The sequence below is a fragment of the Balaenoptera borealis genome, assembly GCF_965194805.1.
Source record: "Balaenoptera borealis genome assembly, chromosome: 17".
NCBI classification, from domain to species: Eukaryota; Metazoa; Chordata; class Mammalia; order Artiodactyla; family Balaenopteridae; genus Balaenoptera; species Balaenoptera borealis.
In genome coordinates this window covers 17,156,543-17,228,631 of record NC_138876.1, presented here as the reverse complement: position 1 = coordinate 17,228,631, position 72,089 = coordinate 17,156,543, and the positions used below count along the sequence as shown (strand labels likewise).

The 72,089-nt window shown below is 36.0% G+C and overlaps 1 pseudogene across 1 annotated transcript; it reads right to left on the bottom strand.

Moving 5' to 3' along the window:
• Positions 1-19,478: 19,478 nt before the first annotated feature.
• Positions 19,479-47,857, bottom strand: LOC309614645 (metalloendopeptidase OMA1, mitochondrial pseudogene; annotated as a pseudogene). Its single transcript has 2 exons — positions 47,845-47,857; positions 19,479-46,357 (listed from the first exon to the last, which is right to left on the bottom strand). The product of its transcript is annotated as a metalloendopeptidase OMA1, mitochondrial pseudogene (transcript).
• Positions 47,858-72,089: the final 24,232 nt, after the last annotated feature.

The window sequence follows — 72,089 nt, the reverse complement described above, 5'->3', positions numbered from 1 at the left end:
TATTCACCTACAAAGAAAATGACTTTTTAAAGGTTTAGAAGGCAGTTTCCAAAAGATGTTGAGCAATAATAGTATATTAGAATGACCATTCAGTCTCTCAAAGGAACTATTCTGAAATAGCATCTCTTGGTAAGTGAGCAGTTCAGGTGCCACTATACAAAAGTTAAACTTACCCCTAGGTAAGTTTAAGTTAAAAGACTCTGCAGATAATCTTAGTTGCACTTGATACCATCTTCTGACAAAACCTATGACGCGACCTAGAGTATAGGATAAGCCATAATATCTCATATGTTGTTAGCACACAACTGCGACTTTGCTAATAATAGCAAACCTGGCTAGTCTATGAGGTCTAATATAGCAAGTCTGAATTTATCTCAGTCTATTTGCAAATCCTTTCCTGCCTGACTCTGTGAAGTTCGTCTCTAACTACTTCTATACAATCTACTTGCTGCCCAAACTAGAGCTTATTTTCTGTGTATGTCTTTTTTCAGCTCAGTTCTGACGTGCATTGATCAAGCACTTCGTCAACTGGAACTCCAAACATGAATGTGATCCTATTTTGACCACAGGGAGCTTAAAATTGGTTAGCAAGCCAGACACTTAAACAGTTAGTTTTAATTTCTCACAGTCAGAACTACAGTAGAGGGATACAGTGGTGTCTATGAGAGAAGATTCATTTATTCACCAAACACTTATTATATATGGACTATGGGGCAAATATTGATGATGTGAGGTGTCTGGATGGAGTTCAGCTCCTCGTTGGAGCTTATAGAGAAGCAGTGCATATAATAGACCTTAGTTACTGAGGAGAAAAGAACTCGTTTCATTACCCAGCATTTTCTCTCAGTCTGAACTAATCTGAATTTTAAGAAGAGCCTTGTGTCTATGAGAAACCATTGTTCCTCCTGGTCCCATGTTCTTCTAAACTTTTTAAATTGCCAAGTAATTCCATGTTTTCATTCATTAAATCCTGACCTCTTTTCTCTACATCTTTTATCCTTTTCCCCCTTCCTATCTGTTTCCCTCATTTACTTGTCTGGATTCTAGGTTTATCTAGTGCCCAAAGATTCTGACAATGAGTCTCTTGCCCAGAGACTTAACATTATAGATTACATGCATAACCATACAGATGGCATTCTGTGTATGGGGAAAGAATATTAAAATCATTTAGTGGCTATTTGGGGGTCAGCATATCCTCGTAACACAGAAATACAATAGTTCAAATACGGTTTTGCTTTCAAGAAGCGTCGTCACTAGTTAAAACCAAAAATGGCCAAAAGAAATTCAAAGCATTACTCATGTTCCTTGTGAGACATTAAAGCACATCCAATTCACAACCTCAGCAACACTCCTCATATCTCATTTTCTCTTCTCCTCATTTGTGTCACAAACAACACTCCAGAGATACTCTTATTTATGACCCTCCTCACAACTTCTACATTCAGTATTTCTCCTTCCTGTAAAAGCAGCTTTTTAATTCTCTCTCTTTCTCTCCCTCTCCTTCTCATTACATTGATTGACTTAATCTTTCTTCTGCTACCACCTCATTCTCTTTTTCCAGCCTTGTCTTCTTTTACTCTGACTCTGCATGTGTATTAAACTCTGTCCAAGAATGAATCCCTGGGCTGAGAAGAGGGTGTTGTGAGTTGGCAATGAGAGGAATCCTCTTTGGAGGCCAGATGAGTCAAAAGTTTGCAAACACTCCCATATTATTAATTTTTTCTTTATTTGTGCATATTTACAACTCTAACGCATGAGACGAAACATCTTCCTAATTCAAGGTAGACTGAACCCAAGCTCTTGAAGCAAACCATTGACTACATGGTGGTTTTACATTAATAAACTCAGTGTAACTAGGTCTTAAACTCTATTTACAGCTCCCATTTTTATAAATTGATGTCCAAAAGGCTTAGAATCTTGTTTTTATTAAAATCAAAATCTGATGTTCTAGGAATGGGAGTTTTTAGATGTGGCTTTGCCCCCAACAATGTTTTCCAAATAATCTGTTGCAAATGTTGAAACTGGGTACCAGTGAAGAGTGTTCTGTAGGAATTTGGGTACATACAGATCTGTGTCTTGGAAAACAAACTAATACAATGACATCTACTGTTGGCTCCTCCAGTCTTTAAGCTTCCTGGTTTTCAGAAATGGCTCTGGATGTATTTCAAATTGGAAAGAGTCAGAAGAAAGAAAAATAGGACTTCTTGTTGACTTGAACTTTAGTTTGTTTTCTAGGAAATGTGTTAATTCACACTTTGCTTCATTTTCTCTGAATTTCCAAAACAACTATACTATAGTTTAAACCACATTTTAGTGCTTGATGATAATCTTATGCTTATTTATTTTATTTGTATCATCTTTTTGTCCCTTAGTGGCTTATCAGATACAGAGAAAAAAATTCATCTTACAATTTTTTAGCATAGTTCCCCAATATACAATGGCTCCACAAAAATATACAATAATAGAAAATTCTGAGAGGAGTTAAACTAGGATGAATCGAGAGCTTTTTATATTTTAAGTATTATACTAGATGTGTCTATGTATTATTTTTTAACTGAAACTTCACAACAATGCAGTGAGATCCTATTATTCTCATTTTTTTAAATGAAGATTTTGAGCTTCAGAGAAGTTATTTTTATTTGTCTAATATGATACTGCTAGTGAGTAGCACATTTGAGATTTCTGGGGGTTTTTTTCCTGCTTACCTTTTATTTCATAAAATACTTTTTCTATCTTTATGTATGTATTCATATAAAATCTATATATTTTAAAATACTGAACTCAGTGGAATACAGAAATGAAATTGATTCTTTTTTCTATCACTGCCCTGAAACCTGCTGTGTCAGTTTCCCCTTCTCTGCTTCTGACATGATCTCAGGCAGTCCTAGCTGTTGCAATCACAGCTGGTCTGTCTCATCTAAAGCTTCAGACAAAACTTTCAAGTTCAAAATTTCTCCTCCCAAGTCAGACGTAACCCTCAACTTCCACAGTCCAGCAGTGGGAAAAGAGAATATGGTCTGTTCTCCATCTCTCATCCCTCTAACTCTCTTGTTCTTCTCTTCCTCCTTCAATCCCAATGATGCTTCTGGGTTCTCCAGGTTTGGGAAAGTGAAAATGAATGAGAAGAATGGATTTGTTTTGTCCTCCCTTAATTATTCAATGCCTTCTGCATAACAGATGCCCAAAATGCAGATGTCAGTGAAGATCTGAATACAGAATAGTCTGTTAGTTCATTCCATTTTAAAGAAAGACCTAGTAAATATGACTTTTTATTTAGAAAAGTCTGGAGAATGAATGTGAGAGGATCCAATTGAGAAATGAATTATAGTAGTAAGAGAGGAAAAACAATTAAGGAAGATTGCCATGGAGAAGACATTCAGAGAATTAGAATTGGTAGAAACACTTAAGTAAAAAAAAAAAAAAGATTTATGAAAGCGTTGCAAGAGTACTGATGTGAAGAAAATGGAGAAGACATGTGAAGTCCATTCTGGGTTGACAAAACAGATAAAGGAGATACAGACTGAAAGACCATCTGTCTTTCATTTCCCAAGTACATGTTCATTGAAATTCTTATTCACAACATATGAGGATTTGATGTTGGATTCTATAATTGCTCAGCCTCTATAAAGAGTTTTGGAATCAAGCAATAATAGGCAAACTCACAATGGGGATTGTGTGTTGAAGGGTCAGGAAGGAATATAAGGAAAAATAATGTATATATGCTTTCATTTAGAAAAAAATGTAGTAAGTTTTACAATCCTAAGGGGAATTTTATTTCCGAAGAGAGTTTCCCTATTTCCCATTATACTAAAGTTTAGGTAACTTATCCTCTGAGAGCATCAGCATGTCAATTGCTTATTGTCTTGTGGCTTGTTGTGTGGTCTACTTGCCTATTGGAATCAGACCTGAAAACTTTTATCTCTGGTCATATTTATTCAAAAATTATTTTCAAGTGGCTTCAGATTTCACTGTAAATGTTCACAGAACCATAAGTGGTATTTTTCTAATAATTTTAAAAAGTACTATGAAAGATTAAATTTCTAAAAAAAATGTTTATAACGGAAATTCTGTTTAGGTGTCTGAGCCTGTGGTGGCAGAAAGGATCACAAACTACAGTGTGAATATATTGTATTAATCTCATTTTAGAAGTTAACTGTATTGAAATATATTATAATTTTTTGGGTATCAATCTTCAGTCTTTGAATGTCGACTAAGTGTCTATAACAATAATAATGGTCAGAATCCATTGACTATTTCCTCCACTAGCCCAGACAGGATATCAGTTCCCTAAAACATGAAATGCTCATTTGGAGAAATTGTCAGATGGTCTCTCTCTCTTTCTCCCCTCCCCACCCTCTCCCCACCACACACACACACAAAACACTCCGTGGATCCCATCTCTGTGTCTGTTGGGTATGGACTGTCTTTTCCTACAGTATAACAATTTTTAGGAACATTTCCAAATAAGAAAGGCTTCCCAAATTCATATATTTGAAAACAATTGTACATTCTCAACACGAGGGCAGTAATAGGGTTAAGTCCCAATATAAGGCATTAGGGAATGTGCTGGTCTTGACAAGGGAGAAAAGGGAATATACCCTAAAAGAGAAGCAAGATATAGCCAACTGGTACTGGCAAAAGCTGGGAGAGGAGGCATGGGAGTAGATTTTGAAGGTGTTTGATCAAAGGGGCTAGAACATAATATTTATTAAGGGAGAGTTTATCAGTTTGAGAACACTATCCTCATATGCAAAAATTTAAAATCATGGCAAAAATATCAGGAGATGGTGCAAACATGCTACAAAGATGACTCCTAGAAGAATGGAGAAAACTGTGGCCAGAATTGCTGTGGCAGATGATGGAAGAAGATGTGGGTATGCTAAAGTGGGTATTGTATATGACATCAGAGAACTCACCAGAGAACTTTGTCCCATGGGAATACAAAGAGAATATACAAATAGTATTCAAAGTGGTACCAAAATCATAAAAAAAATGCATCTGTGAGTGGTGCACCAAAATAATTTAGAATTTCAAGGGTGGCCTCTGATTGACAATAGGAAGTGTTATTTCAGAACTGAGTTCTGTAATACAGTGCAGTTTATAGGACCCCAAAACACTAGAGGCTAGATAGTTTGTGTAACTGTCAGAAGCCAGGTAGACAACATCAGATGGGTAGCAGGAGTGCCTGACTATAAAGAGCTACAGACATAGCTAATAGAACTTGTTGTCTCTACCGAAGATGGGTGGTCAACAAGATTCCTACTCAATATGTACAATCATAAGAAAACAGAGAGAGATGATCAGGAGAATAAGGGCAAGAGCCCCATGAAAAAATCATGGTCCTTTGCCCAGTGTTTGGAACCGACCTTGTTTGTGGACTCAAAACCCATTGATTGAAAGCGAAGTTGGATCCATCACTACAGAAGGATTCTGCAAACTCAAGGCAAGTTTCCATGGTAGTTGTTCCAGGTGTAATCTGTCCCTCAGTCCCCGCATGTCTATGATATAACTGTGGGGGGAAAAAGATTCTCCAAACCAGTTGAGAGGAATGAGAGAATACAACAGTCGCTGATTTACTGTAAGGAGGAAATGCTGCCTAAAGATTATGTGAGTTTTCTGTGTCTGAAAGGGAAAGAATTCCTTGATTCAATCCTGATTCTGTTCTCTGGGAATAACTCCAATAACTCATGACCCTTCGTTATACCCTCTGGAAGGTTTTTACTCATCCATTGTCCTTCATGATGGCACCTAAAGAAGTAGTTGGGATCATGCCGTAATTGAGGGGTATACCACCCGAAAGTCGATTTCCATTTGGTGCAAGTGCAGAGCTTGAAAGTTTTTTAAGGTTTGAGCAGACAGAATTTTTTTTTTTTTTTGCTCTCAACTCTTTGATTCAGTGTCAATACAATTCCCATGAAAGTTTAGTAAGCTTCTGTTCTACTTGTGTACAAATTCATATGCTAGTATCCACATGGTTCTTTTTATCTTTATTATTTTATTTGTTCTCAAATCTGCTATCTTCCTTCCCTCTATGATTCCCTTTCATATTTAATGATGGTTATCTTGAAACTCCTTAAGATAACCTGCTTTAGTAGAAAAGCCACATTTCTAAGCTTATCTTTGCCTCAGTTTTGAATGTTAATGAGACCTTTTTGTTCTATTCCTTTTATAGGCTTATATCGTGTCACTTGGTGTGATAGAAAGAAAAATATTACCCCTCTCCAAACATGTCCATGTTCTAGAACCTATGAATATGTTTCCTAACATGGCAAAAGGGACTTTGCAAATGTGATTTAATGAAAGATTTGAGTTGCAGAGAGTGTCTTGGATTATCCAGGTGGGTTCAATGTAATCAGAAGGGTTCTTACAAAAGGGAGGCAGCAGAACTGGAGTCAGAGAAGGTATAGTAGCAGAAGTTGGAGTGATATGGGGACAGGAGCCAAGGGAAGTGGGAAGTTTCTAAAAGCTAGAAAATTTGAGGTCTTTTGCTTCTACCGCTTCTTAAACCCTTCATCCTGGAAGTAACATATCACAGTTCCATCCACATTCAGTAGGTGAATACTAGTCACGTGCCACCTGGAGATGCAAGAACAGACTGAGACCTGTAGAACTGTAGCTGGGAAGAAGAGTCAATGGGCTTTACTGAACACACAGAAGTTCTGTCATAGAGGAAGTCCTGTGGAGGGGGATTTTCATGCTGCAATCTGAATGTAAGTAGGAAACAACCAGGTAAATAAGAAGTGGGCTGCTTGATATTAATTATGCACTTAATAAATACAAATTAAATGAATGCATGGATTAAAGAGAAGACCTTGGGCAGAAATGAATGTAGTAGTTCGAGAAACAGAAGATCCTTGTAGGTGGAATGAAGTGAGTAAGGTAAAGAGTATTTGATGGTGAGAATACAATAGACAAGAACCAAATCATGCCAGATTTTCTATATCATGTTCATTTTTAAATGTGTTATATTTGTGATGAGATTCATTGATAGATTTTAGGAATGGGAGTGGTACCAATGATGTGCATTATTGAAAGTTCCTTAGACTGCCGCATGAAACAATGGATGAACATAAGTACAGTGAATATAAGAAGACAAATGTGAGATTGTTGTAGTAGTTTTGATGGGAGAAGCAGTAGTTCTACTTGGACTTCAAAAACTAAGATGAAAAGATGTGGATAAATTTGTGATATATTTTAGAATTTGTGTCTCCCATCGGAATTATTATCCCTTCCAGTTTGAAATCATACAAACACACTCAGACACAGAAACACACACACACACACACACACCAAAGAATTTGATTTCTTTACATCACAATCATTGATAAAAAATTGCTCCGTATGTTTATTCCAAAGGAACACCTGATAGTACAGACAGAAATGTGGAAAATATACATTAAATTTAGATTAAGAAGTTTATAGTGACTACAAGTAGACTGAGTGCTAGTTTGATTGACTGAATTGTAATGTGTTGAGAAAAATCAAAAGGCAAATTTGAATTAGAAAGGGTGCCATAACTGACCCTTACTCTCTACCATGGGCACAGAGAAAAAGAAGTGAGATATATGCCATATGTTTGTATTAACATACTAGAAGTGAGGCAGGGAGTACTATTTCCACTTTGCCTCCATTTTTAGATTTTTCATTGGATTGAAGAAAGTGGAAAAGGTACAAAAAGAGAAAGAACATGCCAAAAGGGGCCCCTCAGGCACTTGCAGCAGCTGTCCTGCAAAAAAGAGAATTATAAAGGAAATATCAGCATAAAAGAGATACAGTATATGTCCCATAATTGCAAAACCATACTGAATTCCCTGTTCATTTAAGTCGGATTTCACATCTGGTCCATATGTGTAATTGGAAATCTCAGAATTTTCATCAAGGAAGATAAAGATGCCAGATGCTTTACTAAGAGGATTTATTTGTTTGTGAGTAATATGCATGGAAATGTGACAAAGGGAAAGCTATGCCTGAAACTGGGATTTAACACTAGTAAGTGAGAAAAAAAGCCCTCCTCTGTAAGGGGATATACAAGAAGTTGTAAATTTTGATTTGATTAACATAATTAATTACTGAAGACGGAAACAAAGCATAGATGATGTACAGTCAATCTAGAGTCTTCTGGGATCTTTTGTTAAGACCAAAGCATGAGGGAAAGTAAAGATTGAAAGTCTGAATTACTAAAAGCACATTGCTCAAATTCAGGAGAAAATTGCCTCCTTAACTCAATGCTTAACCTGAGTGAATCTACATGATGCCAAAGCATTCAGATGGTTGGATAATTAGAGATGAGGATAAAGGAGAACTTGATGAATGGTGGAATTTTTGACTTGTCATCCAGATGTTTTGACCCAATAATGAACACATATTTTATTGCAGATGATAGTAATTTTGATTCAACATATTACGTAAAACCATCAAAAAGATTACTATTGTATACAACAAATATTATATACTATTATAGTCTAACACTCATCCTTATCAACAATTCTGACATTTTCCATGATGAGCATTTTGCTGCCTTCACTTATTCTTGCCTTGAACAGGCAGGTGAAGCAGAACTCTAATCGTACTCAGTGGCCACAGGGTGTGGGTATCCTCGAAGAGGCAGGGGCTCTTGCAATGTGCTTCTCACCAAAAATATCTGTAGTTCTAGCCAAATTGCATGTTCTCATTGAGCCTCAGTTTTCTTCTCTTACAAAATAAAGGCATTAGAATTAATAACTATAACAAAAATACTTTGGGCAGCAAATAATAGAAAAGGAACTAATAGTCACTTAAACAAATATTGGTTTATTCTCCTTACAAAAGAAGTAATCTGGAGCTGAACAGTCTCAACACAGGGCCAGTGGCTCCATGACACCCTCATAGATCCAAGAGTCTTCCAGATTTCTACTTCACTAGTCCTAGATGTTTGCTTTTCACCTCATGGTATAACATGGCAGCTATAGCTCCAAACATTGTTCCTACATTCAAGGTAGCAGTAGGAAGGACAAATGGTATTGCCTGCTGTGCTGGCTCCTTGTATTAGGAATATATATATATTTTTAAAAACAACATGCATTTATTATCTCACAGTTTCTGTGGGTCAGGAGTCCTGACATGGTTTAGTTGAGTCTTCTGCTTAGGGCCTCACCAGCCTACAATCAAAGTGTCAGCAGCGTTGTAGGAATATATAATTTTTAGAAATAAAATCTTATTAGACTTTGTCTGACATATCAGTAACCAGAAATATGTAACACGGCCATGTCTAGCTGAAAAAGGGGATATAAAGGCAAATGTAGACCTGGGCACATTTTTCACTCCAAACCCAAAGAAGTGCTATTAACAGGGAGAAATTGGGAAATGACTAGTTTAATGCATGTTTCCCTCACAGGGATTACTAAAGTCCCTTTCAAAACTCTATGATGGGGAAAGTTAGGATAGATAAGGTTTAGTGGAATTGCCAAGCTGGTATTAAGAAATCATTGTTCAGTCTTTCACGACTATTTGGAGAGTTGCCTGAAACTGAGAAAGAACCCTTGGGTCTTCTCACTTATGACTACAAAATAGAAGTTTCACCAAAAAAAAAATTACATGATTAGAACACTAACATAACAGGATAACTTCTAAGTTTTTGGAAAGATTATCGGCATTACTTCTAGGATTCATGGGCTTTGTGAGAAGATTCCTACACAACTTTCAATTAACAGTTGTCAAGATGGTGCCTTTTTATATGGCAGCCAGATGTATCTTTTTAGTCTGATTGTACTCATACTTTTTCTGCCTTTCTGAAAATGGAAGTATATATATATATATATATATATAAATCTGGGTATTTACTAGATTTCTTCAATCTTCTATGTGTGTGTTGTATGTGTATGTATGTGTGTGTGTCTGATGACTGAAAATAAAACTACTTTGCTATAGGATTCTGAATACTGAGCATACAAAAACAAAACTTAGCTAGAGATTTGGGAGGGTTCAGATATCTTAACAGCTATTCTCTTCTGCTGAATTACTAGAATCAAAGAAGCTCAGGGCTTCCCTGGTGGCACAGTGGTTAAGAATCCGCCTGCCAATGCAGGGGACACGGGTTCGATTCCTGGTCCGGGAAGATCCCACATGCTGCGGAGCACCTAGGCCCGTGCACCACGGCTGCTGAGGCTGTGCTCTGGAGCCCGCGAGCCACACTGAAGCCCGTGTGCCTACAGCCCGTGCTCTGCAACAAGAGAAGCCATCGCAATGAGAAGCCTGCGCACCGCAAAGAAGATCCAGTGCAGCCAAAAATAAAAAAATAAAAAAATAAAAAAATAAATAAATTAAAAAAAAATTAAAAAAAAAAAAAGAAGCTCACATTACTGTGGGGAACTTTGGAGCATTCATTTATGCGATCAACAAATACTTATAGAGCAATTACTATATCCTGTATGACAGGAACAGCCCAGGCTCTGGGGGTTATAGTAATGAACAGGGTGGAAAAAACTTTTGCCTTCATGAAGCTTATACAGGCCTTTCACAAATTAGCTTCACAAAGGGGACAACTGGAGTGGAATCTGAGGGTACAAACATTAGCTCCTACACATTTATAGAGTATTACCAAACTGACAAAGCACTTTCATGTAGTATACATGTACAACTTCTTTGAGGCAAATTTTCTACATGCAACTTAAAAGTTTAAAACTTAGATAATATAATCTATCAACAATTATTTGGGTCTCTTAATAGAAGACTTTAAATGTTTTCCAATTACATCAGCTTGAACAATGAACCCAAAGAGAATATTAGACGGCTTAGAAGAGGAATGGGGAACCAGGAAATTTGGGGCAAAGTCTTGGCTTTAGCTCTAGCTGTTTGTGTTACTCTGCACAAGTAACACAATTTACCTGGCTCTCTCTTTCACCATCTTAAAATAAGAAGTCAGGAAAGGCGCTATAAAGTCCCTTGGTTTCCAAACCTAGAGATATATAACAATGTTGACTTCCCTTTATAGGAATACAGAGTGTGGGTGAGAAGGAAAAGAATCAGGGAGTAAAAGAAGGTTTATGGATAGACAAGATTAAAAAACCCTATTTATAACTTCCCTCTCCTGTTTGTGGAGGCCCAGACAGGTAGACCCTGCCAATAGATCACCCAGGCTCAAAACTCATTCTAAGAAGGCCTCACCTGGAGAGTTACTGTGCCTAAAGGTAAAAGATGAGAGCAAAATTGCATCCATAAGAGACTGTCAAGAATTAAAACATGGAGAAGGATGTTAAAACATGTTCTCAAAATAACAAGGGCTTAGCAATTCCCGATTTCCCCCTCCCCCAGCCCCTGGCAACCACTATTCTATGCTTAGCTTCTATTAGTTTGACTGTTTTTGATACCTTATATAACTGTAATCATGCATTATTTGTCCTTCTGTGATTGGCTTATTTCACTTACCATAATGTTCTCAAGGTTCACGCATGTTGTTGTAGATTGTTGGATTTTCTTCTTTTTTAAGATTGAATTATATTCCACTGACATGTCTAGAGATAATGATACTATATTGTACACTTAAAAATCTGTTGAAGCCGCATAGCACAGGGAGATCAGCTCGGTGCTTTGTGACCACCTAGAGGGGTGGGATAGGGAGGGTGGGAGGGAGGGAGATGCAAGAGGGAAGAGATATGGGAACATATGTATATGTATAACTGATTCACTTTGTTATAAAGCAGAAACTAACACACCATTGTAAAGCAATTATACTCCAATAAAGATGTTAAAAAAAAAAAAATCTGTTGAGAGGGTAGATCTCACATTAAGCATTCTTACCAAAATGACTTTTTAAAGGAAAAAAATTTACAAGGCCTTAAAGGAGACATTAGAAGCTACGTATGGGGGGAAATTAATGAAAAATGGAAGTGAACAAATGTGGGATCCAGGAGGCTAGGCTGAGCAGATTCAGTAGTATTTTGAATTGATATTTCAAATCCATTTACCAGCTTGGGGCATGTTTTTATAAATGATAAAAATGGAAGTGTTAGTGTAGTCAGTGTTTTACTGGAACATTTTAATACTGTGAATCATATTCAGTTTTCAATAGCACAACTTTCAATAAGTACACAGAAATTTTCTACTGAATTCAGAAAGGAAATTAATTTATGTTGGGTATATAATAGGCGCGCCTCCCCCCAAATGGGATAAAAACAATAACAATATGCAAAATGTTTAGACATTATGTTAGATAAATAAAAAAGGCATTACATTACATAGATTAAATAAAAATATTTGCTATTTGATAGCAAATAAAGTTGAATCCATTGATAATATTTTTGCCTATGGTAGGACTGTAGTAGAGAAGGATACGTGTATTCTTTAAAATGTTAACAGAGGCTTTGCCTACACATTTAAAGTTATTTTAAAAAGCATTAAATTCAGTCAACCAGTAAATATTTTGTAATTCTTCTATAAATTAAGTGTTTTGCTGAATCATGCACAAGTCCCCCCAGATTTAGTGTTTGTTGATTTTTAAATAGAACTTTCCAAATTACACACTAAGAGAGAAGCACCTCATTTTGCTGGGCTTATACCATTAGTCGGTAGTTGACTTAAAATTTTAGAATTAGATATTTAGTTTCTACCTTTTACTTGTCTGGTTAATAGACAGCCCATCTTTTAGGTTCTGTATGAGAATGGCAGATTGTCCTCCAATTATAATAGGCTAGAATTCATGATTCTACTTTATATATATTTTATACATAATAGCTCAGGGTTATGTGTGTGTGTGCAGGTGTATGTGTGCATGTGTGTTTCTTTTGGAGAGGGGACATATTGTTGTGGAGGGTGAAAACACTTAAGTCCCCATGTGTGAACCTTCAGGCTGCTGGAAGCAGGAGGCAGTGACAGAGAGCCTGATCTACCAAAGAAGAGTATCTGACATTTTGGGAAGTGGATTAGCTCTTATCTTAAAATTTTCATAAAATAGTTTTAACATCATTTTATATTTGGTAAGTGAGTAGAAGTTATCATTTTCACAATGCAAATTAGGAGAAATATTTAACAAAGATGTTTGAGAATTACTAAGCAGTCTGCTAAAACTACTCTGGACTAATAGATTCAAAAATCAAATATTATATACACATTTCTTGTAACTTTTCCTTTATGTCACTGTAAAGACTTTTCTTTGTCATTTATCTTGGTTAGGATTGCTTATTCTTCTATTCTCCATCTCTCTTCCACCATATTAGCAAGTAGAACTTAAAGACTTTTCTTTGTCATTTTTCTTGGTTAGGATTGCTTATTCTTCTATTCTCCATCTCTCTTCCACCATATTAGCAAGTAGAACTGGATGAAAGCTGTACTGGGCAAAGTAAACCATCAGTCTTCTAAGAAAACAAGTCCTCACCTACCTCACAGCACAGAGGAAAAAAGAAAAACCATGGATTCAGAAAGACCTGAGTGAATATCACAAATCCACAACCACTATTTAATTGTGCTACCCTGGATAAGTTACTGTCTATACATTTGTAATTTCATATTAAAATAAATTTGATAACTAAACTGAAGGTGATTTGAGGATTCATGAGAAAACTATTTGAAAAGAAGTATGCAGAAGCTCAGTTTCTTTGAAGCTTAAAAAAGCATATTTGTAATATTAGTAATAACAATAGTGGTAATAGTGTTATTATAATAGAATAGTGATAATAATAGAAATAGTAATAGTAATAACAATTGTTATCCGTAGCTGAAGTCACCTTTAGTAAAGCCTATTTTGGTATGAAAAAAAAAAAAATCATAAGAATAAGAGAGTTAATTGTAAAAATATGAAGTAAATATATATTCCTTATCCATGAGGAAGGCCTCAACCAGCAAAGTAATCTAAACTGAGGTGCATCAAAATAAACTGTTAAGTATTCTCTTCAGTAATATAACCCAGTTCATTATCATAAGCAGAACCAGGCAGAGTTACAATTTTTTTTCCTAAATCTTATTTTCTTTACTACCAAATATTTGTGTTTGTTTGCTCTTGGGAGGTGTGTGTGTGTGTTTGTGTGTGTAAGAGACAAACTCAGGACTGATTTTTCCTTCATAGTAGAAAAAAGTATTTGAAAAAGAATGTTAGAGTGCTTCAGGAACAAAACTCTCATGCCTCACACATATTTAAGATAAAATTACCTGTCTTTGAGATAACATAAGGTGTCTCCTCCATAGACGATAAGGTCTACAAAAACAAAGAACAGTTTTTTTCTTGTTTCATTTTGTTGTTGTTTGTTGTCACTTAGCACCCACCACTTAGCACAATGCCTGATACAGGAATTTGTTATATCTGGTGAATAAATAGATGAGATAATTTCAAATGAGTGAATATCCACTAGAGCACCCACCTATGTAAATAGATGTTGTCATTTACATTCATCTTGGGGACAGAATTGAGTTGTTCCCGAGCTTGTGGAAAGAAGTTCTCTCATCTCTGGGGCTAGGAGAAAGTTGGATATAAGACATGACAAGACATGACATGAAAACTGAGTCTTCTTATTGGGAATTAGCTTGCCCTCAGCTCAGTGAAGCAGCAGGGGTTTGGAAGGTACTCTGAGGGTGGATTTGGTCTTTATTTCTTAAGTATATCTACTTAGAGTAGCAAAATGTTCAACTAATTAATTAATTTGTTTCATAGTCTGATATATACATCAGACTGTATAATTACATATAGTTATATATAGTATACATATTTATATACAGAGTTATATGTTTATTTATGCTTAAAAATTATTACCCAAAGAATTTTTAAATACTATAGCCTTGAACTAGCAGCAGTTAACCTGGAGGCACAAGATTTTAGGTGATTTTCCAAGAGTCAGCTCGGAGTAGGATGACCAGTTGGAGAGACAAGTGAAATATAGGATAAAATAGTGGAGTGCATACATTTTTTTTTTTTCATACATGTTTTTTGAGGGGAAATCTCAGATACTGCTCTAGAAGAGGGACCTGGTAGAATCAGAAAGGATTGGAGCTTGAATTTATTGAAATTTAGGTATGAAAGGAAATGTCACCTTATTTCTAAATAAAATTTGGTGAGAAAGTAGATACATTCATGACATATATGACATCCCTAGGAAAACATTGTCTGGCATGTGGCAAATCCTCCTAAGGTAATATTGTTACCATTATTATTTTTGTAATTGTTACTGTGATTGAGGGTGTGCCCAACCAAACAGTACATAGGGAAGCATTTATTAAATGCCCTGTACTTTTGTAGATGTGATGGGTGATACCAAAACTTGATAACACCTGCAGTAAGAAATGCAAATTCACCTCTTCAGATAAAGCATTTGTTCAGAAAAGATCTAACCAACAAAAAAAAAAAAAATGTAAAATTTATTTAGTACAAATTTATTTGGTACTAAATGCTAGGGAAGCTCATTCGCTTTCACTTAGTGCTTTGAGTCCTGTCTGAAAGAAGTGGTCATGAGCTCCCAGAGAGAAGTCATCTTCTCTCTAGTTGAGGTTATGACAAAGATCAAAAGATTTCTTGTAGTAGTTTTGCTGCCCACAGAACCTAAGAGTTTAATGGAGACTTAAAGAGTGACAAATTAGAGGCAGGACATGGTTTTCAGGTCTTACTTTTTTTGCCAAAGAAAACAAATGTCATTTTCCTTTTTTTTTTTTTTTTTAACAGAGACACAAGCAATTGTAAGGAAGCTGTCAAAGGATCCAGATAGTGAAAATTCATGGGAAAAATGAGGTATCTTTTTCAAGGCCCACGAGTTGAGAATAAATGTGGTTATTCAATGCGCAGGGTGTTTTAATTAGGAAATGAGCTAACAATTTCCTTTTGAGTAACCCTCTCTATTGCTGTTTGTCTGAAGCAGAAATGTTCAGAGAGGCCAAATCTGTGTTCATGTGCTGTGTGGAAATGACAACACAGGAGACAGTATTTTGGCCAATAAGTTCAAGCCAAAACAATTTTTGCATGAATTAGGCAAAGAGAATATAAATCTTCTCTTTTCCTTATATGTTGGGCCAGCATTCTTTGAACAGAAATATTTTATATCTTTCCTTTGGATCATAAGACTTGTTAATGGAAAGGCAGGAAAGGCACTGGAGATATAAAGCTTTAAATCATTTTTTCTGAAGATATAATCAAAGATTGGTTAAGTGGTTTTTCTGAAGTCTTGTTTATGCTTATTACCATCCCAGTATAAAAAGGAAAATGAATTGACTTTCTTGAGGAAGGTTTTAAGAACAGCAAACTGTTCTGCAAACTGTTCAGCAAACCTTAAAACTGTAAGCTTTAGTTTATAGGTTTCCAAATGTAAAAAGTATTTGTCTCTGGTACCTAACAGGTGCTTATTAAAAATGTTTACTGTAAGCTAAAGGAAACAAGTTGTATGGAACTAGAAATCGAAAAAGTGAACTTAAGTATAAACCTTGAACTCTGAAGTTATTAAGGGGTGGGAAAAATTTCAAAGGTAACTCAAGTTAGAAATTTGTATAAGCAATCTAAAGGAGAATAGTAAGCTTCTCCTTCTGATTTAATAACTATATAAAAACTGAACATGAAGGGTTTATTTAAATAGCTAATATGTGGAAAGTACACAATAAAAATAAGAGGTTAATACAAACATTAGGAAAAGTATAGTTTACAATAGGGTAAAGAGAGAAAACAGAGTAGATTATTCATGTATTTATTCATTCACCAAATATATCTTGGCACCTACTAAGTACTTAAAACTATCATAGGTTCTAGGGACCAAACAGTGTGCCAAAATGAAGGGAGAAAACAATGAAATTAATCTCTAGGGGAAATAAGCTTTCATAGACTCTTCCACATCTACCCAGGACCCCAACTGTGGAATAAAATCTGATGAATACAAGAAGATGTGTTGTATAAAGGCAGTCTGCCCTTCTCTTTCATTTAATTAATTAATTAATTAATTAATTAATTTAGGCCACACCACGCGGCTTGTGGGATCTTAGTTCCCCAACCAGGGATTGAACCTGGGCCCTCGGCAGTGAAAGCACTGAATCCTAACCACTCCCACCAGGGAATTCCTGCCCTTCTCTTTTAAACTTGTGACCTACTGGGTATATTTTATTTGCAGGTTTTAGGGTTCTGTGATGTTAAGGATCTCAGAAGAAATGATAAATCAAAACAAAAATCTGGACAAGATACAAAGGACAAGTGCTGTTTTCTCTTGGCCTAATGCATTGCAAGTACACTATCAGTGATCTTTGACGTATTTCTGTCAATTCAGAGAACACAACTATCATAGAAAAAAACACTATTATGTAATCTTCATAGCTACCAAATATACTCCATATTACCTTATGGTTACAAGATTCTTGATGTTCTTCTACTGTAATGTTGATTTTATTGTTACCAGATGCTTGGCCATGTGCCTTGGGTTACCCAGGTTCACTGGTCCAACAAACAAAACAAAATTGGAATCATATTGAATACCTACATCTGATGAAATAACGATATGTAAGAGAAATAAGAAGAAGAGTTCCAAAGGGGAAAAAAATTGAAGTACTGTCTTATGAGGGTAGGAACATGAATGCCAAGAACCTTTAAGAACTGAACTCGGCATTCTCAAAAAAGCTTTAATGTGTGAGCAAATTCCAGTGGCTACCAGGACAAAATGTACTTATATGTTTCACACAGCTTTGTTTTAAGAGACTGGGAGGACTGACTGTGTAAGCAATGAAATGCACATTCCCCTCATGTCCAAACACCCATCACAGGGATATTTGTCAAAGCCTGTCTGCATAAAATCCGATTTGTAATACATTTTAATATTTACATTCGATTGATCTTGGCAGATGTTTTTTAGTTAATCCCTGTATTCAATATATCGTGCTGAAGAACTTACCTTAGAGCACAGACTTCCCTGTGGCTCAAATAAAAAATAGTTGTGTGTTTAGTAACTTAAGAGAACGTTCAGGCAATCAAATTGAACTTGACCACACAGCTTCCCACCTTTTCTGGTTCCTACATACTAGCATTACTGACTGTTCTTCAATTAGCCCCTTAAGTTCCTACCTCCTGAAAGATGACAGATAGGAGGAATCAGTGACATATATGGGATAATGAAAAAGAATGTGTCACTTGGAGCCAGAAAACCATAGGTAGAGTAATAGCTCTGCCATTGATGAGGTGTAGGACCTTGGGAAACCACTACCTCTTTATGAGTTTCAGCTTCAGTATTTTTATCTATGAAAAGGGGATTATAATACATTCCTTGTCTATCTAATAAGGTAGGCGTGATGACTGAATGAGAACATGTGTGGAAAAGCTTTGTAAATTAGCAAGTGCCTTACCTTTGTAAACTATTTGCAATGTGTGAAAATAACATTGCATTTTGAAACTTCAAACGTTAGTACATTTGACAGTGCATAATTGATACTTCAATAAATATTTTGGAGACATTTGAACAAATCTTATCATATCTTTCAATTTATTTTCAATTCCAGCTGACTTAAGAGAACTCTGATTCCTTGTTGTTAAATGCCCATGTAATTGTACATTCAGAAAACACCAGGGGCTAAGAACAAGTGTTAAGCCACTCTATGTTTCCACTGAGATGAATTTCTGGGGAATACAATTTATAACAAAAGCCAGAACTATGGCCTTTGAATTCCTGATTACAGAGACCATTTTCCCCACCAGAACATAGAAAGGTGTTTCATCACTTTTATGGTGGTAAAAAACACATAACATTAAATATACTGTTTTTAAGTGTACAGTTCAGTAGTGTTAAATATATTCTCGTTGTGCAACAGATCTCTATAACTTTTTCATTTTGTAAAACTGAACTCTATAACCACTAAACACTAATTTTCCCTCCCCCCACCTCTTAGCAATCGCCTTTCTACTTTCTGTTTCTATGATTTTGACAACTTTAGATACTTTGTATGCATGGACTCATATAGTATTTGTCCTTTTGTGACTGGCTTATTGTGCTTGGCATAACGTCCTCACCATGTTGTAGCATGTGACAAGATTTCTTTCTTTTTTAAGGCTGCATAATATATCATTGTACATATATAGCACATTTTTTTTATCCATCTGTCTGTCGATGGACATTTGGGTTGCTGCCACCTCTTGGCTATTGTAAACAATGCTGCAGTGAACTTGGGTGTACAAATATCTCTTCAAGATCCTACTTTAAATTCATTTGAATACATAGTAGAGGCAGAATTGTTGGATCATAGGGTAATTATATTTTTAATTTTTTGAGAAACCACCATGTTGCTTTCCATAAAAGTTACACTACTTCACATTCTCACCAACAGAGCACAAAGGTTCCAATTTTTCCACATCCTTGCCAACATTTGCTATTTTCTGTTTTTCTTTTGATAGTGACCATCCTAATGGGTGTGAGGTGATATCTCATTGTATCTTTGACTTTTGTTTCTCTTATGATTAGTAAAGTTGAAACTTTTTTTCGTATATGTGTTGGTCATTTGGATTTCTTCTTTGGAGAGCTGTCTATTCAAGTGCTTTGCTCATTTTATAATTGGTTTTTTTGGTGTTTTTGCTATTGAGTTGTATGAGTTCCTTGTGTATTTTAGATAGTAACCCCTTATCAGATACATGACTTATAAATATTTTCTCCCTTCCATAGGTTGTTTTTTCCCTCTATGTACAGAAGTTTTTAAGTTTGATATTGTTAAAATGTTCATGGCACCCAAAATTATCTACAGATTCAACACAATCCATATCACAATTCCAATGGAATTCTTTGCAGACAGAAAAAAAATATCCTAAACATGCAAAAGAATGAAGTTGAACCCTTACCTTACACCTTACACACTAAAAAACCCTCAACATGGATCAAAGACTTAAATGTAAGACTTAAAACTATAAAATCCCTAGAAAAAAACATAAAGGAAAAAGTGTAGGACATTGAAGTTGGCAATGATTTTTTGGATAAGATACCAAAAGCACAGGCAACAAAAGCAAAAATTGACAAGTGGCATTACCTCAAACTAATATACACTTTAAATTAAAAGTACAATGTAATAAAAATTATGGTATGAAATCTCACAATATATCATATAACCACAGTAAAAGGCACTCTAAATTATATAGGGACCTGTTGGCAAGGCACTGGGGAAAATGTTGGCATTAGTTAAGTGAAATGGAAGGGGTGGACCTAGCCTGAACCCCTGTGTCATGGTTTAGAGACCTGAGATCATATGACCCAAGTAAGAAGATTTAAGTAGTCATCCCTCGGTATCTGAGGGGGATTAGTTCCAGAACCCCTACAGATACCAAAATCTGAGGATGCTCAAGTCCTTATATAGAATGGTGTATTATTTGCATATAACCTACAAACATACTCTCATACACTTTAAATCACCTCTAGACCTGAGAACCAGACTCCCACCCAGCCCTACATTAGACCAATTACCATGGATGCAGACCTTCAACCAATCCCAGCACCAGGCTGCTCCTACAGCCCCAGGTTTCTTGCCTACCCCAGTGCCAGGCTGGCCCCATTGACCTAGATTTCAGATAGTTCCTACGGACACAGACCCCCAGCCAACTCTATCACCAGGCCAAAGCCCTGTGGTCCCAGCCTTGAGGCTTGCTCCTACAGACCAAGATTCCCAGGCTGCCCCAGCATCAGACTAGCCCCTGCACACCCAACCTCCAGGTAGCCCCTTGAGCCCCTAAGTTACAAGCCTCATTTTAACATCTATAAAAGAAAGCACAGAACCTTCTTCTCAGATAATCTGGTTGTGCAACCAGCTACTATATCTAAAGATTTTTAGAACGATGTTTGGCACTGGTAAGTGTTCAATAAAAGCTGGCTATTACCATTAATTTATCCTAAATATTTTTTTTTCAAATTCAAAGATTTACAGATACAGGATTATGATTTATAAAGAAATACATGTTCACCTTGTTTTTATTGCTGTCGGAGATTTGATAGCTCACTGCAATTTCCTTATAAGAATAGTAAGACTCTTACTCTCTGGAGTGTGAGATTCCTTGGCCCAGAGGTGAAGTAATAGAACTTGGTACAATATATGAATGCCGAGGCTCTTAGAGGTTGTGAACCACATTATCGAGAAGAAAATGTCTGGGCCATGGATCTGTGCTGATTCACATAACTTGGAGGAGATAGGAGTGGCACATTCCCTGAATAACAAAGATGTGTGACTACACAGGTGACATTAACATGGATTATGTAGCACAAGAATACCTGGGTACCAAACAGTTAGAAATTGGGCTTTGGGAACTTCAAGGAAAGTTGTAGTAGCCAGCTGGTATGGACAAAGTGGTGTCTGTGGGCAGCATAGAAATGGAACACCAATCCGCAGGCAGGCCACCAAAGCTTTGACAATACCATTTCTGTGTCAGCAGAATGGATAGACAACTATAGAGCCCTTTCCCCCAAAACGTTCTGCATTGCATAAGCTCCAGCATACATGTGTTTGCTATGAATCAGAATCATAGAGAGAGTTTGGGTCTCCAATGAATGGACGAAATACAATGTCTTGCCAACCTTGAGAAAGATTTGTTTTGATAAAGCAAAATAATGTGATTTGTTTTGAATCTGAGAATTGTGGAGTATAATTATCCCATTATATTAACTACCAAAGGGCTCTAGAAAAATACTCTATTAGACCCAGACCAATGTCATGTTATAGAGCATGGCCTGCTTCACTTCACATGTCTGTTCTTTATTGTGGTGATTGGGTAGATGAGTGGAAATGAAACTAATAATATCAAATGTTCTTTCCACAAACATCAAAAACAGAGATTCGATGAATTGGAAACATGCTAGGTCTAAGGTTATGCTTAATTAGAATGAAGGAAACCCTGGAGAATGAGAAAGACCCCCATACACATGAGTAACTTAAACATTAAATGGTCACATGTGAAAAAAATTGACAACACCAGAAACATGTTGTCATATTGCATCAGGAAAGTTTTACCAGTTAGACTTGATAGAGAAATCTAAAGATGACACAGTGCACTTTGAATGTGCAAAGTGGGAGCTGTTTGCAGAATACCAGCATGCCAGAGTGTGGCAGAGTTTGAATCCCAACTCTGCCATTTATTAGTTGTGCATCTTTGGGTAAAACATTTTATCATATTCAGTGTCCATTTCTTCTGTAGTAAAAACTGGGATAATAATGGCCAATTGGGCAGAATTATTATTAAGAGTTACATGGTAAATTCACATAGGAAAGTCCCTCACTCAGTACATGGCACATTTTAGGAGCTCAGTTGGTTTGGTTCAGTTCAATTGAGAACATTCAAATCAGGAGTAAATTTTTTTAAATGTTGGTCAAACATCTGGTTACTTTGGTGTTATCTAGACATGCGGGGTTGTTTGAATGGTTTTTAAAGAAAAAAAAATTCTTGACTTTTAATAAAGAAAGGGATCTCTAGCCTGTGAAATGAAACTTCATTGTGAAACAAATAAAATATTTAATATTGAAGACTTTTGCTCATAATTCACCTTGTGAAAATAGAATATATATTCACACACATATATGTATCATTTTTTACATTGTTGTCAAGTTACCGAAGCCAAATTTAGTTGAACAATCTTGAAAAAACAAGAGAAAATGATTATCAGAGAAAATAAATAGCAAAAAAAAAAAAAAGAAAAATCCAGTGGAATATTCAAAGTGCTAAAAAAATACTGTCAACCTAGAATTCTATACCCAGTATAATTATTTCTACATCTATATTTATACCTATATATCTATGAATATATATTCATGAATAGTTTCCTTCTTTTAATTTGTGACTGCATAAAGCAAAACATATAACACAATTTTGGTTGGTTTATTTTATACATAATGTAACATATATGAATATAATAACATGAAAGTGGGGTAAATGGAACTCTACTTTGCAGGGTTCCTAATTAACACCTGTAGTAATGCAATATTAAATCTAATTAGGTTTTGATAATTTAAATATGATATTATAATTCCTAGAGCAACCTTTAAAAATAATTCAAAGAGACACACCTATAAAGCAATAAAGGAAATGAAATAGAATCCAAAAAATTGTTCCACACAAATTTTGTTCAATACCAAACAGGAAGTAAAGGAAGAACAAAGGAAAGAAACTTATTACACAGATAGTAACAATGTAGCAAGTGGCAGACCTAAATCCCCCAATTAAAGGAATTACTTTAAATTTAAATAGATCAAGTACTCTAATCAAAAGCAAAGACTGCCAAAATAAATGTAAAAGAAGACAAAACTATATATACTTTTAAAAATTCACTTTAAGTACAAACATACAAAGAGTGTGAAGGTAAAAGAATGAGAAAATGCAAATGAAAATATCAGAAGGCTAGAGTGGCTATATTGATATTAAATTATATAGCCTTCAAGACAGGCTTATTTATTTAGAGATAAAAAGAGAAAATTCATAATGATATAAAAGATCAATACATCAGGAAGCTATAGCACCTAATAACAGAGCTTCAAAATACATGAAGCAAAAACTGACAGATCAAATGACAGAAACACAGGTATCTTGTTATAAGAAGTATGAGATTAAAGAGCCTGTGATGAGTAGGAGGCAAGTATGGAGAAGTGGGTACAAATGTTAAGTGTCATCATCAGGATTTCTGCGTTACTGTCATTTTCACTGTGAAAATGATTTGATAATGAACTTTGAGGGTCATTCATTCATTCATTCATTTAATAAATATTTTTTGAGCATTTATGTTTGGGACAATAAAGTTAGGGTGGTTATGTAATGGGGAATAAAATAGACATAACCTGCCATCATAGAACTTGATGCTTCTTTTGGCAAAAAGCTGATTTACATAATAATCTTTCTTCAGAAAGAGGAATTCAAGTTGTCCTAGCCAAAACAGAGTAGGAAAACAAAGAAGAAATGGAGAGACTGATGACCAGACTGGATGAGACCCTGAGCAATCACAAATAGGAAGAAGGCTGGATTAAATATGCTAGAGGACAAGGAGCAGGATAAACACAAATGGGATATAATCTTCTTTGGTGAGGAAATGACCATAGGATCAAGAAGACATGTGATAGACCACAGAGCTGTAAATGTGGTTGGTGTAATATGAATTCATAAGAGGCGATAAAGGAGAGTGAAATTCGCAAGAGAAAGTAAAATACATATTATGAAATTAATAGGAGAAAATTAACCATAAAAATACAAATATATATATGCATATATATGTATATATAAGTAAAATAGATATGTTTCAGAAACAGGCAAAGTTTTGAGTACTGTTTGGAAAAGTGATAGAAAGCAAGAAGGCTTTTCTTGGCAAGTGTGATTAAGTTTAGGGAAGAACATTATAAAGAAAAGCCATGTGAAATTTGAGTAGAGATCTTCCAAGGGGAAATGACAGCAGATATTCTCTGCAGTGGCTGAGGGGACACAACAGGAAGTAATGCAAAATAAGGTTAGAGGAGAGAAAGGGCTAGTAGAGAGCACCTGATAAATGCTGGACAACCAGGCTTTAAGTGGAAGATAGACATATGAGCAACAGAATAATGCAAGTAAAAGTGATGTTAGAGAAAAATTATCCTTGCTGCTGTGTCACAGATTTAGAAATGAATTATTATAACAGTAAAAGTTGATCAAATAACATTTTTGGATGAGGGACTTTGGTGGATAATTTCCTCACCCTTGCAACATGTTTTCATAGTGAGGGAACATCTATTATTGCAATGTTCTGGTCTCCTTATTTACTTTTTTCCATGGAAAAGGAGATGACTTATTTGATTAGTGAAGTTTATACAAGGTACTGAGCATGCATGACTGAATTCCCTTTTCCCTTTGGTATTCAAATTCTTATAAGAAGCCCCAGTTCATCTCTGACCCTCCATGATACATGTTTATGAGAGTAGACTTCTAGGAAAGAATTTGTGTGGGTGGGTATATATTTAAATTTGGCTATAATATTAGACAAGCTACTGTTACCACACTCCATCTGCTTGACCTCTGTGTTTCTCAATATTTTTGAACTTCGATGGGGAATAGGATCATTATTTACTATCTCCATCAAGCCCTAGGATAGAAGAATTAAAAATGAAATACAGGCTATTTCTTAAAATACTCCTGTTTTAGCTACAGTCTTGAATGTCTAATTATTAATTGGCAATACTCTGGAAAGAGGTTAGCATTACTTACATAAATTTGGGATTCATTGCTTATTTTATTCATCCATTTTCTTCTCTTTAGGGAGTCATCATGTTCTAATGGAGGCATATAACTTGACTAGTGAAAAAATTAACAAAAAGTTGCAAAATAAAAAAAATTGGGAGTTCACTATGCTAAGATAATATTTAGAGCTATGAGTGATTCAGTTGTCCAGAAAAGAAGAATGGGAAGATAAGAGGACCAAGGGAAGAACTTTGTGGTTGAAGTCATGGACTGTGGGGAAGGGAGTGAAGACAGAAGTGTCTATCCATAGAATGGAAGAAAAGTGGAGTGCGAAGGCCATGAGTGGTACTAAGGAAGTAAGAGAAATGGAAGAAAAGATAAATAGGTTAGAAAAAGTAATCTAGGCATTCGCATATTTAAATGTAGACTAAGAGTGATGCTTAGGTCACAGATATGGGAACAGAAGTAGTCACTGGAGTAGAGTGATGGTGACAGCCACTGGTGCTGAGGCAGACAACCACTGGTACTGCATTGATGAGTTACCTCAATTACATCCTAGTAATTCAGGATGATGGCAAGGTTTTGTGTGAAGTGGTTAGATTTTAGCTATATTTAGCTATGTTCTTAGAGAATGATTAACAGTCACCATACCTCAATTGAGTTTTTGCTAAATGCCAAACACTATTCTAAGGCACTCTTGAGTCAACAATAAACCAGGCTGACAAGGTTCCTGATTTCCTTAAGCTTATATTTTAAAGGAAGAATGAAATATTTTGTGAATAAACAAGAAAAAATGTCACACAGTGATAAGTTTCAAGCAGAAAGTTTAAAAAGAATGATGTGATGCAGAGTGACAGTCTGGCTTCTTTAATTGGTACTTAGAGAGGCCTCTGTGCATGTAAGGAGGTCCCTTAGGTTGATAAAAGATAGTGATGGGTTGGACAGAGTGTGGCATGAGCCATAACAGAAGATGGGTTCTGGTCCTCCAGTCCTGCAGTGTCAGGCATCATTCCAAGAAAAATGGTTCTGCCCTTCCCTTCTGAGAAAGCAACCAGCAAAAGCTTCTTAATTTGGTCTTGCTTGGTTGTGAGCAAGTTTATATACATACCATTACGTTCCCTACAGAGTGGAACTAGATGATCAAATACATTTAAATCAGGAAGAGGAATAATTACTCAATCTCTTTGGAATACTAGGTGCCTACATCATAGCAAGTTTTATACTGTAGTTCAAGTTGGGCATATTTTCCATTAACTTTAAGAAATGAGGAAATTGAGTCCTTGAAAAAAAAATGAGTCATTTAAGGCTTCATGTTGATTCTGGGGCTCAGCCCAGGGCAAGGCTAAGCTTTCTGATGGTAGTGTAAAGCATTAGAATAGTCAAACTCCTCTAAGCTGAAGTGACACTGTTGGCTAATTTTGTATTACGTATTCAATGCCTATATTGTAGTGGCCACTGGATGGATTGACAAAGAGAAATTAGACAAGCTGTTAGAATATCCAATGGCTGACTAACCACTAAAATAGATTCAAGGAAAACAATGTCAAATACTCAGAAATACACAATTTGGACTACATTTTAAAGGCATATTGTGGGCACATCTCGGAGAACCAAAATGGCAGCTCATCAAAAGCAAACTTATTTGGGCTTTAGCCACAGAGAAAATCTGGAATCCAAAGGCAATCACTCTAAGCACATATGGGTTTGTTTGTTTTCTTCTTTCAAACCCTCTCTGCCTTCTGCTTAGTTATCAAAGGTAGCCTCCACCAGCAAAATCAGAGTTGAAAATACAGACTTATAAAAGAGGGAAACATCAGAATCATGTTTCCCAGATTATTTAGAGGTAGTAAAACCAAAGACTATCTCTGTTTCACCAAAGGCAATAAGTGCTTCAGCAAAATTTGTGGTCTCTGCTAAGAAAGTGGCTTAATTGTTAATAATCTGAAAGCCTGGCAGAGACTTAGATAATGATAGAAAGCATGGACTCTTGATGTTTATTTTTACAGATTACAAAGGGGGCTTGAAATCATTGTATAAGGGTTTTGATGTGCTTGAAACCAAAAAAAAAAAAAAAAGCAGGAAATTGGGTATTATGAAGAGTCCTTCGATGTTGAACACAAAAGGGTGAGAGATTTAAGTAGAAGATATTTCGCTTGCCTCAGAGAAGGCATCTGATAACCCCCAACAGGAGGAAGGGAGTGGGGAAAGAAACTGTTCAGCAAATGTATATAAACACACAATGTATTGTGTGTTTATTTGAGGCTCCATAATAAACAAAAACAAATTAGACTTGATCTGTGCCCTTGAGAGCTTATAGCCAAAAGAGAAAGGCAGACCCATAAGGAGAGATTTCGAATAAAAGATGGACATGGGTATAATAGAGGATTGTTGAGGTTGTTAATGGAACACAGAGGGGTCACGTAAACTTAACACAGAGAAGTCAGGGAAGATTCCCTTACGAGGCTATGTATTGATATTAGCTAGAGTTTGTTAATTTTTCCTCAAATTGTTTTTTTTTTAATTAATTTTTATCGGAGTATAGTTGATTTACAATGTTGTGTTAGTTTCAGGTGTACAGCAAAGTGGATCAGTTATACATATACATATGTCTGCTCTTTTTTAGATTCTTTTCCCATATAGGTCATTACAGAGTACTGAGTAGAGTTCCCTGTGCTATACAGTAGGTTCTTATTAGTTATCTATTTTATATATAGTAGTGTGTATATGTCAATCCCAATCTTCTAGTTTATTCCTCCCCTACCTTTTCCCCCTTGGTAACCATAAGTTTGTTTTCTACATCTGTGACTCTATTTCTGTTTTGTAAATAAGTTCATTTGTACCATTATTTTTTGATTCCACATATAAGTGATATCATATGATATTTGTCTTTCTCTGTCTGACTTCACTTAGTATGACAATCTCCAGGTGCATCCAGGTTGCTGCAAATGGCATTATTTCATTCTTTTTTATGGCTGAGTAATATTCCATTGTATATATGTACCACATCTTTACCCATTCATTCATCCATTTATAGACATTTAGGTGCTTCCATGTCCTGGTTATTGTAAATAGTGCTGCAATGAACATTGGGGTGCATGTATCTTTTCCAATTATGGTTTTCTCCAGGTATATACCCAGGAGTGGGATTGCTGGATCATATGGTAGCTCTATTCTGGTTTTTTAAAGAACCTCCATACTGTTCTCCATCATGGTTGTACCAATTTACCAACAGTGTAGGAAGGCTCCCTTTTCTCCACACTCTCTCCAGCATTTATTTTTTGCAGATTTTTTGATCATGGCCATTCTGACTGGTGTGAGATGATACCTCATTGTAGTTTTGACTTGCATTTCTCTAATAATTAGTGATGTTGAGCATCTTTTCATGTGCTTTTTGGCCATCTGTATGTCTTCTTTGGAGAAATGTCTATTTAGATCTTCTGCCCACTTTTTGATTGGGTTGTTTGCTTTATAAAGTAAGTTAAAATGAAATCATAGCATCAATGAGTGTTTAGAATAGGAAAGAATCTTCAAAATCACGTATTGTTCCCAGACTCAGAGAGGTTTAATTCATGAGCCCAAGAGTCAATGACAATGGCCAAAATAAATTGAGCTATTACATGGCATGTGAAGTTCCAAACACATTTTCACAGGTCCCCCAATGGTAATCAAGCTAACTGCTTAGTAATGTATTTTGTTTGATTAAATTTCATTAATACTATTATGAAAAGTCAGTGAAGCTAGTGAGTAGAGAATCATTTTCCCCCCAAAGGGTGTGCTTTAGATGTTTAATAGGGCAATTTGACTATGCTTAAAATGTAAAATTGTCTTTCTTGTTCCCCCAAGAATGTCCCTATCTGCAGCTGTCAAAACTGACTTCATTCAACCTCATTTATTTAAATGTCTACTGAACTCCCCCAAGCCTCTCAGTCAACAAATAAATTTGGGGCATAGCAAAACTTTCCTCAAATGATTTTTAGTATAGGTAATAAAAGAAAGCTTTGCATATTAGCTCAGAAACAATTGAAAATAGACATATAAGTGCATAGGTATTCTCCATATATTAGTTCTCAGAGGATTGTGCCAATCTATTTAGTACTCACGTTCCAGAACATACTTGGTATCTGCCCCCTCCTTATAGGAATAAAGGATTCCTTCAACTCAAATGCTCAGGTCCAACAGTTTGTGGAAGATGTGTGCTTATATGCACAAGTAGCCCACTTTGACTAAAGGTACGTTTTTGAGTTTTTAGCTGGTTTTTGTCTTTTGAAACAATTAAAGAAAAATCCTCTTTTTTCATACATTGTATTGGTTTCATACTGGTGCCATAATGAATTACCAAAACTTAATGGCTTAAATCAGTACAAATTTTTATCTTACAGTTCTGGACATCAGAAATCTGAAATGAGTCTTACAGGGCTAAAATCAAGGTGTCAGAATTCTGTTTATTCTGGAGGCTCCAGGACAGAAGCTGCTTGCTTTTTCCATCTTCCAACCTTCATACCTTGGCTCATGGCCCTATATCACTCCAACCTCTGCTTCAATTGTCATGTGTCTGTCTCTGATTCTGACCCTCCTGCCTTCCTCTTTTAAAAACCCTTGTGATTACACTGAATCCACCCAGATAATCTGGGATAATCTCCTCATTTCAGTATCCTTAAATTAATCACATTTGCAAAGTCATTTTTGCCATGAAAGATAACATATTCACAGATTTTGAGTCTCAGAATGTGACCTTCTTTGGGGATCCATTATTCAGACTACCACAGATATCAAAAGCTAAGTAAGAGAAAAAAAGAAAAATAAATAACGTTCAAAAAAGTAATAATTTTGAAAGCAATGGCTTTCAAAGGATTTCTTCCCTTCCTTTTTTTTTCCAAAAAAAAAAAAAAAAAGCAAGACATCAGAGTACCTTTACAACCAGCACAATATGAACACAATACAAAATAAATGTAAGATTTTAAGCTTTTTCCAGAAAGTAAATGAACTTTTGCCAAGTAAGTCATACTTTCTAATTTCTAGTGTGGTCAAGGACAAACAAAAAGTTACTCTGCTATATGAGGAAACTAATATACACATAAAGAAGAGCTCATTTTAAAACACATTATCTGCCAAAATAAAATGGCAATTTTAACCTACCAACTTGAAATTACACAGAAATTTCAAAAGTAATTTAGAATTGTGAGCTGGAAGGGATTACAGGCAACGTAATACCCTAAATGTGCATGACAGATGCTTATTTGTGCCAGAGGTCAATGCTCAGTTATATTCTGTATGTCATCAGCTGAGCCAGACAAAGGGAGGTTGCTACTGGGGGAGAAATGGATTGAAAGAGGAAGATCTGCTATTAAGATACACACACAAAAAAGAGTGAAAATTAAATAAATTTTAAGAATCTCTAAAAGAAACCAAAGAGGAAGAGGAAGAAAAACAAAAGGAAACAAACTACCAATACTTTTCTACAGGGTCAATCTCTAAGTATATGAAAACAGGTAAGACACTGATATTTGTTGAGCATTCTACTATGCATTTGACACTAATCCTGCATTATTTAATTTAATTCTTTTGGAAGCCCTGTGGGGTAGACTTACTGATGCCCATTTTATAGACGAGGATGCTAGAGAACAAAGATCTATTGATGGGATGAAGGTCACAAAGCAAATTTGGCAGCAGCCAAAGGGAAAAAAAAAATCTAAATTGGGTCTTTTGCTTCCAATGCCGTTTTTAGCATGCTATTCCTGCTATTTCCTGCTGCTTTAAATTTTCTGGAAAAAATGCTTCTGTATTATGTTTTTTGTTTTTGTTTTTGTTTTTGTTTTTACATTAGAAGACACAACTAAGACATAGTATTTTTCTCAGTGTAACTAAAGTCAATATTTTTTTTAACTGTTGTTAGAAATGATATTGTGATGGGTAGATAGGGTACCTAATATGTTGAAAAAGCTAACTTTTGCCTATATTCTCAAAACAAAACCAAAAACTATTCAAGAGTAAAACACATCAAAAATCCCTACCAAGTGCCCAACGCTGCTCTAGGAGTTTGAAATCCAATGATGAACAGGGCACGCAGAGCTCATGCCCATGTGGTGCTCACTGTTTAAGTGGGGAGGAAAGGCAACTGATTATATTAAAATTGAGAATAAGGGGAGATGAGTATTGTGATAAGACAAGTTTGAGTTATGTGGGTATGCAGAGCAAGGGCACCTAACTTAGTTTCTAAAGAATCAGGAATGGCTTCCCAGAAGAAATGGCATTTGTCCTGAGACTCAAGCGGTAGTTAGGAATTAGCTAGGAGTAAAGGTAAATGTTGGTTAGGGGATATTATCTAATTAAGCTTTATATTTCAAACTTTTAGGTTCAGTGAGCACTTGATAAACTAATTTTAAGAAGGAAATTTAAAACGATGAGTACTATTCATGGTGGCAGTTAAGGTATAGGATTAAAAACTGAAGCTGTGATAAAAGGAAATGCAAGTTCTCCCCTATATCTTTCTCAAATAGAACTGGATAGGACCTGCTACAAGAAACTCTGAAAGAAATCACTTTTTAATGTTTAGTAGCATAAAAGAACTGTGAACTTTGAAACACTGTAGACCTTAGGCTCAATAAGACGCTTTACTTCTTTTTAAATTTCCAGTGCATACCCAGCAATTCACCCATTGTTTAATTAGTGTCACTATGGCTCTATAAGGGTGTAGTCCACGTGTTGCAAAGATGGAAACATTCTGTAAATCTTCATTATCCAATATGGTATCCAATGGCCACATGTAGTTATTGAACCCTCAAAAAGTGGCTAGTGTCACTGAAGAGCTACATTTTAATTTTAATTTAATTTTCAGAAATTTTACAAAAATCTAAACAGCACAGACCTATAACATGAGAGGATAATAGAACATATTATTTCCAAGAAGAATCTTAGGTGAAAATGTAAAAGCATTCAGATGACTACATAGTTTTATAGCTAATATATTCGATGTTGAGATCAAGGGAACTATCATGTTCTCTCACAATAGATATGAAAGTGTCAGAGTCAAGGACAGAACATTACCTGGGAGACAACATGTATGCAGTTCTGTGGCAATTTATGAGGCCTAACCCTTATCTAAGTGCCAGCAACGTACCGTTGTCTTGGATTAAGCTCTATATAGATCCTTAGTATCTACAGATTTTTGACAAATGTTACAATCTCTTTGAGTGTCAGTGCCCTAACCTGAAAAATGAGGATATTTAGTAACCACAAAAAAATAGCATGTGTTATCTGAGTAGTTCAGTATCTCTCATATGTTAAGCCCTTAAGAGAAAGGAGTTGATTACCCTTTCCAGAAGAATCTAACTCATTTGGAAGGAGAATAACTTGACCTTTGGGCCTTATTTCATACTGCAGATTCATTTACGAGTACTTTCTGACAAGTCCATGGAACCTGAATAGGAGTGACTATTAAGATGTAGACAGTGAGGAAAGAATAAGACAACAGGTTAATTTCAGACCATCCCAAAGAGCCAAAATGGAACAATAACTGCATTTATCTATTACAAATCATGGCTGAAGTTAAGCTGCTTTTAATCCGTGGAACTACTCAGACTTTCCAAGGGGAGGAGAAGTTTTACCTAGAAAACTGTGTGTGGGGAAAACCCACACAACTCTAGGTAAAACTTTGCAACTGTTTACAAGACAAAAAGGAACTCTCTATAGAAACCAAATATAAACAGCATATGTTATTAAACTCAAAACACATGAAAGAATAAAAGAAAGTCACGTATATTTTCTCAATGTGACAGAGTCTGAGGCAAGTCTTGGGAGAAGTTGAATAAGGCCACAAAAAAGGCTTTAGCTTCTTTCAAAGATCATTAAAATAGCCCCCTTCCCCACAAAAGGATTTTGCCTCTTTAATATGGATGCCACTCAGAAACCCATAGAATACATTAAATTCTTAGAGCATACATTCATTGTCATGTGATGGAAAGCAACTATAGCTGCACGATGTGAATTTATAACTGGGTAAGGAAGGTCTTTCTTGCTGAACCCCTTGAAATGGATGGAGATTGTGTCCTCGACTTCTTTTTCATTTTAAAGGTTTCATTACAGTTTCATTTAAGAGGATGGTGAGTATAATTTTTTTGGAATTAGTCCTCGTGAAAAAAGTGTATCATCCTGTGCATTGGTTTTCTACCGTTACCACAAATTTGGGGGGTTTAAAACAACACCCATTTATTAGTTCAGAGCTCTGTAGGGTTATCTGCTTGGGGTTTCGCAAAGCTGATGCCAAGGTGTTGGCTGATTGCAACCTCGCCTGGAATTTGGGGTCCTCTTCCAAGTTATTCCGGCTGTTGGCAGAATTCCGTTTCCTCACTGGCTGTCCGGTAGGGCCTCTCTCAGCTTTTTAACGCCACTCACATTCCTTCTCCAGTGGTTCCCTCTATCTTCACACCAGTAACAGTGAGTCAAGTGCCCCTCAAGCTTTGAATCTCTCTGATTTCCTCTTTCTACCACTGGCCAGAGAAAACTCTCTGCTTTTAAAGTGGCTCATGTGAATAGATTAGGCCCACCTTTATCATAAGGTCGACTCTGCCATGTAATATACGTAATCACCAGAAAGATATATTTATGTATTCGAAGGATTAAGGCATTTCTGGGGGACCTGGAATTCTGCCTGTCACACTGTGTATGGGACTCACAGGATGTCTTCTGATGAAGGCATGTAGTATCAGCAGCATTAAAATACTGCCCACAGAGTTTGCTCTTTTATTTAAATAAGCATTACAAAATGTAAGCCATTTTCCTGTACCACATCACTCCCAGAAAACTGAAGACTAGCTTCTGGGTTAGTTTATCTAATTCTGAATATATTAATTTAATCAAAATCTATTTAGCCACACTAGTGGCTAAGATATATACTGCTTTCTCTAGATACCAACTTGAAGAAGACAAGGTCTGTGGCCCATAAAGAAGTTGTATTTTAGTGCAGGAAATGGATACACAAACCACTATGATAAAATGTGGTAAGTGTTCTACTGAAGGCCTGGATGAAGAGCCATCCCCTAGCAGCTCTTAATAGGTGAATAATAGTACCCTGGATGCATTGTGACAGAGTGTAAAAAGCAAACACCTTGGAGACCACAGAAGGGATTCATAGATGGGTTTCCCCACTTACTAGTTACTCAACCTTGAGATATTTGCTTAACAACAATTTAGTGGAAATTACTAAACATACTTCATGTGTTAGTTAGAGGATTATAAATAATATGACATATATGAAAGCATGCAAGTAGCGCTTAGCATTTATAGGTTTTTTCCTCTTTCAGAGAAAGTCTTTGTAACCTCTACCTCAATGTAAACCACAGAAGTTCAGACAGAAGATGAGTCAAACAAATAGCTTTGTTTTCAGGCTCATGATTGTCTAGGGGAAGATCTTCCCCAGAAACTGCCCTACCTTTTCACCCCTCAGGCTTTCATTTGTGGTATTTCAACTAAGATTTGATGAATGGTGCTCTACAAGTTAATATGAGTATGATATAGAACAATAAACACTTGCATTTTTTTGCCTTTCAGAAGCTTTCAGATTACTCACAGATAATAACCACCTAGCATGTGATGACAATTATCTTAAAATAACAAAACACCAATTAACAACACATGTTGGAAAGCAACCTAAAGACAGTTGGTCAGTTCTTGTAATGTCGGATATCTCTTGAGAACTCTTATTTGCACTATTGACTTGCTTATCAGATTTTTCTTCATAGGCAGATAAAAAGATATATGTCACACAGAATCTTTGAATGACTCCAGATTCTAAATTAATGGAGCTTGAATCAATAAGATATTCATCAGAGTACATGTTCTTCCAAGTATTTTTCACTTGGGTTCTTTGTGAAATCTCAGAATTCATCCCACGGAAGACAGGCTCCATGTGAGGCTTAATTCTGAAAATTATGAACTTCCTGTGTTTATAGTAAACACTGGGAATTTGAGAGGACCGGGCTCTTTGTCAATCTCATGATGAGTGACTTTGTAAAGGTGAACAGATCCAAACGTAAGATAAGGCCAGGAGAGCTGGATCATGTATCTTAGTTGCCTAAACTTTGTCAATCTGTGAGATTTAACTGTGAAGGTTATTCACAGTTAACCACAGCAGGAAGCTCGCAGAAACTTACTGGTCTTGGATTTTAAAAGAACCTCAATTACGAAAAAAAAAAATCGTATCGGATTTCAATGTTCCATTCTTCATTTTAAATCATATTAAAAAAAACAATTTTTAAGGCAGTATATACATGACATATGAGCTCCACTCTTAGTCTTCAAGACTCCCTGCCCTTCACAGTAATCTCACTGATCCCTTTTATTCTACTTAAAAGGTGATCAACAAGGGTTTAACACAGAGCAGTTGAAGAGCATAAGGATGTTTCCATCATTTTTATTACCTGGAGAAGATGACTAATCCACCCTTCATTTTTCCACAGATAAGAATATATAATATATATTACATATATATGGATCTCTATGTATGTATGTATATATGTATGTATGTATATGTATATATATATATGAAATAAAATGAGCTTTAAAATATATCTAACTTCTCCCTGATTTTTTAAGGATTAGTCAGTGCTGCACCATGTTCCCATTAATTGTCTCTGAAAACGATTATATCTCGTAGCTTATTTTGAATTATTTCTTTGTTGGAGTATCTCTTCTGTAATTCAGTAAACTCATCCAGGGTCCATTAACTATATTTATAATTCTACTGCAAACACATAGCCCAGGGCCTTGATTAGTAAATGTGCATTGAACTGAAATGAAATTATGGTCAGAGTTCTCAGCAGTAAATTTATGTGTCTGAGTCAATCAGCCTGTCAGTATGTACCTATACCTTGATTGGCTTCTATAAGGCGTAATTTACTGATACATTTCTGGGTCTAAAAAAGAAAAAAAATATTAAAATTGCTAACTTTGATTGTAAAAGCCTGGGAAGTGTGTTGTCTTAGTTGAAGCTGAACTTTAGAGGAAAATGTCCCAGATTAAAGCAACGCTTTGGCATAGCTACTCTCTGTTATCAGAGATTGAATATAATATTCGTGGTTTCCTCCTTTTTTTTTCAACCTCACAGATTGTGACCACTTCACTGATAGGTATTTTTCCATAAGTTTCACTACTAGCAAATATAAATACAAAATGGTAAAAATATAAAATATTTTAGGAAGACAATGCATCAAATAACAATTAAAATGTACTAGATAATTTATCTATGATAGGATTATTTAGCAATATCACAGATTCCCAATACATACTGTACATGGGCAGCATATTTCCTCATCCATAAATTGTAGAGATTGAGTTGTCTGATAGACTTCATATTAACTGTAACTACATATTTAAATAATTATCCTTTTCAGAAAAAAAATACCAAGATGTCACTCTTCATCATAAAACTCTACAATTTCAATTCTTGTGTTTTTAAACAAAACCTCATAGCCATATTTTCTACATTTTCGGAAGAAATTCGCTTATCAATAATTATTCACAAACAGTTGCAACAATCCTTTAGAGTAACAATTATTAATCTCAATTTTAAAACGTAAGCTTGAAAGAGCTGTGATTCCAACACAGCTGTTTTATATTTCGACATCTTCTCTTTTCACTATACCAGCTATCACATGGCATAGCTAAGTTACTAAGCTACTCATAAATTGACATCCCAGACTTATCAACATTTAAAACCGTATACCTACACACTGCAAGCAATTTTTATTTTAGTTTCTTGGAGAAAGTGGTTCTTGAGGTAGTTTTCAAAGTTTATATGTCATGTTTAGATTGATTAAACATCCATCCACTAAAGACTTAGAACTGGATAAGTCGTTGTATATTACTAGGAGTATGTTTTCTTGTTCTAATTTGAATTTTTAAATTGTTTAAGTTTTAAATTTCTATTTAAATTTTCAACCTAATAAATAACCTTGCAGATATAAGAGACATTGATCATCTAGAGCTACATTAACAAGAGCAAGAACGTCAGTCTGAAAGTGCATGTTACTCTTTGAAATGGAACCAACAAAAAACATGCCTTTGTCATAATTTCTGAGTCTTCACAGGGCCTTTTTATTGCTATAGGGCAGGAGATGGATCTTGTTGTTTCAAAGTTGTGTAAGAGGTGAGCTCATTGACTCCAGAAATGAGGGCGCTAATGGTGTAGAGAGAACCTCTTCGTCCTTAGGCACTTGGCATTTTGTCAGTCCAGGTTGGGACTAGCTCCTGTGAAGCTTCGAAGATATGAGCAGGGAGAAGGGGGCCTATTTTTGATGGATGATTGTCCTCCAAGAAGAATAATCCGCCCCCCCCCATAGTTAGGTGGAATAGTAGTTTGTTACATAGATTTAGAACTTTGAACATTTTTATCTTAAAATATTTTTGATGTTTATGAGATTTATAAAAGAAGTTGCCATATTTTAAAATCTTTCATAGAAGGTTTATTAGGCAGCTTGTTGTGATTGAGTATTGTGCAGGAGGGGTTGCAACTCTTTCTCTCTTAACTCAGCCCAACTTCCCATTGCTTATTTTTGAAAAAGCCCTACGGACTCTAGTCATCAAATATTATTGAAACCCCATGTAAAATAACCAGAACATTTGTATTTTGTTTCCCTATGGATTATGCAAGGGTTTCCAAAATAATGCAAAATTTTTTGGCTAGCTTGTTTTGCACTTTGTGAACCTAACTCTAAAACAAACCCACAAAATAGTTTTGTTTTGTTTTTTCTTCACAACATATGAACCTAGTACACCCCTGGCTTTGTCCATTAGGCCACTAATAAGGAAATGATAGGAAACGAAAAGCCCAAAGAATGGGTTTTCTTTACAACCAAACAAAATGCCCATCTAGCAAGTGGAATGATTACAGTCAGAGAAGCGCTTGTAAAACAATGTAGTGTAATCAGTGAGGCATGTGCTTGAAGGCAGACAGACTGGGGTTTCAGAATTGCTTTACCTTTCACTAGCCATACAGCTGACAAATTATTTGTCCTTTCCAAGCGCCACTGTTGTTTTTTCAGGTATAAAATAGGAATAATGGCAATTTTCATTCATTTATATTCTACATGTTTTGAGTGCCTATTACAAGCTACATACTCTCTGGAGCCAAGGAAATAGCAATGAAGAAAACAGACAAGAATCTCTACCCTTATGAAAGGCACCCTTTATTGGGGGTGAAAAAAAGATAAACATAACAATTAAATAAATGCATAGTGTGCTGAAAGATGAAAAAGAGGTAAACCTGTAAGATAGGCAGTACTAGGGAAAGTTATTTCAAGTAGTGTGGTTAGAAACAGCCTTACTATAATAGTAACATTGGAGAAATTGTTTTGAAGATGAGGGAGTGACTAGATCATAGCCAGGTGAAGATATTTCAGGAAGAGAGAATGTGGGTCTGTTTTCTTTGGCCACTAAGTTGCTGTTCTCCAAAATAAGAACACTCTGCTCTCATTTGCAGTGTCCCATTAGGATCAACTTGGATGTAGGCTTCAGTGAACCTGGATTCAAGGTTATCCTTCCAATAGGGATGGAGTTAGAGGTCTCTCTAAGAGGGAGATGTTGGAATTAGAAGAAAAATATATGGCCTATGACCAATATCCATCCTATGTATCATAGCAGAGAAACAGTTCAGAAATGGAAAAATGGAATTTTAAATTCTTAGATTGGCAATTTTCCTAATCTATAAATCAATCATGAGAACAGGAAAAAGAAGGGGAAAAAATAAAAAAACCTTGATATTGTTCTGAATGAGTGTTTAAAATTAAATAGAATCACAAACACTAGGCTCTGGTGATTCTTTTTCTTCACAAATATTTTTTTTTTTTGATTCTCCAGAAAAATCCATGCTAAAAAAGGCCATATACTGGAAAGTCTAGTTTAATATCAATACTATTAAGTTGGATATTAAGTCAATTGTTAAATATTATTAAACTTAATATCGCTATTAAGTTGAATATTAAGTTGATTCTTAAATATCAAATATGGTTAGATCCTATAGGATAACCTTCATTTTTAATTTGTAGGAAAAGCTTACGAAATGCCCCTTGCCTTACTTATAGGCATCTGATAAACTTATTTGGCTATTTCTCCACTGGTTATTTAATAGGAACCTGCTGTGAATCACTTTGCAAAACAAATCAAGTGCTCTGAATGCTTAGATACTTATGTGTCGGATTTTTCTAGAATGAGGAATATCTGTTTCTCCAGCAAGAAGGACAACTCAGTGCTATAGGAAAGTAAAACTAGTCACTTTATTTCTTTACTTCACTCTGTCTTGCTCAGGCTAGCTCCTGTGTGGCCCAGGGAGGATCATAGTGGAAACAACCATTAGAATGCATTGCACCCATCATTGGGGAAGTGAGTGAAGACTGGCCTGCTGTTTGCTTTGTTTCAGCTTTCTTACCAGTCACCCTGGTGAACAGAGAGGGTGGATTAGCAGCCCAGGTTAAATAGCTCATGTTGAAACCATGACCCTGGGAACACAGAGAAAGCTTGTTCCACGTCTCTGTCACGCATGAATCCAGCTGTGTGTGGATTTTGCTCTCTGCTTCCCCATGGATTTCCCTTCCACCTGTCCCCAGGATCATTGCTTTTCCCTCCAAAGCATGAGTACTTGATCCTGTCCTCCAGCTTAGCCTAAGTCACTTTCCCTGTTCGAGCTAAATTTGAAGGAAGCTCTACTTGTGTGTGCAAACATAACAGAAGCAAAAGCATGCTGGAGAGGGTGTAGAGAAAAAGGAACCTTCCTGCACTGTTGACGGGAATGTAAACTGATAGAGCCACTATGGAGAACTGTATGGAAGTTCTTTAAAAAGCTAAAAATAGAGCTACCATATGATCCTGCAATCCCATTCCTGGCATATATCCAGAGAAAACCTTAATTTGAAAAGATACATGCACCCCAAGGTTCATCACAGCACTATTTACAGTAGCTAAGACATGGAAGCAACCTAAATGTCCATCAACAGATAAATGGATAAAGAAAATGTGGTATGTATAGATATTTATGTGTATGTGTATACACACACACACAGACACACACACACACAGACACACACACACAATGGAATATTACTCAGCCATAAAAAGAATGAAATAATGCCATTTTGCAGCAACATGGATAGACCTAGAGATTATCACACTAAGTGAAGCCAGACAGAGAAAGACAAATATCATATGATATCACTTACATGTGGAATCTAAAAGGAAAAAAAAGACACAAATGAACTTATTTCCAAAGCTGAAAGAGACTCACAGACACAGAAAACAAACTTATGGTTACCAAAGGGGAAAGGGGGGAGGGATAAATTAAAAGTTTGGAATTAGCAGATATAAACTACTACATATAAAATAAACAACAATGTCCTACTCTATAGCAAATGAATTATATTCAGTATCCTGTAATAAACCATAATGGAAAAGAATATGAAAAAGAATCTATATACTATATTATATATATATAACTGAATCACTGTGCTTTACAACGGAAACTTACATGATATTGTAAATCAACTATACTTCAATTTAAACATTGTTTAAAAAAGCAAAGACTTTCAATTTTGTACTGGACCATTTGTTGCCCCATTCATATATCTCTCTGTGAATTCATACTTAGCATTTTTATCTGGCCACTTTTAACAGAGGATGCACCATAAATAGCTTGTCAGCCTGGAAGACTCAGATTTACGTGAGTCATTATGCAGATGGTCGGGCTGATACCACCTCCCCCCATTCACCACCTCCTTCTTGGTTTTAAATAAGCTACCATGATAAAGCCACATTCTACCTATTGGTATGGTCTCTAATATTTCTTTTATTTTTCACTCACTTATAATGCCAGGTTATAAGAATTATGCATGAATGTTATTCTTAAGTCTGAGAGCTGTGTTTAGAAGATTTTGTTAGTACTTGCTCTAGCCAGGGCATATTGTAGCAGTGAAAAGAAGTCCTTGGTCAGAGACACAGGGATTCGTAGTAAGCAGACATCTGTGTGTGGAAGTAAATTTGATATGACATGAGCGAGACACCAACAGTTTCTGCCCAGACTTCTTTCTATCTTAATGCTATTGTCCCACTCATTCCCACTGCCACCCCACTCCCCATGCCAGCCCTCTACGTTACTTACGAACTTAGGAATGCATCCATCAAGGCTCAATACTGCACCATAAACAGAGATGCAGAGAAGCTTCTCTCAGCTTCCTGGACACATTAGTCTCTCTCAGGAGGAGAGACAGAGAAAATAATAGTCCTACAAACTCTAAACCCCCAACCCACAAATTGTTTTGATTTGAAACCCTCCTACCCGATCCACCCAATAATCTGTTGGGAGTTGAAGTAATAAAACCTCTGGTGAATTAGAAACAAGTAGAATAAGCACCTCTCTCATTGAAGACCACAGAGACTGAGAATTCCTTTCAATACAGTTTCAGACAGGCCCTTTTGAAACAACTTCTGGTCAAAACACAGCAGCCCAGGTGTATGGCATAGTCATAGAGTAAGGTCTTTCATACTATTTTTAGATTAAACAAATGGAAATGAGAATTTGCATTGACTTTCCAATTCTTTTTTATTTCTCCTTTCTAGTAAAGTGGGATTGGACGATCAGGGGTCCCTGTCTCCCTATCTCTTGAATTGTCATTGAATGATGTTCTGCTAAAAAACTCAAGGAAGCTTCTGTTATTGTCTTCTCAAATGCATCCCAAGTTGACAGTTTATTACTAAAGTAGACAGAAATTTAGAGATCTGAGTTCAAGCCACAAGTGGACTTCAAATCACTTCACCTTTCTGAGGTCAAGTGATTTATCTATACATGGGAATAAAGGTAACACTCTCACAAGGTAGTTGAAAACACTAGATGATGTGTTTTTATATGTGTTTAAAAACATATATGTGTGCATGTGTGTGTGTATAATTTTGTTAGTTCCTTCTTTAATGGTAGAACTGACTTTGTTTTCCTAAAGTAAGTGATTTAACCTCACAGCTACTGAGTCTGTAAAATGGATTGGATTAGATCAGTCGTTCTCAACTGGGGCAAGTGGACATTTGTCATTGTCTGAAGACAGTTTTGTTTGCCACAGTTGGAAGAAGTATGTTACTGCCATGGAGTGATAGAGCCAGAGATGTTGCTAAACATCCTACAATGCATAGGACTGCGTCGACAGCAATTATTTAGGTCAAAATGTCAATAGTGCCAAGACTGAGAAATCTTGGATTAGATGACCATTGAAAATGTGTATCAACACTAAGAGTTTTTTTCCCCCCTGATATATTATTGCTTCAATCAATTACAAATATTTGTTGAGTACCAATGGCTTCTCATTAAACTGAAGAAAATCTGAAATCTTGGCCATGACCTACAAAGTTCTATGTGATCTGGCTCTGGCTCATCTCAAGCTACTTTCAGCCACTCTCACTCTGGTCTGGCCATGCTGGCCTCTATGCTGTATCTTCAATATGGCAAACTCCTCAGGGATTTGAATGTTCATTGTACTAGAAATCTTCTTGACAGGTTTCTGCTTGTTTAACTTTCTCTTTCATTCACATCTCTGCTCAGATCTCACTTTATCTGAGAGATTTTCTCTAACCATCTGATGTGAAATGCCATCATGCTTCGTGTTTACCCCCTTATGTTTTTGTCACTGTATTTTTGTTCACAGATTCATTCCTAGTGCCTAGAATGGCAAAGGTGCTCAAGAAACATGTTGTCAAATGAATAACTTGGGATCCTGTGCCAGACACTTCTTTTTGGTCTGTACTATTTCAATTATTTTTTACTTTTAAATACTGGTTTTAATTTTGTAATTGTAACATGGAAGATGTCAGACATTTTTTAATACAAATACAATTTAAAGGAAAAAAGATCTTATAAGGATTACAAAGATTATTGATTTTCTTCTCATGGAGGAAAACAATAGCAGTTCTTTTCACATAATTATCATATCTACAAGGGTAATGTTTGTTTTATTAACATTGTAGGAAAAAGTTCAAGTTTGTATTTATTTTGGAGCTAGTGATTGACAGAATAATACTTTTCTGTGTGCTTATTTTATTTGTGTTATTTTGCTTTGGTTTGTCTCAGAGTGCAAATGTTTCTCTCTCTCTCTCTCTCGCTGACTTAGTATGTGGAGTCCTGACTTCTATGAGAGCAGGGCCAGATATTAGTTCTGCTTGTGTTCAAGTTCTTGTCTCTAAGGCAAAGATTTCACAGCATTCATTAATGTGACAATCTTCTGAATCAGTATGATTCATTTGGTGTTTTCTTTTACTTGCCTCTTTATTTACATGAGCACAGTTAAGAGCTGCTGATTAATACATGAAGAACTTCCTAGGGTGTGGTTAATAAAATAGTCCTAAATTATACTAAGACTCAAAAATGACTCTTTTTCTGGAGATTTTGTATATCCTCTGGGGTAATAATTTGTGTGCCAGAAATATCTAATTGTCTCTATCACTTTGCCTATAGATATTAAGAATGAATAATTATTCAGTTTACTTCTCCAGGTTTAGCCTGACCTACCCTATAGTTGCAGGAATATTCTTTTTTATTCTGAGAGCTCCTAGTTTGTCTACGTGTCTGTCCTGCCTGAAGGAAACATTACTTGGTTTCCTGTAAAGTTGAGGGTCCTTTAGTGATAGACCAGATAACAAGCCAATTACCACGGAGGACATTTTAGGTATCAATTTTTCCATCTAAATTATCTATATTACCCTTCTAAAATAAACTCATGTTTCTTCTACACATAGAAAACATATATAAAAAATAAAGATCAAGAGAATGAGAAGACAAGTCACAGACTGGGAGAAAATGTTTGCAAAAGACATATCTGATAAAGATTGTTATCTGAAATATGCAAAGAACTCTTGAAACTCAACAATAAGAAAATGGACAAACTTGAGTAAAAAAATGGGCAAAATCTCTGAAGTGATATCTCACTAAAGAAGATATACAGATGGCAAACAAACACTTGTAAAGATGCTCTGCATTATATGTCATTAGGGAATTACAAATTAAAACAACAATGCAATACCACTACATACCTATTAGATTGGCCAAAATCTAGCACATTAACAATACACAAATGTGGAGCGACAGGAACACGCATTTATTGCTAGTGGGAAAGCCAAATGGTACAGCCACATTAGAAGATAGGTTGGCAATTTCTTACAAAATTAAACATAATCTTACATCACACTCTCCAGCAATCACCCTCCTTAGTATTTATTCAAATGAGTAGTAAAGTTGTGTCCACACAAAAACCTGCACACAAATGTTTATAGCAGCTTTATTCATAATTGCCAAAATGTGGAAGCAATTAAGACGTCTTTCGGTAAATGAATGGGTAAATCAACTGTGGTACATCCATACAACAGCATATTATTCAGCACTAAAAAGAAATGAGTTATCAAGCTGTGAAAAGACATGAAGGAGACTTAAATGCATATTACTAGGTGAAAAAGCTACATACTATATGATTTAACTATATGACATTCTGGAAAAAAGCATAGGTATGGAGACAGTAAAAAAATCAGTGGTTGCCAGGGGTTGGGGACCCAGGAGGGATAAATAGACAGAGCACAGAGGATTTTTAGGGCAGTGTAACTATTCTATACGATACTATAATGGTGGATACATGTCATTTTGTATTTGTCAAAATGCATAGAATGTAAACACCATAAGCGTATCCTAATATAAACTGTGGATTTGGGTTATAATGATGTGTAGGCTCATTGATTATAACAAATATACCACTTCAGTGTGAAATGTTGATGGCAGGGGAGGGTGTATGTGGTGGAGGGGAGCAGGGGACATAATAGAAACTCTGTACTTTCCATTCAATTTTGCTGTGAACTTAAAATTGCTCTAAAAAATAAGTTCTGTTAAAAAAATTAAGCATAGAAAGATAAAGAAAAGGTGTAGGAATGTTGTTTCCCCACTCTGGGCACAGCATTTGGGAGAGAATAGCTACCATCCATTGAAAAGTAATGCAAAAGGAATTTGGCAAACAAAAGACATAAGGAAAAACAGGTTCTGGTAAGATCTCTAATTAAGTGGTAAATATGGTCACTTGAAGGAGTATATTTTCACTGAGGTGGTCTGCTAATTGAGCAAAAGACTTAATTTTGGATGTTTTCTTAAATATCAAGCCAATATCCCAAGGTATCTTTATCTTCTCTTCCATACTCGAGCCAGGTACATGGCATCCTCCAAACGGAGGCTAAAGGCTGAGCTGCTTGATTTTTCACAGCGACTAAGTAACAGGCTTTCTGCAAGGATGGATTGATTTCTGGGTCACTTTCCCCACAGGCTTAGAGTAATCCCTTGCACACAGTAGAGATGCAATTAATAATTTTTTTAAAGTGTAATATAAATTTATTCTGTGACATTTTCCTCATTGAAGATATTTTAAAATAGATTAAAATAATCAGCATTTCATAAAAAATAAATACATCAGAGGAATTTAGTTAACGCCTGTAACATAGATGGCTTGACCCTGACTATCCACTTTTGTTTTCATGTCAAACATCATTTTTAAAAAAGTAATATAAAAATGATAGATTGCTGCATTCTACTTGTCCTGTGTCTCAAACATTTTAAATTAACTTCCAGGTTTTTTTTTCTCCACTCTGTATGTTAATGGTATTTGCTCCTGTTTTTAAATGGGAAGAGTATCCATTTTTTTAAACAGTGATATTTAGGTCTTCTTTTTCTGATTCTTCAAGAAAATGCTTCATGCCGAGTTTGAATAGTAATTGAGGGTCTGGTCCAGAAAGCAGTAGGCAATTACAGAGAGCCAGTGGTACGCATCTACCAAAGCGCTCAGCTCAATTTCCGTGCGAAGGGTGTGTGCATAACCATTCTGGAAACTTGGGATGACCATGGAGGCTACCTGCAAATTCCTTCTGCTGCTGAAACACTGGACTGGCTCTGACATCCACACCAGACTTTGCAGCAAACTATAGTCCAATTTTGTCAACTTCAGCCTCCAATATTCTACTGTTCAGTCAATCAAACATATACTCTTGCAATGCAGACTTTCTCAAAAGTGCCAAACTATCTCAAGGACAAATGGCCCAAATCACTGTGTGAAAAATCAAACCTAAAAAATCCAATAAATCAATCAAGCTAGTCTTTTATTGCAGCCTGCCCAAGCACTGCATGTTCTATTTCATAGCCCAGAAGGAAGAAAAGTTGATGAATATCAGTTACACTATGTAAAAGCCCAGTGAAGATAAACATTTGTCCATTTGGAATCACAAAGGGAGTGCTGGCTCAGCACATATACTAAAATTGGAATCACAAAGGCGTTTATCTGGGGAATCAACCACATGAATAATCTCAGAGATCCCTAGGATATCTTTACTGTGCTCAGTTAGATGATAAACAACGTCTTGTCCTTAACAGTGGTATTGGGTGTTTTTCTTTCTTTCTTTTTTCTTATTTTCTTGGAGTATAGTTGATTTACAACGTTATGTTAATTTCTGCTATACAGCAAAGTGATTCAGTTATATATACATATTATTTTTCATATTCTTGTCTTTTATGGTTTATCACGGGATACTGAATATAGTTCCCTGTGCTATACAGTAGGACCTTGTTGTTTATAAATCCTATATATACTAGTTTGCATCTGCTAATCCCAAATGCCAAGGGGGAAGGGTGTGAGGGAGGGAAGGACTGCAATATTGAAAGAGCAGGGATGAACACAACTTCTTTTATCAGTAGGTGCCTTGAAAAAGAGTCATTCTATGCAGTAATTTTTGTGTAGTCATCCAAATTTCCTTACTTTTGGTACTCTAGAGGCATCCTGTTCTTTTGTTATTTAAAGTCCTATAGAAATAAAAGTTTCCAAGCAGAAAAGTCAACTTCTCACACTGATTTATTCCCAGGCCCTGATACTGACTTACTATATGGTTCATTTGTACTAAATGACAGTCTGGTGAGGTTACAGCTAGTGTGTTACATTTTCTCCAGTTGGTCAGTGAATTAAATCAGAAGAAAACACAATTTCTACTAGCAGACTACAATCCACAGATGAAGCTTATCTTTCTTTTGCTTGATTTACCCTAACAGTGGCAAAAGTGATGAGTCCCTCCAATTAGTGACTGTGTTTGTTTATTTGCTTTTCTGAGTGAATTAATAAGCTTTGCAATTGTCTATATCTTTTTCTCCCTTACTGTAAACTCAATGAAAGAAAAGGTTTTGGCTTGATTCCCATTAGAACACCAACACCAGACACAATACCTGCAAATAATAGATGCTCAGTCAATATGTTGAAGGAAAGAATTATGAACAAGAAAAGCTGATTTTTTTTTTTTTGAAATCTGATTTCTTGAACGCTCATTAGAGCACTATGGTATAGTCAATTAGCCTTGAACTAGAAATCAAATATTCAGATTCAAGGCACTATCCCATCCATTTTCATTATCTATCCTTTCATAAATCTTGAAAGCTCTGAGACTCAATTTCCCTACTTGAAAAATGAGCAGAAATCAATCTGACCAGCTAATTCTACTAAGACCTGGAGACTCTATCTAGATAAAGCCAATGAAAGCACTGTGAGTTTTAAGCTGCTGTATAAATGCGTGATCAGACATGGCGTGTCACACTGACATCAATCAGGGAAATAATTTACAAAGTGAGTGGGAAGTGTCAGGAGGTGGAGAATGCTTAATTTGCCAGAATTCTCAGGGCAGTATGGTATATAGTTGGAAAAAACATTTGATAAGCTACATGAGCTGTAAGTGCAATCCCTTACCACTCCCATTCATGTTCCACTTTCAAATAATGCCCAATAAAACTTTCTTGTAAGAAGAAGTTCTCCACTGGACTTCCCTGGTGGCACAGTGGTTAAGAATCCGCCTGCCAATGCAGGGGACACAGGTTCGAGCCCTGGTCCAGGATCATGCCACGGAGAAACTAAGCCCATGTGGCACAACTACTGAGCCTGTGCTCTAGAGCCCACAAACCACAACTACTGAGCCCACATGCCATAACTACTGAAGCCCGCGTGCCTAGAGCCCGTGCTCCGCAACAAGAGAAGCCACCGCAATGAGAAGCCCGCGCACCGCAACAAAGAACAGCCCCTGCTCGTCGCAACTAAAGAAAGCCCACATGCGGCAATGAAGACCCAACACAGCCAAAAATAAATAAATAAATAATTAATTAATTAAAAAAAAAGAAGAAGAAGGTCTCCACTTAATTGCAGATCTTTCGAATATAGAGTGCAGTATAAGTATGGAGCCAGAGGTGTGTTGCTTGAGGCACAGAGGGTGAATTTTTTTCTACAACTTTCCCTAGAAATTAATCAAAGAGACAAAATTTTATTTCTTTAATGTAAAACTTTGAGATGATGCCTGCCTACCAGAGATACCAAATTAAAAGGCTGCCTGGGATGTACACATATTGTAATGGTCCATCCTCATATATAACCATGTCAGAATCATATTGGACTATATCAGACCTAAAGAAAATCTCATCTTTGTTCCATAAAGTCAGAATATATTAATGTAGGTGAGACCAAGCTCAATCTTCTTAGCCAAAAAGTTAATCTCACATAGCAATGTGGGGACAAACCCGGAGCCAAAACCCAGTATTCTACCTCATGCCGTACGAAATGTTTTTCAAGTGATTATATTTTAAGTATTGATTCAAAAGCATTGAACAGATCAGTTCTTTGTACCATGTTTTTCCATTCCTTTTTTCCAAATGGATGGCCTACATTTAAACTAGGCTGATGAAAACTGGTAACAGCTTGCTAATGGATGTCAGAATCTTAGCTCATTTTATTCAAGTGTCCCTTCATTTATTCCTTAATTCATCAAACATGTATTAGATGCCTAAATGGTCCAAGCATCTGGAGTTGCATAGGGAATTACAGTAAATACAAACAAACATTGTGTGTATGTGTGATCTGAAATGTTTACTAGTTACGGTCTGAGATAAGAAACATACCAATAAGTAAAACATTTGGCTCTTGGGCTAATTTCCAAGACAAGGTCAAAAAAATGTCTATTTTCTGTGTTCCCTCTTCACAACTGTGTTGAATCTGGAATATAAAGCCACTAGAGATTTGACCGCAGTATTTCATTTCTCTTATACAAATTCAATAGAATACTGACATTCAAATTATGCCTACTCTCATCTTGATACATTTCCAAGATTACCTGAAAACTTTAAAACAGTTTGAAACAGACTCTCCAATACATTAATTAATTCATTCAGCAAACATTTACAATACCCATCATGCGTCTGTCACAGTGAATAAGTACTGGGGGGTTAAAACACAAATGAGGCTGCTCCAGAAGAACTCATTATTTGTAAAAAATATGGCTAACCTAACTTAGAATTGACTATATGACTACAAAGATAAAATTGGGAGGATGCTTTGAAATACGTTTCTATGGCTGTGAAAAATTTTTCCAAGATCTTTGGCCCTCCTTACAATTTTCCTCCCTAGCAGCTTATTTTCTAATACGTCTTCTACCTTTCCCCTTCTCCTTCTCCTTTCTCTTCCCCTTCCCTCTCCCCTTCCTCCTCCTCCTCTTCTTCTCCTTCTCCTTCTTCTTTTTCTGCTTCTTCTTCTTCTCCTCCTCCTCCTCCTTGTCCTTCTCTTCTTCCTTCTTCTTTTCTTTTTTTAATGGATGACCCTCTATGTCTATGACTATATATGAACTGGACTTTCATCTGACTGAGTAGTTTTAGATCTTTGTTTCTAGAATTCTTTAGAACTTTCCATGGAGACTCCTTGGGGATGACTAATCCAGTGGCATTCCAGGCTCACTTTCATCACCTGATCTCTGGCAGCTTCACAAAGAACTGTTATTTAAATTGGGGCTTTGAGAAAGATTTCATCTGAAAAAAGAGTTCTTAGACATCTTTAAATTTTAAAGTCTCTTTCTTGTCTAATTTTCACCTTTGGAGGATAAACTGAGGCAAACAGAGGAGAAGTGATAGTATCAGTACTATATAGCTACATATATAGTAGTTATAGAGAACTATATTTGAACATGGGTCTTTCATTCTCAGATGCTCATCCCTTTAGGTTATTCCAGGCAACAGTTCTCCTCTGCCATGTTGCCTACTGTAGAGGAAGAAATCTCTGTCTGGAATTGTAATGACAAGAGTGTCACCATGTGCTGTGTGTTTCCCCTCAAGTGTAGACTTAACTACTCTTAACCTTCTTTTAGCTTTAATCAGAAACACTCTGTCCATAATTTTCAAAATGTAATTCAATTTAGAAGACATGAACTATGAATTTACTAAATTGACTATGCTAGTCTTGTAAACACTAGGTTAAAGTATATATATAATCTTTGAAAAGGAGTTTCTTATCAACTTCTTTAGGGATTGGGGACACAGACATGCATACATTTTCAGTGAAACCAGATCTATATTAGTGTCTTGTTGTTATGAGTTGAATTGTGTCCCTCAAAAGACATGCTGAAGTTCTAACCCCCAGTATCTCATAAAGTGGCCTTATTTGGAAATAAGGTGATTGCAGATGTGACTTATGAATTAAAGTGAGGTCATATTGGAATAGGGTGGGGCCCTAATCCAACATGATTGGTGTCCTTATAAGAAGATGGCCATGTGAAGACACAGAGAAACAGGGAGAACACCGTGTGAAGATGGAGGCAGAGATTGGAGTGATGCACCTATAGTCCAAAGAATACAAAAGACTGCCAGCCATCATTAGAAGCTAGGAGAACGTCATGGACTAGATTCTCCCTCAGAGTCCTCAGAAGAAACCAAACCTGATCTTGACTCTCAAATTTCAGACTTCTAGCCTCCAGAACTGTTAAACTATTGTTTTAAGCCACCCAGTTTGTGGTATTTTGTTATGGCAGCCACAGGAAACTTATACACATGCACAAAGTTCACAGATGAGGAAGCCATTATCAACCTTGCCATGTGTCTGGCACTCTGCTGGGGGAAGGTGACATTTGAGTTGGGCACTCAGGAGGAAGTTGGAGTCGGCCAGAGAGAAAAGGGAATATGTGTGTTTACAGCACAGAAGAAAGCAGGAGCAAAGGACAGGATTTGGAAAGGTCTTTTGGTGTTTGAGTAATGCTGAGTAGCTCTGTATAGCTCCAGTGTGGAACATAAGTTGCTTGGTGCTTGGGCAAAGACTGATGCAATGCCCTTTTGCAACAAGAGAGTTTACTTAAATCAAGAAAAACTTCAAGTTTTGGAATCACTGTGTGTTTTTGTCTCTCTCTCTCTCTCTCTGTGTGTGTGTGTGTGTGTGTGTGTGTGTGTGTGTGTGTGTGAGTTTAAATATGTACTTATCCCCAGATGGTTTTTCTTTCTTTCTTTTAATTTCTTTTTAATTATGGCAGCTATTCTCCAAACATGTTTTTGTTTATCTCAAACTAAGTATACAGTTTCAACATATGGAGCATATTTTGTTTTACTTCAGTTTATCTTAAGAAATCAGCTTTCCTAACTCTTGTTGGCAGTGAACCCAAATGATTTCTTACTTTTTCTTTCCCTCTCTACTTTCTCCTCTTTTTTCTTTTCTCTCAGTTACAATTTATCTCGATCTCCCTCACTCTCACTTTCTCTACATTCCTCTCTCCCTCCTTCCCTCCCTTCTTTCCTTCCTTCCTCCCTGCTACCTTTCCTCCTTCCTTCCTCCCTTCCTTCTCTTCCTTTTCCTTCTGGGAGGTCACAAAAGATTTCCCATGTTTATGAACCAGCTCATTTAATGGCAGAAACCAATAGTTCCTTGGCTTGTGGACATTTAATCAGCCTAGAAAATACACAAACTGGAAATAATGTTAATAAACAAGTCAGGGATATTATTTGCTCTTTCATTTATAATATTATGAACCTGGCATTCTAGTCTGTTCATAATCTGAGCACAAACTATTTTATCAGCCTTAGTTTTGCATGATGTATTTTCAAACCTCAGTGTATTTGGATCTCCTGTTCTTCCTTTTCTTAGGAAGCTTATTTTCATCCTCTCAGCCTACTGCACTCCACTTACCCTTCAAGATCCAGCTCAAATATCCCTCCCTTTAAACACATTTTATGATGCTCGCTGGCAGAATTAATCTTTTTCTCCCCTGGATTATCCTAGAGCTTTGTACATTCCTCTATCTTTGCTTTATTATGATTGGTATTTATTTTCATACATGTCTCCTCCCTTAAACTGAGGTCAGAAATGGTTTCTCATTGTCCCAAAATCTGCAGTGTCCAATAGGCACAAAGCACTTCATAAATTCACACTGAAGACATGCTTGAGTGGAAAGAGATTGCTATCCTCATACAAGAAGCAAAAAGCTTGTCTTTAATATCCATGCAACTCTTCCTTAAAATCATTTGCAAACTTCCCAATGTGAAGGGCACTAGAAATGTCAGAAACTGGGCATTTGAAGAGAAAGCCACTTAGAAAGCTGAGTATAAGATTGATAAGGAAAAATAAAATAAAATAAAATATTGATAGTGGAATTTATCCTTTCTTGGTGTGTATGTTCATGTAGCAGAAACTGGGCATTCTAGTGGACTTCAAATACAGTGTAGGAGCTCAGTGATATATTCATGAATGTTTCTGCAGTAGCACTAGAAGAAAAAGTTTTACCACTCATACCAACCCTGAAATCAGTTACATTATGCTGAGATAGTTTATGAGTGCAACTGTGCTGTAAGTGACTCATGAGGTCTGCCAGAAGAATGAAAGTAGAAGTAGGGGCACATGTGTCATGTGTACTTAATGTCTGTACTCCCCTAAAACAGAGCCTATGTCTTTCTTCTTAAAACCCCCAGCACGTTACTTGACACATTGAATATGATCTACAAAGGGCTTTTGAATGAATGAATGAAGATTGTCTAACCTGATACATAGCAGGAATGCAAAGTCACAATCTTCACGGTTGCAGCTCTATAATTCCTGCACCTGTCCATTACTATTAGCATTTTCAATGACTTTGTGATATAAGAAACTTTTAAAATTATATTGCATGACCTTTAATTTTAGCAACTTATTTCCAGCATCAGTGACCTTGATCATGACCTTATCTGTCCTTCAAGCATTGCTTAATGGAAGTCTGTGCACTGAGTAGGGATAATGGTCCATGGACTAAGTAAGCCTAGGTTCTGACCATGTTACTTACAATGACTGTAGTCCCCTATCCCTAACCACCTTCTTCTAACAAGGGCCTTGGAAGTCTCAGTGATATAAGCTGCTAAGGAGAAAAATGTGGAGAGGATAAAACAGATGAGGTGGGTTCTGGTCCCAGGTAGGGAGGTATAATGGACAGTAGCATGCGTGGTGGAGGGTCTGATAGAGGAGGAGGAATACCGGTGTAGTGGTGGAGTACAGGGACCCATAGGCACCATGGATCAGCCTCACTGCACCGCCCCCCGCAAGCCACTGTTCCCCTCCCTGGGGTCCTCACCTTCACTTCTCATGGGCAAATTGAACAGTTTCTTTTCTTAGAGCAGTAAGAGACATTTACATGAGTATGACACATTTTCACTGAAGAGCTTTGGTTAGGGTGTGTTTCTGCCACATGAGAACAATGGGATTTTGTTACCTGGGAAAAAATTGTAACTTTCCTGTACGCGGGTGTTCCCATCCTCATTGGAAAGGTGGTGTGTGAAGGAATTGAGATTACAAATGAGGAAGAGTTTATAGAATGTCAAATGCTACAGAAACACATCTTGATTATTATCTTGATATTGTCCTTAAGGTAGGATAGGATTGGGAGATTGGGACTGACATATATACACTATTGATACTGTGTATAAAATAGGTAACTAATAAGAACCTACTGTATAGCTCAGGGAACTCTACTCAATGCTCTGTGTAATTGACCTAAATCGGAAGGAAACCTAAGAAAGAGAGGATATATGTATATGTATAGCTGATTCACTTTGCTGTACAGTAGAAACTAATACAACATGGTAAAGCAACTATACTCCAATAAAAATTAATTTAAAAAAAAAAGGTAGGATAGGATTTCTCAAATGAGGAAACTCAGTCTCAGCCAGGTCAAGGACCAGAGATGAAGAAGCACACAGTTCATCAGCAGTGGAGTTCTAGAACCTGGTCTTGTGACTTTCACCCCAGTCTGTTTTTATTTTTGCTTCCCCCATGCTCATCCTCAGAAACCAGGTTGTCTCTGATGTAACAATGTATGAACTTTAGTTAGGAGGTGTTTTTTCATTACAAAAGGGTAACCTTACCTGTTACATTCATGATCATTTAGATAGCTTGTTTTCTTTTAGTTTAAACCTAAAATTAAATATTCTAAATAAGGAATTTATTTTTATAGTTAGAAGGGAATTTTCTGGTTAAACGTCTCACAGAGCTGGATCCTGAGGCTCTGAGTGGTTGATAAATTGCTTGCCTGGTGACAAATGAACTATAGTGGTAGCACCAGTGCAATAGTCCCTTGCCCATGCATGTCACCAGGCCCCGTGCTGCCTTTCCTTTACAGAGGGCCAAGTTAAATCAAGAGATAACAATCTTCAGAAGCAACATTAAACACTTCACGCAGTACCTGACGGTAGACTCCTAAACCCCCAACACAGTTAAGCCAGGAGTCTTAAGAACTTTTACATACATATTTGGAAGCTGTATTCAGCAAGCAATTGTTCTTAGGTGCTCTGAGTGAAAGAAAATAGTTTTGATTGGGAAGGAGATGAGTCACTATCCCCATATCTTGCATTGGAAACAGGGTGTGGTGCAGTCCTCACTAGAAAGCAAACCTGGGAGGAAGGTGGGCAAGACTCCCAGGCGGAAATTTGTTGTCTTTGCTGCAGGACCACTCACCTACCAACCCATCAGTCACCAGCTTATATGTTTCTCTCCACTGCTTCCTTCACTCTCCAGTGGGGAGAATTCTCCTCTGTCCTCTGGCTCATGAAACAACCTGGGTTTCTCTGACTCTCCCCACTTCAGCTAAGAAGCCCACATTCATGGTTAATCAAACTACAAATGAGAATTGTCAGTCTGAGGGTAGCTTCTTTAGAAACAGCCAGGGGCTGCATATTTGATGCTTTGAAGCACACTTTCACCCCAGGAGTTAAGCTAACGTCTGTTGAGAATTGTCTCCAGCTCTGTCACTGTTGAAACAGAAGCTCCCCCATAAACCCCAATTTTATGCCATGAAAAGATTCCACTCTACGCTAAGACGTTAAGAATAGTTTGGGGGAAACGTTCTAGTCATTTAAAATAAGAGATCAGCAAAACTTCCACAAACCTTCATGTTAACATAGTGATTCCTAATTTACAAAGCACTTTCCCCTGGCTAGCCTTGCCCCTGTTTGACTTTAAACCACAGAACAACCGCATTGGTTAGAGAGAGTTTGTTGTGGAAATCTCCCTTACACTCCATCCAGTTCCAATGACAAAACTTGGGTCCTTGAAAAAGCCATGCTCCTCTCACCACCAACATCTGCTCCCACTATTTTCACTTTCAGGACTTCCCAAGGGAAACTTGCCCACCTTCTCCCCCTCTATCCCTACTCCAAACATTCCTTATGTGCATAAGAATGAAACATAGAATCGTGTTTCTATCTTCCAGAGTATCTGAAATCAGTTTCTGGTTATTCATTTTTCAGTATGATTATTTTAATATTTGTCACCCTATAAGGTTACACATCATTTCTGTGCTTAGCTTACTATTATATCTTTAGCATATGTCTAGCATATAATAGCTCAATAAATACTTCAGAATGAAATGAATGACCACCACCCACCTTCCTTTTCAACTGAGAAATCTGAAGCTCAAAGCAACATGCCAAATGTCATGTTACTAATAAGGGTTTTTGATGTCAGAGAGACTTGAAATCTCCAATTTCAAATTTTAGCATTGACATTTACTCGTTCTGGTGATTTTCTTTAAATCTCTGGTTCTCTTTTCTTTTATCTGTTAAATTCATATAATAGAAACTAAAAGGATTGTAAGTTCTGTAAGAAATAAATTACATATAGTGTTTGTGTACTCTTAATATACCCTTAATAAATCCATTCATATCTTTTAAGTCAATTAGTTGGACCACTGATCCTAGGCTATGAAGTTATTTCTATATATTTCAAAATCATCAATATCTCTTCTTACAAGAGGAAAATCTGAAGCAGAGGGCAAGTAGTCAGTGCTAAAAGCAATTGTTTCTCTTTATCTTTTCTCCTTTAGCTCATAATGCAGTGACAGAAAAGACTGTGAAATAAAATTTTCAAGGCAATAGAAATGGAAGCAAAACTAATATTTATTTAGTTTATTTAGCATCTTCCTAAATGCCTGGTATAATGCTTGTTGCCTTGTCAATTATTCACATTAACAAGGATTGTTTGAAAGACAAACCCAAGATGGAGATGTTTAGGAGAAAATGAAGAGTTCTCATGGTAAAATCAGAGAGTGAAGTCACAGTGTTTTTACTGGCAGATTTGCTAAGGGATGGAGCTAAGGAAACGGCCAAGATATTAGTTAAAGAAGTTGTTTGAAGAGAAGGCTTATGCAGTTTAAAACCAAAAAAGGAAAGAAAATAAAAGAAAGAAAAAAGAACAAAAAAAGAAAAGAAATAAAGAAAAGTAAGCATTAAATGTCAAGAGATGTTCCACTCAAGTTTCTTGACACTTAATCTTGTGTTTGATCCACCAGGCCAACTGTGTTGCTCTATAATATTATTATGTCCAATGTATAATTTATATTTTCTGTATTGTATTCCAAAGCTATTAAAGGCAGAACACAGAACAAAGATATATATATATAAATCGCAGCATAGAAATAGCAAGGGAATATAAAAATATAACCCTTCAAATATTCTATTTCAGGCTGAAAATGAAAGAAGGATATTGGAAAACCCACACGTATATGACTTAATATATATTATCTAGTTCATTTAACTTCAAAACTGCTTTAATACAGCTACATTAGAAGCAGTAATTATACATATTTAAAACTTTGGCTGGAGAGAGCCGACTGAGAACATTGACATGGGTAGCAAGATGTTTGTGTAAGAGAACATGCAGGGGACTTGGAGTCACAAGGAACTGGGATCAAATTCTAGCTCTGCCACTTATGATCTCTGTCATACTAAGGTTAGAAAATGAAATCTGGGGTTAGGATTGCCTACATCATAGGATAGATATGATTAAATAAGATTGAAATAAGATTGAAATTAATAATTATTGAAAATAATATGAGTAGCTTCTATATACTAATACTTGTAATACAGTCTACATTTAATAAATACTGTCTTTTTCTCCCAAAAGCATTTGTTGTTTTTAAATAGGAGAGAAAAGATAAAGTATCTTTGAAATACTAAATGATGTGCATCAGCCATGCTGCTGGAAACAAGAAAGTAAATGTGCTTTGCTTATCAGAATGGTGCCACTGTCATCTACCATGCACCTGTTTCTTTCCTTCTCCTCCACCTTTACCTCAACTATTGAAGGAAAAAAATGATTGAGGTGATGCCAAGGCCTACCTTATTCTAAAGGAGACTGAAAGTCATACAAACACATCCAAGCAAGCTGGTGATCTTCAGGAAGGAAAAGAATTCAAGCATTTTTTATTCTGCATATATAGACACCCAAGTCATTATATTTTTCTTGACTTATTGCACTGGCTAAAACATCTATTACAATATTGAATAGAAGTGACTGAGTATTCTTCTCTGTTCCTAACTTTCAAGGGAAAGCATTTGGGTTTTTTACCATTAAATGTGGTGTGAAGTATATGGTTTTCATAGATGCCCTTTATTAGACTAAGGAATGTGACTTCTATTTCTAGGTTGATGAGACCTTTTTTTTCAGGAATGTATATTGGATTTTGATACATGTTTTTCTGCATCTACTGAGATAATCATATTTTTTAGCCTGTTAATCTGGTTAATTAAATTGATGAAGTCAAATATTAAAATATTAAGCCAATCTTGCATTACTGGGATATAACAATTTTGATCATGATGTATTATCCTTTTATATATGATTTGACTTAAGTTAGCAAACCTATATTAAGAAATTTTGGATGCATATTCATAAGGCATATAAGTCTGTAATTTCTTTTTCTTATAATTTCTTTGTCTGGCTTTGGTATTCAAAGAACACTATCCTTATAGAAAGATTTGGGATGTGTACTTTCTTCAAATTTCTGGAAGAATTTTTAAAAAATTGTGTTTTTCTTTCTTAAATACTTGGTATAATTCATATTAAAACAGCATGGCCTAGATTTCTCTTCGTGTGAGGTTTTTCACTATATTTCAATTTTTAAAATAAATATAACGCTATACAGGTTATTTATATCTGCTTTCATGAGTATTGGTATTTATTGTTTTTCAAAGAATTTTTCCATTTCAACTAAGTAATTGAACTCTGCAAGCATTTTTAATTACTAAATGTAAAAAGTAATTATGAAAAGCAACCCGAAAGCTTTTGAAATTTTATAAAGAAATAGATTATGGTACTTTACTGCTTAAATCATCCTAATACTTTCCATTGAGCTCCCTACTGAATTCGAATTTCATATGAATCATGTAATGCAGCCCACTAATTATCTTAAAAGTTGAAGTTTGCATGACCTGCAAGTTCCTCTGTGATCTTATCCTTCTTCCCTTGGCACTCGGACCTTCTGTTTCCCATACCTACAAAGTTATCTCCCACAGCAGAGACTTCACACAGTCGTTTCTTCTGCTGGAATATTTTTCCTATGATTATTATATGGCTGGCTGCTTCTCAACATTCAAGTTTCAACTCAAATATGATATCCCTAGGAAGTCTTTCTTGGCTATGCTAGTTAGAGTTGTGGGCTTACTATGCACTGAAGTAGTAAGAATTCTAAGATGACCCACAATTACCCATACCCACGTACAATCCACTCTTTTTGAGTGCGGATAAGACCTGTGGATACATTAGAATATCACTGTCATGATTTATGCCATGTTGTTTGGCACAAGGGAGTATGCAGATGTAATTAAGGCTCCTAGTAAGTTGACTATAAATTAATCCAAAGGGCGATTATCCTGGGTGGCCTTGACATAATCAAGCAAGTCCTTTGAAAGCAGAAATATTCTTCTGTTTATATGGGAGAGGTAAAAAATCATTTTGTGAGAGTCCACAGAGAGTCACATGGCATAGACCTCAGGATGGCCTCAAGATGCTGAGATTACCTCTGGCCAATAGCCAGTAAGAAAACAAGAACCTTAGTCCTACAATTGCAAGGAACTAAATTCTGTCATCAACATGAATGTGCTTGGAAGAGGACCCTGAGCTCCACATGAGACTATAACTCCAGTTAACATCCTGATTTCAACTTGATGAGACCTTGAGCAGATGGCCCAGTTAACTCATGCCCAGACTCCTGATCTAGGAAACCTGTGAGTTGATAAATTGTTCTGCATTAAATTGCTAGATTTCTGGCAATTTGTTATGCAGAAATAGAAAATGAATACACCCAAAGCCACTCTCTATTACACTGCATTATTTTATTTTCTTCATAGCTTAAAACTTTGAGGTTATATATTTTCTTGTTTATTTCAGTATTTACCCCAGAATATACATTCTACTAGAAGAGCGATTTTGGTTGTCATTCTGCCAGGTTGATTCTTGCCCTTCTGGCTATTTGAGAGGTAGATTGGAGAGGATTATAAATCTGTTTCTGTTTTTCTGTTTAAAAAAGAGAAGCTAATATATACTGCATAACATTGAGATTTTTCTCAGTGGGACAAAATAATCTTTCTTTGGTATTCTTCAATTTACTAAATAATTAAATATGAGGGAAAGTCTAAAAATTCTTCAAAATGAGAGAAGAACCAAGCCAAGATTTCACATAAATCAGAGGCATGTAGCTCTGTTATTTTTCAAATAATACAATTGTTTATGGAAGCCATGCAACATTTCAGAACAGAATTTTATTTTGCATAATGAATATACATAAAATTTTTTTTGGATTTTTCCCTCTGTCGTTATTGTGACCACATGTGGTGATGGTGCCAGAACATTCCTCCCTTGTGTGTTTCATGCCCAAAGTGATCCTCATACTCAGGGTTTCCAGCATATCTGTCTGTTTTGTGAATTCTTGCTATTGTTATCCTGAAAAGGTAATCACAACTGCCTGAGCCAAAGAGGAGGGAGAGAGAGCTACAGGATTGTCTTTTATTCTCCTATGGGAAGAATTTAACTCCTTTACTTTTACTGAACTAGCAAGCAAAAAATACACTGATTAATTGTTTTTAAATCATCATACTTCCAGGTAATATTGTTTTTATTTCAGGTGACCTCCTAAGATATTTATTGAGTGTTCTCTATAGACAGTCTATACATACATGGAGATGGAATAGGTTTGTTTTATGTGAATTCCAGGACAAAATAAGAATCAAAGAAAAAAACTATAGGGAGAAACAAAATTTACTTCATTCTAAAGAAAAGAAAAAATAAATTATTATTAATCATTTTAGTATTGTTGCTATTACTTATTGACTGACTCCTTTCTATAGTCAAGTTATTGCGTTAATTGCTCTCATGGATTATCCTATTAAATTTTCACAGCCCAACATTTATTACTATTTTTTGGAGAATCACACTGACTAAGTTCACAAAGAGCTTTGCAGCTATGATCTGATCTCGGGTATGTTGAATTACATAAAGGTGTTGACCGGAAACAAATAGACTGCCAGATATTTCTCCAGCAAAGACAGGTTTATTCATGATAAGCAGAGAATTGCAGTTTGGGGTCTGCAATCATGAGACACAGGCAAGTCCTCCACACAAAGGAGAATGTTTTTATAGAGAGGAAGAGGAATTTGGGAAGTCTATCGTAAACAAAGAGCCTATGGCTTTTCATGGGCTGAGTCCTTGTAAAGAAAGAAGAGGAGTCTTTCTTCTTCCTGTTGGGCTTTACTATGTTCACAGGGTGTGAGAGCACCCCCTTCTGGTCTCCCAACCCTATTTAATTGAGGTTTCTTTTTATTAATTTTTTTCCAGGGGATAACAATGGGATCTGTAGGACAGCTAACTTGGTAGCTAAGGTAACTCTCAATTAGACTTTGTATAACCTCACTTAAGCTGCTAAAGATTTATTAAAGTACAGAGTCTAGATTCAATGTCATGGAGGTCTTACTTGACACCATGACATTTATTTCACGTGGACATTTGGAGAGTTTTGGGGATGTCATGCCAGTCACATGGTGGTAAAAGTTGGGAGTATTTTGTGATATTGTGATTTATAAAAAGAAATGCTTATTTGGTCTTTGTCCCCTCTTCTGGCACAGATCTCCATAAAAATCTTGAACTTCCTAAGTGATAAGAACAATAAAAGCGTCTTTTGTTATGTTAATGAGGTGGCTTTTGGAAAGAGCTTAAGGATGAGAGTTGGTTGCCAGTGGATCCAATCATGTGATTATAGGGTTGGAACTTTCAATCCCATCCCTCTGACCTTTAGGGAGAGAGAAAGACTAGAGATTGAATCAACCCCTAATGGCCAATGATGTAATTCATCATGCCTATGTAATGAAGGCCTATAAAAACCCCAAAGTATGGGGTTTAGAGAGCTTCCTGGCTGGTGACTTTGTGGAGCTGGGGGAGAGTGATGCACTTAGAGAGAGCATTGAAGCTCCACACCCTTTCCCTGTACCACGTTCTGTGCCCCTCCTTCATCTGGCTAATCCCGAGTTATATCCTTTTATAATAAACCTATCATCTAGTAAGCAAAATGTCTCTCTGAGTCTTGTAAGCTGCTCTAGCAAATTAATTAAACCCAAGGAGAGGGTTGTGGGAACCTCAAATTTATAACCAGTTGGTCAGAAGTATAAATAACAACCTGGGCTTGAGACTGGTGTCTGAAGTGTGTGGGTGTGGGTGGAGGGGCTACGGAACACATAACCTGTGGAATCTGATGCTGTCTCTGGGTTGGTAGTGTCAGAATTGGATTGAATTCTTGGACACCCTGCTGGTGTCCCAGAATTGCTTATTGGAAGTGTGAGGGAACCCCACCACCACCATATGGGAAGTGGGTCTTAGAACACCAAAATAATTTGCAAAAATAATTGAAGACAATAAGAGAAGGGCATAGCTGTGGATCAGAAGATGACCATACTTACCATATGACCATACCATATGATGACCATACCATAAATACATATCTAATGACGTTTAAAGCATGCCATGAGAAGATTAGTTTTAAAATGACTTAGAAAGTATAAATAACATTATAGGAACTGCAATAAGTCTTTAATAGAGTAGTTACATTAAGGAGATAAATAGTATATAGATGATAATTTTTAAAACACGTCATGTGGCATGAGATCTAGAGTTACATGACTTGAATTAGAAAATTTATTTTGCTATCTATGTTATGCTAGCTATACTATGCTGTATCTATTTTACTCATCTTTGTGAACTTAGACAATCTGTTTCACCTACCATGAATAAGTTTTCTTCCCTGTAAAATGAAAATATTATCTTGACTAATTTATGTAATTACTGACCAGGGTAAAAAAAGGAAACAAGATAGCATATATGAAGATACGTTATAAATAACCCAGTGATCTGCGAATTTATGGAGTGCTGAAGATGTTGATGATCATGATGGAGGTGATATTGCTGCTGCTAATTGTAGTGATAATGGCCAAGCAATTCAAATCAGCATGACCCTATAAATAAGTTTATTGATCTGCAAATTGTATCATCTATCTGTCTATCTATCTATCTATCTATCTATCTATCTATCTATCTATCTATCTATCTTATCTGCTTATCACCATCATCATCATCTCGGGGGCCAGAAAGGCCCCTATAATTGTCAAAGATTGAGACTGATTCTGTCCAGCAAGTATTTAGTTAAGCTTTAGTCAAACTTTATCCATAAAGGGCAAGAGATCACCCTGAAAGCCTGGAAAGCTGGCTACAATAGTTAAACTTGATGGAGATGGCTTGCGTACTTTTCTTGGTGGACCTTGTGAGTTTTTGCACATCTGTGTAGATTGGGCAGCTGCCCAAGGGGTGTGGCTTTAAGTATACCAACATGAACACATGTCCTGCAGATAATTTTCTGGTCTTTTGAAATGGTGGTATTGAGACGATATTAATGGAACTTCAATATCAACAGGTTTGCTTGATTGTTCTTCTGGTTACAAATGTAGAGATTTAATTGTTCCTTTCCAAAAAACAATTTTTAATGAGAGAGGAAAATGAAAATCTTTAGTGGAGAAGAGAATATTGAAAGAAGGAGTTAACACTTTCAGAATGTAAGTATAGGTTGCAAAGCAGGAATTAAGTGGAAAGAAGATACTTGAATCAGACAGCAATTGATTCAATTCAAGGATTCACTAGGGTTTAAATTCCTGAATTTTAGCATTGCTTTGGACTAGATAATCCATCAGAATAAAAATGTCCATATTTTTAAAATAAGTAACCATAGTACATACTTCACTGAATTGGTGGAGATCAAATGAAATAGTATATGAAAATTGCCTTCTACAAAGTATTGTTTATCCTGCCTTACCCAAAATAATTTATTTTCTTCTCAATTCTGCCAAAGTCCCAGAAATTATCTTTGTGAGTCTTACATTCTTTTAACACACAATCTTAATTAGGTTATTAATTTTTATATTTATAATAAATATATTTTATCATATTTTCCTATGTTAATATTATTTTATTTTTATTGCTATCATTTAATTACTAAGCATTTATTGATCCCATTATTAGGAATTGTTGCATTTGTATGTGAGTTTAGGATGTGAGAACAGGACATAAAACAGGAGATAATTTGGGAAAATGTGTTTTAATTTGATGGTCCGATATTGATAATGACTGAACAGTACTCTCATAGCTTACATTTGATATTTAGTGGAAGAAGAGTCTAACATGTATTGTTCTTCCAATATGACTTTTTTTTTTTTGCATGATCTGTGAAAACTTACAAAGTCATGAAATTTTAGGTTTTAAACCTGAAAGACACTTAAGGAAACAGTTTGTGTAACCCCTCAATTTATAGGTGAAGAAACTAGGGCCTTGTATTTATAGATAGTGTCTATTATCCAGGTTACAAGATAGAATATATAGTATAATATGTACTTATGTATAAATAACCATAGATAAAAACAATCTGGAAGATAATATGCAACACACAGGGAGATCAGCTTGGTGCTTTGTGACCACCTAGAGGGGTGGGAGAGGGAGGGTGGGAGGGAGGGTATATGGGGAAATATGTATACATATAGCTGATTCACTTTGTTATACAGCAGAAACCAACAAAACACTGTAAAGCAAGTACACTCCAATAAAGATGTTAAAAAAAAAAAAAAAAAGGTAATATGCAACATGTTTCTTGACCCCAAGGCTATCATCAGGAACATTCTTCCTCACTCTTCCTTTCCATTCTTTAAGTAAAAACCTATAGAAAAAAACCTCTTCTTACTTAAGATTTCTGCTCAGTTGCCCTTCCTTAGAGAGGTCCCTGAACCTTCAATCTACATTTAATATCCATGCCTTTACATGGTCTGTGGAATGGAATGCAAATAGGACTTCTCTAATGTCAGGTTTTACACGTTAATTTAAAAAATAATTGTAGAAAGAACACAACTTCACACCGACCTTCTTAGTAAATATTTAAGTGTACAATGTATTATTGTTTACTAGAGGTATAATGTTGAACAGCAGATCTCTAGAGCTTATTTATTTTGCTTGATTGAAACTTTATGCCCATTGATTATAATTTTACCTTCTCATGTATTATTCTCTCATTAATATCTGTATCCCCACTAGACCATATGCTCCAAGAGAGCAAGGGCACTGCCAGGTGTTTCTCACCATTGAATTTCCAGTCTTGAACATAAATATTGGCTCATTGTAGATGCTTGATAAATACTTATGGACTTAACAATACATAACAATCAAAATACAATCAAATGCCATTTTGAAAACATCCTAAAAATTCTAGAATTTCCAGAGCAATTTTTCTGACTACATTTGTCATTCTGGTGGTCTTTAGAATCATGTCAGTCCCCAGTTTATTCCTAATCATAAATATTTCTGAAAGAAATCTGAGATACCTTTTCTGACTGTATTGCAGTGCAACTGTGCACACGCACATGTGTGTGTGTAAGTGTGTGTGTTGAGAAAGAATGAGAGAGAAAGGGAGAGAGAAGTAGAAAGGGAGAGAGAGGGAGGGAGAAGAGGAAGAGAAACAAAGCATTGGAAGCAGGGGTTAACTTTGCAAAAAAAAGGAACAAATTCAGTAAGAGAAAAAAATAAATATCACTTATGGTAAAACACTAATATTAAAGACATTACAACTTAATGTATGGGGAATATGTGGATAATAGTCACTAAATTTAGCCTCACATATATTATATATATATATGAACCTATATAATATATGAAAAAGGATGTGATAATACAGGTTTCCCCCACTATCCGAAAGCAGAGAGTTCCTATGAAACTTTTCCTGAACCAAAATGGCATAAATTGAATAAGCAATTACCTTAGGACACCCCTTGCTAACGAATACACAAAATAAATTGAGATAAAGCACAAATGCCCACAGACACAGCTTAAAGCTATGGCAGCTCAGTGCTGAGATGCTGAGGGTAGTTCCCCGGGGAAGGTGCTTGGCGGGACCACTCTCACTGCACAGGTTGTGTGCTGCCTGTATAGCAGCTCCCTGCAAAACAAATGCTGAACACTATTTTCACTTTTTGCCTTTTGTTTTTTGTAAAAGTGAAGATGCCCTTTGGATGCCCTTTCTTTCAGTTAGTGAAAATAGGTGCTAATGCAGATATTTCATAAAAGCAAAGTGGTGTAAAGCAAACCTACAAAAAGAGGGGGATACCTGTGAAACAGTAGGGAAGAGGGCAGGGCACAACCTTTAAAAGAATGATACAGCCCTAGGCCGTGACCAAGACTGGTTAGAACCAACTGGGTCCGTGATGGCAGAAGATTTGACTTCCAGTAGACCTTGAGCCTCATTATACACTCATTGTAATACGTTAGCATGCTAACTGACACACCCACCAGTGCCATGACAGTTCAGAGCTAACCACAAAAGGCCAAAAAGTGGGCAGTGGCCCAGTTCCTGCAAATCCCTGCCCTCTTCCCCGAAATAATTGGAATAATCCTCCCACTTGCCTATGAAATTACCCAGCCCATAAAAACTAACCACAGCATATTTTGAGGCTCTCTAACCTTCTGAGATGGCCCACACTCTGTTTGCGGAGTGTGTTTCTCTCTAAGTAAATCCACTTCTTACCTATCACTTCGTCTCCAAATTCTTTCACAACGAGGCAAGAACCTTAAATTCACCGAGAACACCTGTAACTGCTTTTCCAAATATAACAGTAACAACTATATTACTGTTTGAAATTTACTCAAAGATGCACGTCCATTTTCTCATTCAAATCTCTATTCTTATTAACCCAATTTCAAAACAATAAACTAAGGGTAATAATAACTTATGCAGTGCTTGCTATATAGTCAGATACTCTTGCTAAAGCATATACATGTATAAACTTATTTAATCTTCATGAAAAATCTTACAATATAGGTATACTTCTTTTCCTTAGCCCGAAGTAGGAATTGAATCTTAGCTAAATTTAGTTTAATGTCACAAAACTACATAGTTGCTTACCTTAATACCCTTTTTGCCTCCTTCCTACCTCCTGTGGGAAATGTAGAATGGCAACAGTGGAACCAGCCTCTGTAGAGCAGAGCCGGGGCACAAGTCTGGATCCTTGGATAACCTGGTGAAGTGGAAACATTGGACCAACCACCTACTTTGGGGCTGTTACATCTAAGGGAAAGAATTTTTTATCTTATTTAATCCACTGTAATTACAGGACATTACCTTGTGCTCTAACAAAAAAACCATGGCTTCTACCAAGTATTTTGGGGAAGGCTAAAAAGTTCTTAAACCAGATAGAACTGACGTTTCAGCTAAAAGAAAATCCTCGTAAGCAACATCATGGTCTTGTCACAACAGCAAAATCCTGGCTTATCATTTCTATAAGGAAAAGGTATATACTCTACTGAATGTACCATGTCTCAGAATCTCAGTATTGCAGGCTCATATATCTACTTTTGTCATCATCACACAAAGAACAGACACATCTGTTGAGACAGATTAAAATGGTCCAAGATCATGAGATTGGTGTATAAAAATAATGTCAATTTTTGAGTTTACAATGAGAAGTCACTGTCACACAATCAGAGACACTCGAGTTCATGTAACCAATTTATTTTCTTTGCAGAGTCAAGATAAACAGGATGCCAAATTGTAATCAGAAGCTACTGCACAGTTTTATGAGAACTGGATATACTCAAAGTGTATATAATCAGCCCCATGAGTCCCTGTAGGCAGATGTACACCGGAAGCCAAATCTTAATCAGAAGTTGCTTCATGAACATGGAATCAGATGTAAGGAGTTTGATGATTCAGGCATCACGTGGTACATCTCACAATGTGATTCTCTTGGCAATAGGAGCAGATAAGCAATAGTCCATCTTTAGCTAAAATCATTGTCACTATGGTAAGCTATCTCCACTTCCAGATTTGGAGTGGCTTAATCATGAGGATAAAAAAAACTCAAAGTGAAAACAAAGGCTAAGGATTTCCCTTCACTTCTACACTGTTTCCACTTCATGTTTTTTGCCTCCTTTTCCTTTGATTCCTCTTTTGATCTACTTATTCTATGTTTAGCTCTTACGTTACTTTGAACTAATGTCATACTTTTGCTACAGTCAAATGAGTTGATTTACTGCTTAGTTATCAAAGGGCAATCTTGTTTCAATCATTTCTGCATCTGGAGGGCCCATTAATAGAGGGCCCAGGTATTCACAATAAAAGAAAGTTTTTCAGAAGTTAATTTTTTTTTTTACTGGAGTAAAGTTGCTTTACAATGTTGTGTTAGTTTCTGCTGTACAACAAAGTGAATCAGCTAAATGTATAAGAGAAATATTTAGGTCAGGTACTATGAATTACCAGAATTTTATCACTCCTTCTTAACCCTATTCTGAGATTTAACTTTGTTTTCTTTTAGCCTTCTTATGGCATTTGACTGTATATTGCTTTATAATTTGGAAATTTTTATACCTTTATAATTCACACTTCAGTTTACAAGTGGCTTAAGGGGAATGGCCATTGGTGATTTAACATTGCAGTTGCTTCAACACTTAAGACAATGTCTTAAAAAATAGGTTCAATTAACATTTGAATAATTAATTCAGTTAAAAAGTTAAAAAAAACAATTGAGATGAAAAGTGTGCTAAGTTCTTTCTGTCCATATCCCGTAACTAGAGGAGCCTGGCTAACAGGATAACAATGTTTCTAAGTCAATACATATCACTTTATACAAATGCTGCAAATTACTCAGAGGATAATAAAAATTCATATGATTATGCATTGCATCATCATATGTTAACATTACCATCATGATAATGGACTAAAATGAGTACCTAAAATATGTATTATCTCAATTATTTTCCCCAAATGTTTTGAGGTGTAGTATTATTATCCCCCTTTTCAAATACAGAATCCAAAGCATAGAAAGGGAAAGTCACACAAAATCCTGTAACCTGCTATTTCTTTCTCTTTTTTTAATTGAAGTAGAATTGACCTACAACGCTATGTTAATTCCAGGTGTACAACATAGTGATTCAATATTTCTATACATTATAAAGGATCACCACGATAAGTATAGTTACCATCTGTCACTATACAAAGTTTTTACAGTATTATTGACTGTCTTCCCTATGCTGTATAGTTCATCCCCATGACTCATTCTTTTTGTAACTAGAAGTTTGTATCTCTTAATCTCCCTCACCTATTTCAGAAAGGTTGCCACCTTTCTTCTGGCAACCATCTGTTTGTTCTATGTGTCTATGTGTCTGTTCCTGTTTTGTTATTTTTTTTTGTTTTTAGATTCCACATATAAGTGAAATCATACAGTATTTGTCTTTCTCTGTCTGACTTATTTCACTTAGCACTAGATATTTTGGGTCTATCCAAACTGTTGCAAAAGACAAGATTTATTTTTTTTATGGCTGAATAATATTTATATATGTATATGTATTATATGTGTATGTGTGTGTGTATAGATGTATATGTGTATATACATATATATATATATATATATATATATATATATATATATATATATATATATATATATATATCTCATCTCCTTTATCCATTCACTTATAGATGGGCACTTAGGTTGCTTTTATATCTTGGATATTGTTTAAAAAAAAAATGCTGCAATGAACACAGGTGTGCATATATCTTTTCTAATCAGTGTTTTTGTTTTCTTTGGAAAAGTACCCAGAAGTGGAATTGCTGGATCCAACGGTAATTTTACTTATAGTCTTTTGAGGAAACTCCATATTGTTTTCCATAGGGGCTGCACCAATTTACATACCAACCAACAGTGCCTGAAGGTTCCTTTTTTCCACATCCTCACCAACACTTGTTATTTATTGTCTTTTTGATAATAGCCATTCTGACAGGTGTGAGGTAATATCTCATTTTGGTTCTGATTTGCACTTTCCTGATACGTGATGTTGAACATCATTTCATGTGTCTGTTGGCCATCTGTATGTCTTCTTTAGAAAAATGTCTTCTCAAGTTCTCTGCCCATTTTTTAATCAGGTTGTTTGGATTTTTGATGTTGAGTTATATGAGTTCTTTGTATATTTTGGATATTAACCCCTTATTGGGTTTATTAATTGCAAATATCTTCTCCCATTTGGTAGGCAGCTTTTTGTGTTGTTGATAATTTCCTTTGCTGTGAAAAACCTTTTTAGTTTGATGTGGTCTCATTTGTTTATTTTTGCTTTTGTTTCTCTTGCCTGAGGAGACAAATCAAAAAATAAAATTGCTAAGATTGATGTCAAAGAGCATAGTGCCTATGTTTTCTTTCAGGATTTTTATGGTTTCAGGTTCCACATTTAAGTCCTTCATCCATTTGAAGTTCTTTTTGTGCATGTTGTGAGAAAGTAGTACAGTTTTATTCTTTTGCATGTAGCTGTCCAGTTTTCCCAACACCTTTTATTTGAGAGGCTGTCTTTTCCCCATTGTATATTCTTGCCTTCTGGCCATAAGATTAATTGATCATGTAAGTGTAGGTTCATTTCTGGGTTCTCTATTCTGTTGCACTGATCTATGTGTCCGTTTTTGTGCCAGTACCATACTCTTTTGGTTACTGTCACTTTGTAGTAGAGTGGGAAATCAGGGAGTGTGATATCCCCAGCTTTGTTCTTCTTTCTCAAGATTGTTTTGGCTATTTGGGGTCTTTTGTGTTTCCATACAAATTTCCAAGTTATTTGTTCTAGTTCTGTGAAAAAGTGCCTTTGGTATTTTGATAAGGATTGCATTGAATCTGTAGATTGCCTGGGATAGTAAGGTCATGTAAAAATCTTTATTTCTGTACATAAATGCAGTCTCTCCACCAGAAAAACACCTTTTCCTGACTTCTTAGCTTTAATAAAAAGCATTCTTTCTGCCATATTAAGTTGATTTCTTGTTTCATTTATTTTTCTTTTGCTAGATTTTAAGTTTCGTGAAGACAGGATAAGATATTTGTCTTGTCTGTTATTGTTTCCCAGAAAAAAAAGATCCCACAGTGCCTAAGGCATATTAGTCACCCAATAAACATTTGTTGAATGAGTCAATAAATTTAGAGTTTCAGAAAAGTGTAACAAAGAATATTTTATCCATTTAAAAATTGAGGTGGAAAGAGAAATAAAATGATGTAATAGATTTTTATATTAGTGGTTAATATTTGTGTTAGATAAAATGCTTCCATAGGGGTTTAGGAATATAAATTTACATTATGAGTAAGTTTGATTTCTCATAAAATTATCATACAGATTATTAAATTTAATTGCAGGCAAAGAATCTGAGAAGAAATAAACTGCCTTTAATCTTCTAATCTCTCAACTCTGACTCTCACAGTGGCTGGAATAAAAAAAAAAAAAAGAGAATTTCAGACAGTGGTGGATATTATCAGATATATTTTCCCAACAGGAAACAGGTAAACAGGTTTGGAAACTTCAGCAGGAAACCTCTAGCAAAGATTTGCTGCCATATGAGACCTGGGAAAGAGGATATTGGGTTAATCCTTGTCTGATATTTATGTGGGTGTCCTTAAAAGGGAGGAAGGAAATGGACTTTTTCCACAGCTGAATTCCAGATGTATCCAAAGGACACATTTTACTCCTACTGATGTCAACTGTCTCCTAACTCCTTTCATTAATTATTACAGATTGGGCATTGTAAACCCATGTCATTTCAGGCAACCACTCTCAATGTTCTTGGTGTATGGTGTCTCTCTGATCTCTGCTTCTTAGCTTAATAATAACAAGAATAGGAAAAATAACTGCCATGTAATGGGCACCTACTGTTTGGCATGTCTTTGCGTACATCACCTACTGTAATCCTCATGGCAAACCTGGTAGTAGTTACTACGATCTATATTTTACAGATGATGAAATCAGGGACCAGAAGTTGTTTGTGTTCACAGAGTTAGTGACTCTGTGAACTGTTTAGTTCAGTAGAGTCTCAAGCTGAGGGTTTCTTGTAGCAGTGTTTCCTACAAAACCTAAGAGAGAAATCCTTAAAGAATGGTCAAGATTAAGTGTGAGCATGTTAATTTCAGTTTTTTTCTTTCCAGTCACTGTGTCTATGTAATGTTGAAGCAACAGCTCCATTCAAACCAGCCTTTGGACAACTGAACCGTCCAATTAAGTGATCAACCAACTTAAAAATAAATGAATTGTCAGTTTGATATTTAGAGTCAAAACATACAGTTTACAAACAACATATCTTTGGTTTCATTGGTCTTAACATTGCAGGTGATACATAATTATTGCATAAATTAGAACTACCATGAATTTTGTGCCTTCCGTATCTTATTTGGTCTTCTTTACATGACTTCAGAGATTTGATGTTTAAAAAAATATATTTATCTTGTCCAGCCAAAAATGTGTTTTCTAACCTGCTATCTAAGAAAGGTTTCAGACCTAAGAGGCAGGGAGATGTCCAATTCAAGTCTTCTTTC